The sequence below is a fragment of the Vipera berus genome (genome assembly GCF_964194415.1).
Source record: "Vipera berus genome assembly, chromosome: 12".
NCBI lineage: Eukaryota > Metazoa > Chordata > Lepidosauria > Squamata > Viperidae > Vipera > Vipera berus.
In genome coordinates this window covers 13,183,245-13,254,254 of record NC_138215.1, presented here as the reverse complement: position 1 = coordinate 13,254,254, position 71,010 = coordinate 13,183,245, and the positions used below count along the sequence as shown (strand labels likewise).

Sequence of the window (71,010 nt, the reverse complement as noted above, 5' to 3'; positions counted from 1 at the left end):
TGTACCAGCCAAGAACATTACAATTGGTGTGCTGATTCTTCTAAAGAGCCTGCCAATCAAACTGATTCTGGTCTGAGAGGTTGGAAGCCACAGCTAAAAAAATTAAAGCGCACACCAATGTATTCCTATCTATTCAAAGAGGGGCTGTGGCACCTTAAGGCCAAACCCCAGGAACCAGTTCGGCTCTTGGTGTAATTACCAGCTGTGGCAATAAATTGGCGAGGCCATGAAGGCTTCCCAATCTGCTACAATGTACCAGCCAAAACATTACAATTGGTGTGCTGATTCTTCTAAAGAGCCTGCCAATCAAACTGGTTCTGGTCTGAGAGGTTGGAAGCCACAGCTAAAGAAATTAAAGCGCACACCAATGTATTCCTATCTATTCAAAGAGGGGCTGTGGCACCTTAAGGCCAAGCCCCAGGAACCAGTTCGGCTCTTGGTTGAATTACAAGCTGTGGCAATAAATTGGTGAGGCCATGAAGGCTTCCCAATCTGGTACAATGTACCAGCCAAGAACATTACAATTGGTGTGCTGATTCTTCTAAAGAGCCTGCCAATCAAACTGGTTCTGGTCTGAGAGGTTGGAAGCCACAGCTAAAGAAATTAAAGCGCACACCAATGTATTCCTATCTGTTCAAAGAGGGGCTGTGGCACCTTAAGGCCAGGCCCCAGGAACCAGTTCGGCTCTTGGTGAAATTACCAGCTGTGGCAATAAATTGGCGAGGCCATGAAGGCTTCCCAATCTGGTACAATGTACCGGCCAAGAACATTACAATTGGTGTGCTGATTCTTCTAAAGAGCCTGCCAATCAAACTGGTTCTGAGAGGTTGGAAGCCACAGCTAAAGAAATTAAAGCGCACACCAATGTATTCCTATCTATTCAAAGAGGGGCTGTGGCACCTTAAGGCCAAACCCCAGGAACCAGTTCGGCTCTTGGTGTAATTACCAGCTGTGGCAATAAATTGGCGAGGCCATGAAGGCTTCCCAATCTGGTACAAAGTACCAGCCAAGAACATTACAATTGGTGTGCTGATTCTTCTAAAGAGCCTGCCAATCAAACTGGTTCTGGTCTCAGAGGTTGGAAGCCACAGCTAAAAAAATTAAAGCGCACACCAATGTATTCCTATGTATTCAAAGAGGGGCTGTGGCACCTTAAGGCCAAACCCCAGGAACCAGTTTGGCTCTTGGTGAAATTACCAGCTGTGGCAATAAATTGGCGAGGCCATGAAGGCTTCTGGTACAAAGTACCAGCCAAGAACATTACAATTGGTGTGCTGATTCTTCTAAAGAGCCTGCCAATCAAACTGGTTCTGGTCTGAGATGTTGAAAGCCACAGCTAAAGAAATTAAAACGCACACCAATATATTCGTATCTATTCAAAGAGGGGCTGTGGCACCTTAAGGCCAAGACCCAGGAACCAGTTCGGCTCTTGGTTGAATTACAAGCTGTGGCAATAAATTGGCGAGGCCATGAAGGCTTCTGGTACAAAGTACCAGCCAAGAACATTACAATTGGTGTGCTGATTCTTCTAAAGAGCCTGCCAATCAAACTGGTTCTGGTCTGAGAGGTTGGAAGCCACAGCTAAAGAAATTAAAGCGCACACCAATGTATTCCTATCTATTAAAAGAGGGGCTGTGGCACCTTAAGGCCAAACCCCAGGAACCAGTTCGGCTCTTGGTGTAATTACCAGCTGTGGCAATAAATTGGCGAGGCCATGAAGGCTTCCCAATCTGCTACAATGTACCAGCCAAAACATTACAATTGGTGTGCTGATTCTTCTAAAGAGCCTGCCAATCAAACTGGTTCTGGTCTGAGAGGTTGGAAGCCACAGCTAAAAAAATTAAAGCGCACACCAATGTATTCCTATCTATTCAAAGAGGGGCTGTGGCACCTTAAGGCCAAACCCCAGGAACCAGTTCGGCTCTTGGTGAAATTACCAGCTGTGGCAATAAATTGGCGAGGCCATGAAGGCTTCCCAATCTGGTACAATGTACTAGCCAAGAACATTACAATTGGTGTGCTGATTCTTCTAAAGAGCCTGCCAATCAAACTGGTTCTGGTCTGAGATGTTGAAAGCCACAGCTAAAGAAATTAAAACGCACACCAATATATTCGTATCTATTCAAAGAGGGGCTGTGGCACCTTAAGGCCAAGCCCCAGGAACCAGTTCGACTCTTGGTTGAATGACGAGCTGTGACAATAAATTGGCGAGGCCATGAAGGCTTCTGGTACAAAGTACCAGCCAAGAACATTACAATTGGTGTGCTGATTCTTCTAAAGAGCCTGCCAATCAAACTGGTTCTGGTCTGAGATGTTGAAAGCCACAGCTAAAGAAATTAAAACGCACACCAATATATTCGTATCTATTCAAAGAGGGGCTGTGGCACCTTAAGGCCAAGCCCCAGGAACCAGTTCGGCTCTTGGTTGAATGACGAGCTGTGGCAATAAATTGGCGAGGCCATGAAGGCTTCCCAATCTCGTACAATGTACCAGCCAAAACATTACAATTGGTTTGCTGATTCTTCTAAAGAGCCTGCCAATCAAACTGGTTCTGGTGTGAGAGGTTGGAAGCCACAGCTAAAGAAATTAAAGCGCACACCAATGTATTCCTATCTGTTCAAAGAGGGGCTGTGGCACCTTAAGGCCAGGCCCCAGGAACCAGTTCGGCTCTTGGTGAAATTACCAGCTGTGGCAATAAATTGGCGAGGCCGTGAAGGCTTCCCAATCTGGTACAATGTACCAGCCAAGAACATTACAATTGGTGTGCTGATTCTTCTAAAGAGCCTGCCAATCAAACTGGTTCTGAGAGGTTGGAAGCCACAGCTAAAAAAATTAAAGCGCACACCAATGTATTCCTATCTATTCAAAGAGGGGCTATGGCACCTTAAGGCCAAGCCCCAGGAACCAGTTTGGCTCTTGGTTGAATTACGAGCTGTGGCAATAAATTGGCGAGGCCATGAAGGCTTCTGGTACAAAGTACCAGCCAAGAACATTACAATTGGTGTGCTGATTCTTCTAAAGAGCCTGCCAATCAAACTGGTTCTGGTCTGAGATGTTGAAAGCCACAGCTAAAGAAATTAAAACGCACACCAATATATTCGTATCTATTCAAAGAGGGGCTGTGGCACCTTAAGGCCAAGCCCCAGGAACCAGTTCGGCTCTTGGTTGAATTACAAGCTGTGGCAATAAATTGGTGAGGCCATGAAGGCTTCCCAATCTGGTACAATGTATCAGCCAAGAACATTACAATTGGTGTGCTGATTCTTCTAAAGAGCCTGCCAATCAAACTGGTTCTGGTCTGAGAGGTTGGAAGCCACAGCTAAAGAAATTAAAGCGCACACCAATGTATTCCTATCTATTCAAAGAGGGGCTGTGGCACCTTAAGGCCAGGCCCCAGGAACCAGTTCGGCTCTTGGTGAAATTACCAGCTGTGGCAATAAATTGGCGAGGCCATGAAGGCTTCCCAATCTGGTACAATGTACCAGCCAAAACATTACAATTGGTGTGCTGATTCTTCTAAAGAGCCTGCCAATCAAACTGGTTCTGAGAGGTTGGAAGCCACAGCTAAAGAAATTAAAACGCACACCAATGTATTCCTATCTATTCAAAGAGGGGCTGTGGCACCTTAAGGCCAAGCCCCAGGAACCAGTTCGGCTCTTGGTTGAATTACGAGCTGTGGCAATAAATTGGCGAGGCCATGAAGGCTTCTGGTACAAAGTAAGAGCCAAGAACATTACAATTGGTGTGCTGATTCTTCTAAAGAGCCTGACAATCGAACTGGTTCTGAGAGGTTGGAAGCCACAGCTAAAGAAATTAAAGCGCACACCAATGTATTCCTATCTATTCAAAGAGGGGCTGTGGCACCTTAAGGCCAAACCCCAGGAACCAGTTCGGCTCTTGGTGAAATTACCAGCTGTGGCAATAAATTGGCGAGGCCATGAAGGCTTCCCAATCTGGTACAATGTACCAGCCAAGAACATTACAATTGGTGTGCTGATTCTTCTAAAGAGCCTGCCAATCAAACTGGTTCTGGTCTGAGAGGTTGGAAGCCACAGCTAAAGAAATTAAAGCGCACACCAATGTATTCCTATCTATTCAAAGAGGGGCTGTGGCACCTTAAGGCCAAACCCCAGGAACCAGTTTGGCTCTTGGTTGAATTACGAGCTGTGGCAATAAATTGGCGAGGCCATGAAGGCTTCCCAATCTGGTACAAAGTACTGGCCAAGAACATTACAATTGGTGTGCTGATGCTTCTAAAGAGCCAGGCCAATCAAACTGGTTTTTGCAATAAAAGATTGGAAGCCACAGCTAAACAAATTGATTTCTCAGGGACTGGAAGGTTGAACCACTCAGTCTATGGAATCTGATTTTAAAGCCCTGCTGAACATCCTAACCCAACCAAAAGATCCAGAAGCACCAGAAGGAAAATCATCTACAAAATACTATGTAATGACTGCAACAACTATTATTTAGGACAAACTGGTAGAAGACTGCCAGAATGCATCCATGAATACCAATTAACAATCAGAAGACCCAATGAAAACATTTTAATTTTACAGTTTATGGAGCATTTAAACATAGTTTCAATTGGGAAACCATGACCATCCTAGACCTAGTCAAATCCTAAAACACGAAGTAATTTCTAGAAGCCTGGCACTCTGACAATTTAGCCATCAATAGACGAAACGTCAATAATATTTATAGCAGTGATGGCAAACTTTTTAGACACCAAGTCCCCCCAAAACATCCCCCTGCCCCACCCACCCACAGGGCCCACCTACAGCCTCCACAGCCCGCAGCAGCAGTTCGCCTAGGTGGCCCTGCAGTGCCATGGCAGCCATGCCCTCTGCCTGCGCCCCACAGCATCAACTGCGCGTGACGGGGTGCGAGGGCGGAGTCTTGTCCCTGCTGCCCGGCTGCCATGTCCTTGGCTGTGCTGCTCTGGGCAGGCCGTGCCCGGGGGCAACTTTCCTCTTGGGGGCGCTGGTGAGGAAGGGACTATGGGGGAAGTCAGGGCTGGGGCGATGGCATGCGTGCCCATAGAAGGCTCTGCATGCCACTTCTGGAAAGCATGCCATAGGCTCACCTCCAGTGATCTATAGACTAATCCAAACAATCAACTAGTCCAAAGGGGCACAAAAAGACTTAAACATCTCCCCACCCGCAATCAGCATCCAGATGCCAACAGTAAACAGTCCAACCAAAAAAACCTCTAAAATCACTCCCAACAACACTGACAGGGCAAGAAATTAGAATATAAACTGACAGTAAATCCCACTGCTCACTAGTGTTGATAGTACCTAGTCTGGGTAATGAAAATCTGCACAAAACCCACCAAGCTCAGAGAGTACCAAGGACCTCTAATTTTAACCCTAGTTACAAATATTCTTTATTAACACTAAAAGGGTCAGGAAGGAGAAACACCTCATGTCTCCCAGTATGAGTATCAGTCAGTGATTTCTCAGGGACTGGAAGAGAGAACCAGCTGAGTCATGGAATCTCCTTCCTAGTATGACTCTTACATAAAAAGCTATATATCTTGTATGAACAGGTATTGTACTGAGTGGTCAACCTTTTAGACAAAACAGATAGGCGGCGGCACGGTGGCATCAGCAAGGACGGGTTCGCATGCGCAACCTAGATCTCATGCATGAGAAAATGAAGCTTTACACGCTGAGCCACCGTGGAAACCCTGTTGTATTCAAATACATTTATCTGCATGCAACATAAAACCGAATCATTTTATCAAATAATGAAACATTACATTTGTTTAGTAATAAAACCATCTGACTTACTATGGATGAACTGTTGACTGATGTGGTCATCAGGATCTGTGGCATTTGATTCCTGTGAAATTAAAGGTAAAAACATTAGGAAAAACATTCTGTAGCAATATTACTGTGAACTTTCTACAACTTATTTTAGTTAAAAAAATGTCATTGGGACATTTAAAACATTTTTAAGAAAATGTAATTAACAGACCCTTATCAAAATTTGCCTAGAATTTTTTTTATTCAGACAGACAAGAGCCATATATAACTACACTACATTGCAAAAAATTATTCTCTGGGAATAAATGATCATAACTAACACTACATTGGCAGAAAAGATTACTTTTTTCTTACTACAAATATAGATCAACTCAAACAAAATCTTGACTTATTCTCTGGGTACAAAAAAAGCACCATTCAAATAAAATGACATCCCCCTAGGTGTTCTATTCCTTTTATAAATATGAATAAACATTAATACTTAAAGAAAAATACAGCTATTAAAACAAATTCAGAAAATTAAAATGCACATGGGTTATGTATATCACAAAGCCAAATGCAAACTGATTATCCAAAAGCAAGCTCTAAAACAATATATCAAACCACACATATTTACCATTGGGGGGCATTTTCAAATAAATGAGGCTAAATTGATCTCAGCTCCAAATGCCCAAAAATTTCTATTGCAAGTGGCTTGGTTAACCAAAGACCAAACTACACAAATTTGCCTCCTTTTTCTGCCTTTTCTCATTAATTGCACCTGGGCTAAATTTACCTGAGCTCCAAATGCTCAAAAATCTCTTGCAAGTGGCTTGGTTAACCAAAGACCAAACTACACAAATTTGCCTCCTTTTTGTGCCATTTCTCATTAATTGCACCTGGGCTAAATTTACCTTAGCTCCAAATGCCCAAAAATCTCTATTGCAAGTGGCTTGGTTAACCAAAGACCAAACTACACAAATTTGCCTCCTTTTTGTGCCTTTTCTCATTAATTGCACCTGGGCTAAATTTACCTTAGCTCCAAATGCCCAAAAATCTCTTGCAAGTGGCTTGGTTAACCAAAGACCAAACTACACAAATTTGCCTCCTTTTTGTGCCTTTTCTCATTAATTGCACCTGGGCTAAATTTACCTTAGCTCCAAATGCTCAAAAATCTCTCTTGCAAGTGGCTTGGTTAACCAAAGACCAAACTACACAAATTTGCCTCCTTTTTGTGCCTTTTCTCATTAATTGCACCTGGGCTAAATTTACCTGAGCTCCAAATGCTCAAAAATCTCTTGCAAGTGGCTTGGTTAACCAAAGACCAAACTACACAAATTTGCCTCCTTTTTCTGCCTTTTCTCATTAATTGCACCTGGGCTAAATTTACCTTAGCTCCAAATGCCCAAAAATCTCTTGCAAGTGACTTGGTTAACCAAAGACCAAACTACACAAATTTGCCTCCTTTTTCTGCCTTTTCTCATTAATTGCACCTGGGCTAAATTTACCTTAGCTCCAAATGCCCAAAAATCTCTTGCAAGTGACTTGGTTAACCAAAGACCAAACTACAGAAATTTGCCTCCTTTTTGTGCCTTTTCTCATTAATTGCACCTGGGCTAAATTTACCTTAGCTCCAAATGCCCAAAAATCTCTATTGCAAGTGGCTTGGTTAACCAAAGACCAAACTACACAAATTTGCCTCCTTTTTGTGCCTTTTCTCATTAATTGCACCTGGGCTAAATTTACCTGAGCTCCAAATGCTCAAAAATCTCTTGCAAGTGGCTTGGTTAACCAAAGACCAAACTACACAAATTTGCCTCCTTTTTGTGCCTTTTCTCATTAATTGCACCTGGGCTAAATTTACCTTAGCTCCAAATGCCCAAAAATCTCTTGCAAGTGACTTGGTTAACCAAAGACCAAACTACAGAAATTTGCCTCCTTTTTGTGCCTTTTCTCATTAATTGCACTTGGGCTAAATTTATCTCAGCTCCAAATGCTCAAAAATCTCTATTGCAAGTGGCTTGGCTAACCAAAGACCAAACTACAGAAATTTGCCTCCTTTTTCTGCCTTTTCTCATTAATTGCACCTGGGCTAAATTTATCTCAGCTCCAAATGCTGAAAAATCTCTATTGCAAGTGGCTTGGTTAACCAAAGACCAAACTACACAAATTTGCCTTTTTGTGCCTTTTCTCATTAATTGCACCTGGGCTAAATTTATCTCAGCTCCAAATGCTGAAAAATCTCTATTGCAAGTGGCTTGGTTAACCAAAGACCAAACTACACAAATTTGCCTTTTTCTGCCTTTTCTCATTAATTGCACCTGGGCTAAATTTATCTCAGCTCCAAATGCTCAAAAATCTCTATTGCAAGTGGCTTGGCTAACCAAAGACCAAACTACACATATTTGCCTTTTTCTACCTTCTCATTAATTGCACCTGGGCTAAATTTACCTTAGCTCCAAATGCCCAAAAATCTCTCTCGCAAGTGACTTGGTTAACCAAAGACCAAACTACACAAATTTGCCTCCTTTTTGTGCCTTTTCTCATTAATTGCACCTGGGCTAAATTTATCTCAGCTCCAAATGCCCAAAAATCTCTATTGCAAGTGGCTTGGTTAACCAAAGACCAAACTACACAAATTTGCCTCCTTTTTGTGCCTTTTCTCATTAATTGCACCTGGGCTAAATTTACCTGAGCTCCAGAGACCCAAAAATACCTATTGCAAATGGCTTGGTTAACCAAATGCCAAATACCCACACTCTCTGGGAAATGACTAAACCCTAAACTATTCATTGTATTTATATGCCTCCCTTCTCTCCAAGAGGCAACTCTAGCCAGCATCCAAACAACAGAAAACATTTCAAAGACACAATATTAATAGTGAAATTAACAATATGACCCAGACCCCTCAGCTTTTCTTTTCTTCTATAACTATGAACCATGGCTAATTTTACTTTAACGCAGGGCTCAACTCTCTGGAAACAGGCACTGGCCAGCAGTAAACCAAAGCCCCCACATTTAGCATTAAAAAAACACCTTATGAATGTGAACTACGGCTGAGTTTGGTTCCAAAACAGACGTCAACTTACTCTTTGGAATCAAACGCCCGCAAGTGCTCCTTCGTTGCTGGATTGGGGCCAGGGCTTACGCTCTCTGGCTGCCCAACAGAAGCACGCCTCCTCGGAGAAACCCGAGGAGGCGTGCAAGGCGAGCCGTTCCTGCGGCTCTTTAACCCTCAGCTGTGGAGGAGCTGCTGTTCTTATATTTCGCGCCCGGCAGGCCAACCAATTAGAGACCTCCCTCAGCTTTAGCCGTAGCCAATGAGAGCCCTCTCCACAGTTGCTGCCTTTTTTCCCCCCTCGGCAGCTGAGGTGGAGTGGGCGGAGCTTCGAATGAGCGCGCGCTCCCTCCTCCCCCCTCCCTCCCGCTCCCTGAATGGTTTCGAAGGCTGAGGGAATTATAGTTTTCAGGCCGTTTTGGAAGTATTCGTTTTCGTCTTTTCTTCAACTTCCATCCACTTTTGTTTCTGGATAGCCCCCACCCCTTTCCTCCCCCCCACCCCCCACCCCCCAAAAAAAGAAAAAGAGGAGAGGGCCAATATTTTCCAAAGCACCTAAAGGCAACACAAGGAATAACGGGATAGAAACTGATCCAGGAGAGATTCGACCTAGAAATGAGGAGAAATTTTCTGACAGTGAGGACAATCAACCAGATTGTCTTCAGAACCTGTTGGAGCTTCATTACTGGAAGCTTTCAAACAGAGACTGGACCAGCATCTGTCAGAAATGGTGTAGGGCAGGGGTCTTCAAACTTGGCCCTTTTGTGACTTGTGGACTTCAACTCCCAGAATTCCTCAGCCAGCATGGCTGGCTGAGGAATTCTGGGAGTTGAAGTCCACAAGTTACAAAAGGGCCAAGTTTGAAGACCCCTGGTGTAGGGTCTCCTGCTTGCCGGGGGTTGGACTAGATGACCTAAAAGGTCCCTTCCAACTATGTTATTCTAAATACAAGAGCATAAGATTACAGGCTTGCGCAGGGCTTCAATTCATTTTGTTGAAGGAGAGTCTGCTTTGCTTGTTTATATCTTTAAGGAAAGAGTCACAGATCAGGACCTCTGTGGATTTCAGTCCTGGAGGTTTAAGATATGGCTCTTCTGTGGAAGTCAAATAAATAAATAAATAAATAAACCTTTATTGTCAAAGTACAACATGTGTGCATTGAGATTAGCTGAGCCTCCCCGTGCTCTCTCCCCCCAACACACAGTGACAACAAACCATCCCACCACACTATGTGAACCAACGTCTATCAGAGTTAAAATACTAGCTGTTATTATCTAAATAACAGCTTTACGTTTCAATTTATTATTCAAATGATTTGTACGGCCACTCATCTCAACAAGTCACTGAAGAAGTGCCAGCAACAAACAATAAAGCAAACAAATACTAATAAAGATTATTTTATATATTTATATAAAAATGACAGAAGTTGTCAACTGCCATTTTGGGGGATTTTTCCCCTTCCACCCAAGGCGAGACTTTGAGTGGATTTACCCAACAATCTAAACCATGATATGATTTACATGTTTGTGGTTTAGCATGTTTATAAACTATGCTCTATGAGTCTATGGCTTAGTTTATGTTGTGCAAAGCCAGTCAACTGATTGATTCCTCAAGCTATGGCTCATTACATGTGAACAAACTGTGTAAATTTAAGCACTTTCTAAAAGCATTTGAAGCTACTGTACTTAATCGGTGTTCTCTAAAAGTCTGAATTTGGTTGTAAAAAAGAATAACAGAGCAGGCTGAGGATTATAAAGAAGGTGAGGAAACTAACCTGCTCAAGACTTTGCATTTGAGTTGATTAAATCATATAGAACTAACTGGCTATTGGAAGGGAAAAAATTCTCAGTTCATAATAATATGGTAGATAAGCTGGGAGCGTGAATGGAAACAACCAGCGCTTGGCAGCAAATCTAGTGGCCAGTACTTAATGTTCTGCCTTCCAGAGGACGAAATAAAGCACCAGAAAGGGCATGAACCCTTGATTTATGTGGCTGAAATCTCACAGCCAGTAGTGCATAGAGTAACTGAAATGCTGGCTCAGAGATGTGAAAGACATATGAGATCTTTCTGTTCTTCTGCTCACTTTACAATTCTACACTGTATGCTTTTTTTAAAAAAAAAGGTATCATCTACTACACCTTCCTGAACAGCAAATAAACTCAACATTATAAAAATAAACATCAGGTTGAAGAAGCCAACATTGTGCGTTACTATGTTTTCCAAGACAGTTGAACATCTGCACAGAGCTTGCTTGTAGCTCACCAGCTTTATTGGAGGGTCTTCCATTGTGTGCTTATTTATTATCCCTCCTCTAGATTTTTAACAACTTTCTATGTGCATTGAAGAATCCCTGCAGGTTACAAAGAAATCAAATCCAGTTGGTTACTTTGATCCATTTCCATAATGAGCTGTCCAGTTTACAAAACCCTGATGTAATCCAGTAAAGCTATATTAGTGTAATCTTTCTGTTCTAAAACATTAATCATGATCAGAATTGATTGCTTCATGCACTCGGACTATCTCCATTATTTGATTAGAGTTAAATGCTATCATAAAGTAGGCTATGATCAGCTGATTTCTGCTACAATAATTTAGGATTGCAGCTAACTATACCAAAACCGATTCCACCCCCCCCCCCTTGGATATGTGGGAGAGGCATGCTACAGTGCTACAGCTTTGATGTGCTGTGCCTTTAAGACTATGTACGTATTCTGAGCTTTCTGATATTTCTCAGACCTAGGAGTGTCTGATGCAGACAAGGATAGAAACAGACTCCACTTCAACATCTATCAGTTTATAACTCTCTTTATATCTGGTTTCTAATCATCTTTCCCCAGCTTCCTGCAACTTGGCTACTCTTTAAAAAAAAATCATAAAGTTCTAAGATGTCATTTGGAGGTGGCAGTTCAGCTGCGAAAAATGCAAGAACCTGCAAGAGATTGAAAACTGTGAAGCGACATGCCAGCATCTACACCTATCCGGAACCACCCCACAGGTGAGGAATTGATTTTCTGTTCTATTCAATCAATCAGCTGAAACATGGCACAAGGGAAAGACTTCTTCAGATGCTGTTTTTCTATTGCCTTGGCAAGGCTAATATCACCTGTCAGAATTCCCACTTCAGCACAACTATTGATGGACAGCTCTGGATAGCAAATATCTGATAATGCCGTTCAGGTGGGTAAGAAGAGAAATCTTGTAATTAAACATACAGCAGGTCCGTGCTGATATTGGACTTTAGCCATATGAAATTTCTCAGCTTTGAAATTTGAAGCAGAATTAAACCAAGTATTTGGGTTTGTTTAATGGAGCAATATCACCCACGTTCATGATTTGCTTGGCATAGATTCACACATAGGTAAGAGAAGGATAATCAGACTCTTTTGGCACAAATAATAACTATGTAAGCTTTCCTCCTAAGCCAGTGGCAGTTTGGAGTAAAATACATGGACTGTCTTTGGCACTGAAATTGTAAGCTAGGCAAATAAGCAAATCTGTGTTTTTGTGACTGTTTCTGAGAGAAGTATTGATCGTGGTTTCACTTATGTGTGTTTCTTGTGGGGTCGGGCTATTTTTAGCAACTCAGATGAAGATAATGGGGATGAGAAGGTCGACAGCAATGATCCGGAACAGATCTTCCAGAACATACAATTTCAGAAGGAAATTATGTCCAACATTCGTTGCAGGCCATGGCCCATGAGGCAAAAACTCCGAGCATTGAGGTAACGGGGTGACTTGTGGAGAATGACCAGTGTGAAACAATTGTTTTAAGATTGCAAAGCCAGTGGTCATGTTCAGTGATTGCATCTCCTTGGAGAAAAAGGTATCTGAGCCGCAGGTTATGTATCTGTCAGATTTATAGCCAACCCTTTCTCCAAAAATGAAAGGTAGCCTATATAAGTACTCACTTTTTTGTCTATTCTTTCCTTCACCAACAATTTTTCTCCCTAGTTCTAGATTGGTTCTCTTCTTGATTAGTTTCCATCCATTGCATCTTGCCTTTCCTCTGGTGCTTGGAAAATAGGTTGACCACCCTCTTCTTTGTGGTAGCCCCTTAGATATTGGAGCACTGCTATCAGGTCACCCTTGGTCCTTCTTTTCTTTAGGCATTTCACTTACTGAAAGTCTCTCCTGACTGACAGGGTGAAGTTTGTCTGGTCTTGGTATGAAAGCCTACTTCTTGGTCTTTCCATCCTTCTATGGTCAAGAGAGCAGAACATTCCCAATCAATCAGCTTTGTCACAATTGCAGACCAGGCCAAGTTCCAGTACATGGCTTTGGATAATAATAATAATAATAATAATAATAATAATAATAATAATAATAATAATAATAATAATAATAATAATAATAATAATAAGCAAAAGATACGAGCTACCTAATATTCAGTAAAATAAAGATAAAGTGGTTGGCCTTCAGTCCTCCAGGCAGCTTCTATGGCTGAAGGGGGATTAGAACTTGGGTCTCCCCTCTCCAACAGCTCCACCCCTGTACCACCCTGGCTCTTGGGCTGAGAGGAAAGGTTTGGCCCATAGTCACCAAGGGCTGTTTTTGGGCTGAGTGGGGACTTTTTTTTTAATCCCATTTATATCCCGTCCTTTTCCGAAGACTCAGGGCGGCTTACAATCTAAGCACAAATCAATGTGCTTAGCAATAGCCTTCATTCTATGTATATGCCTGCTTATTAGGGCTTTCGCCCCCACCCCACCCCAAGCGGCATTTTTACAAAGTCAGCTTATTGCCTCCAACAATCTGGGTCCTCATTTTACCTACCTCGGAAGGATGGAAGGCTGAGTCAACCTGGAGCCTGGTGGGACTCGAACCTGCACTAATTGCAGGCAGCTGGTGTTACTGAAGGAGGCATTAGCCCACTGTTCCACCAAGGCTCTTATCTCGAAGCTGGGTCTCTTATGTTCTAGTTCAATACCTGTGCTGTGTGGTGCAGTCTTCTTTTAATTTGCTTTCATGGTCATTGCAAGTTAGCTGCTCTGCATCCATTGTGAACTGGGTGGTCTTATAAAAATATAGATGAAATAAATGATCACCTCACACAGCTCAGCTCTGTCCTTCCTTGTGATTTTCCTGAAAGTCTGGAGACTGAGTGGTGGACTCCTTACGTTTTATCCCCCCCCCCTTGCTCTCTTCTCTGGTCCACAGTTGTAAGGGTTGGTAGTTCCACAACACACAATAAAGCATCTGTAACTGCTGACTGGTAACCTTCCCTTTCCCTGTGATTTTTCTAAAGGAAGGAACATTAAGAGTCTCCCATTTGTTATAAGAATAACAAGGGCAAAGTGCCTTTGGCTGCAGAAAGTCCCACTACTTGATGCCATTTGTTTAATGTTTATGAAAAGGGAATGGCCGGAACCAGACCTATAATGAGATTTGGGTCATCAAAAACCCACCACTTTCTTCCCTTGGCAGACAAGCTAAAGAGATTGTATTGAAGTACGAAGGTCGGCTGACTCGGACAAGAGGCTATCAAGCTGCTGGAGCAGAGGTTGGTCTGGTTTTCATTAAAAGCTCCAGAGCTCACTTTTCATGAAAATGAGCCTAGCATTTCTATTTACAGAGAGACATATTTTCAATGATATCATTGTCATCTCAGTGAAATTGAGAAATACTGTTTACAGATCTCCTTTCCTTTCCTGGCAAGGCTTCCTACCTTTAATGGTTCTATCAGAGAAAGATTCATTGGGGAAAGTTCACCTATTGTGAATATTATACAGTATAGCATTTGAACACCAACTATCTATCATCCAAAGCCTTTGCAAGGCTGAACTGTTTCATTTGGCTTGCTGAAATGGTTGTGTTATTGGTTTTGAGTCAGAAGGCTTTCTGAAGTTTGAGCCTTTGGACCATTCTTTCTTTAATTAAAATACTTCCAACAGCAGCTATTGCAGAATAGATTATTTATGTATTGAGTTGGTTTAGAACACATCCACCAACATTTGAATGCCAAAGCGTTGATATTAATCAATGGAATTTGCAAACTACCTGGAAAAGTTGGAGAAACACACAGTAAAAGGAAAACTGATTTTTCTGCTTGTGTTTTGGTTCAGAAATACAATATTATATAGACTCAATTCAATGGCAAAGTTAATTACTGTAGCTGCTCTATATCTTGTTTTATATTTCAATATTAAAGTTCTGTGAAAATTACAGAATTAAAATATTTATATACAAGATAAAAATATTTCAAGAACATGATTACTAAAGCAAATATATTAAGTAAAATAATAGTGAATTACAGGAAGAAAATAACAGAAAATCAGCAATGCAATGCATTATAGACTGTATGTGTGTTCTAACTGTGTGTGGCTATTTTGCTTTTCTAGCTATGGAGAAAATTTATTAGGCTTGCATATAACTTCATGGTCATCTTTATTCCTTGGGAAATGAGAATCAAGAAAATTGAAAGTAAGTATACGTGTCTTGAAAAATTCAAAACATTGAATTAAAAAGAAAATGCTAGGAACTGGGAGGTTTTTGTTGAGCTAATTCAAATCCAGTTTCCATTACTTTGTCATATGTCAGATTTTAAGACAAATCTATTTCATTTTGGAGCTATGATCCTACGCATGCTTTATCAGAGTAAATTCCATCCAAATCAGTGAGACTTACTTTAAATAAGCATGCAAAGGGCTGAGGTAGAAACCATTTATGATTGTCTATGTAGGATAAGATGAAATACTGATTGTTTACTAGTAAGCATGGTATCAGCGTCATGATTATCCGATATTCTTTGGCTCTGTGTTACTTGCAGGACTGCGTCTCCTTGCTAGAGTTGAAATGACTACATTGATCATGTCAGGAAAAGTAGCTGGGTTCCCCCCATTTCTGGAGATCAGATGGACTGAAGCTCGGAAGGGTTGTTTTTCAGTGTGGGAGCTGAAATGGCCTCTTGTTGAAAATTCCTTTGTCTCCAGCACTGTCTGCCTACTGGCAAAAGCTGAAAACATCTTTCCTTGAAGACTTTGGAGGCCTGATATGATTTGTTTCTTTGTGTTTAGGTCACTTTGGCTCAGGGGTTGCCTCTTACTTTATCTTTTTGCGATGGCTGTTTGGCATCAACATTGTTCTCACTATAATGACAGGAGCCTTTGTGGTTTTGCCAGAAGTAAGTGATGCTTTTAGATTGTTTTAGACCAAGAGCGGACCATTTGACCTTGGCTGAAGACCCTGAAATGTCTCAAAGTATCTTGAAGGGACTTGAGGACATCATACATGGTGTCATATGAGCCGGATACTTGAAATGGTCTGGAGACTAATTCAATAAACTATTTTCTATATGACCTGGGTGGTGTGCAAGTACTGTAAAATCTACCTGTCCATCTACCTACCTAATTTCCAGACTTGGTTTTTCTTACAGATCTTGGCTGGAGATGCTTTTGGAAGTACTCCCAACAAGCGGATCCCCAGTGATCAGTTTCATTCTGCACAGGACCTGGATACCATCTGGTCTTTGGGGGTAAGCAGAAAATCTTCCCTAGTAGACACACACACACACACACACACACACTTCTTAGATAAAAGTGTTATGGATAACTATGTTATTTCTATTTCTGTAGGGTTACCTTCAGTATTCCGTTTTGTTCTATGGATACTATGGGCAGACGAGGAAAATTGGGAGTGCTGGTTACCGACTGCCCCTTGCCTACTTCCTTGTCGGAATGGCGGTGTTTGCCTACAGTTTTATCATTCTGTTGAAAAAGTAAGGTGGCTCTTTTCATGGCAACCACCTATTTTTTAAAAATAAATAAATAAATTATTCGACTTTATCCAGTTTGTTCGTTAGGAACTGGAAGCAAACAAACTGAAAGACAAAGGAGCTTGCCTAAACCAAAATGTAATACCTTCATGAACTCAAAGTCATTAAATGACCTACAGCAATTTAAGTTCTTCAGTTCTCTTAGTTAGGCAAAATAGCAAAAAAACAAAACAAAATCCCAAATAAAAATGGGCTAAAAATAATGGAAGTGTGTACTGACTGCAGTTATGATATTAGCTAGAATTAGGAGTAGGTTGAGATACCTCAGTCAGAGTCCTTCAAGCGAACACAGTGCTAGGCTGCCTTAACAGAGGGATAGAATCAAGGTCCCGTGAAGTGTTAATACTACTTTACAATGCCTTGGTAAGGCCACACTTGGAATACTGCATCCAGCTTTGGTCATCACGATGTAAAAAATGTTGAGACTCTAGAAAGAGTACAGAGAAGAGCAACAAAGATGATCAGGGGACTGGAGGCTAAAACATATAAGGAACGGTTGCTGGGATTGGGTATGTCTAGTTTAATGAAGAGAAGAATGAGGGGGGACATGATAGCAGTGTTCCAGCATCTCAGGGGCTGCCCCAAAGAAGAGGGAGTCATGCTATTCTCCAAAGCACCTGAAAGCAGGACAAGAAGCAACGGATGAAAACTAATCAAGGAGAGAAGCAACCTAGAAGTAAGGAGAAATTTCCTGACAGTGAAGACAATTAGCCAGTGAAACAACCTGGCTCCAGAAGTGGTGAATGCTCCAACACTGGAGGTTTTTAAGAAGAGACTGGACAGCCATTTTGTCTGAAATGGTATAGGGTTTCCTGCCTGAGCAGGGGGTTGGACTAGATGACCTCCAAGGTCCCTTCCAACATTATTGTTGTTGTTGTTGTTGTTGTTATCAGCCTCCTCTCATCCTCCTCCTCCTCATCATCCCTGGTCTGAAGGATAACAATGTATGGGTCATTTGATGGTTATTTTCCAGGATGGCCAAAAATTCCAGAATGAGCCTTGCTAGTGCTTCTGATGAAAACTACACCTTTTGCTGGCGAGTGTTTTGTGCTTGGGACTATTTAATTGGCAACCCTGAAGCTGCAGAGAGCAAGTCCGCTGCCATAGTGAACAGCATCAGGGTAAGCTAATCAACATCCAAGCGGAAGAGAACCGGTGCCTGCAACACAGTAGACAAACAAAAATACCATGACGTTGTATTGTGTAGAGTCATTAGAAGGATATTGACCGTAAGTCACACAAAAGTTTTGTTGGAGTGGACAGCTTCGGGGCCTGTATATTTATATTATAAGTATAATTTATTTATTTATATTATTTATATTTATATTATATTTATTTATAGGCTATTTTGTCTTTGTTTCTTTTAAGGAAGCTATACTGGAAGAGCAGGAAAAGAAAAAGAGCACAAACCTGTACGTATGCATATAATTTTTTCCCTCTAGTGCAGGGGTCGGCAACCTCGGCTCTTTTATGACTCGTGGACTTCAACTCCCAGAATTCCTGAGCCAGCATAGCTGGCTCAGGAATTCTGGGAGTTGAAGTCCACGAGTCATAAAAGAGCCGAGGTTGCCGACCCCTGCTCTAGTGATATACAGTACGACTGATCGGGGAAAGACCAGAAGCCAGATCCGTCTCTTAAACTGTTATAGGTCATAACTGTTGGTTATGACCTACAAAGCCCTACATGGCATGGGTCCGGATTACCTACGGCAGCACCTGCTGCCGGCGTCAACTTCCCTCCGTCCAAGTGCGCTCCCACAGAGAGGGCCTCCTCAGGGTGCCTCCGATCAGAGAATGTCGATTGGTGGCCCCCAGGGGGAGGGCCTTCTCTGTGGGCGCGCCAGACCCGTGGAACCGCCTTCCGGTTGAGCTCCGGATGGCCCCCGACCTGCGCTCCTTCCGGCGTGATTTAAAAACCTATCTATTTGAACAATCTGGCCTGGTCTGATGGGTTTGGGGTTGGATTTAAATAAGTTCTTAACACATTTTTAGTATTGTATTCTTGGGCATAATTATTTAATTTTTTTTAAATCTCTTTTTTAACTTTTGTATTTACACTTTTGATATTTATTGCCCTGTTACACCGCCCTGAGTCCTTCGGGAGAAGGGCGGTATAAAAATTTAATAAATAAAATAAATAATAAATATAAACTCCTGAAATGATCTGAATCTTCTTTTCTGCTTCCTCTCCATATTCAGAGCAGTGACAATAAGCTTAAGAATAATTGCAAACATCTTGGTCCTTCTCTCCCTGGCGGGAAGTATTTACATCATTTATTTTGTCGTGGATCGATCGCAGAAGTTGGAAAGGACGAAGAAAGAGCTGAGCTTGTGGGAAAAGAATGAGGTGAGAGCACGTTTTCTTAGCTTCAGACTCCTTTTCCAATATGAGATATGAGCCAAAGCGATCCTTTTCCTCTTCAACTGAGCTATCTATAATGGCTGTTTATGAGCCATCATAATGACGATAACATACTGGACACACACTCTACGTGCCTGTGTTTTCAGATGCTTGTTCTCCATCCTCCTGAAAGGGCCACGGCAGAAACTTCATTCCATTTCCATTTTGATACCAACTTACTTGGTGTTAGACTTTCAAGCCAATGAATAAACTGAAACCTGACTGTATTTTATTTATTTATTATTTATTAATTTAATTTGTATACCGCCCTCCTCCCGAAGGACTCAGGGCGGTGAACAGGGCAATACATAATAAAAACAAGATACAAAAATTAAAAAAAATATTAAAAAGTAATTAACCAGCAATGCCCGTAATAAATTAATACAGATTAAAAGTTAAGACCAATTTATAAAACCCCAACCCCATCCCATCAGGCCAGGCCAGCTTGTTCAAAGAGGTGGGTTTTAAGATCGCGCCGGAAGGAGCGGAGATCAGGCGCCATCCGGAGCTCGACCGGAAGATGGTTCCATAAATCTGGCGCGCCCACAGAGAACGCCCTCCCCCTGGGGGCCACCAGTCGGCATTCTTTGACCGGTGGCACCCTGAGGAGGCCCATGCAATGCATGGTGCTCAGAATGTTTGCGCTCTGGCTTTTAAGACATCCTATAAGAATACGTTAAGAAAATGCAGGCCCCCCCAGAAGCATAATTGGCTGAAAATATTAACTACGTGCACTCTATCGTGGAAAATCTCTTGATAAAGTGGCTTTCAAGAAAATGGAGATGAGTAGAAATACCCATACAAAAAAACAGATGTTGCTCTTTCAAAATGCTTTGATGGCAAGTGTTTGTGCCTGGGATTGCTCAGTCGCGTGCATTTTCGAGTTGTGTCACATAATCCATCAAGGATGAAGTTCCAGTAAAGAGCTGTATTCTGATATGCGTGATGGTTTAATAATTGCATAAAAATCAAGCGCTTTCCCGCCCCCCATCCTGAAAATAAGACATTCTTCTCTTGTTTCCAGGTTAGCGTGGTTGTCTCCCTGATTACCATGCTTGCACCATCTGCCTTTGAACTGATAGCCGCTTTGGAGATGTATCACCCCAGAACTACACTCCGCTTCCAGCTCGCCAGGTGTGAGACATCATCTGCATCACATCCACTTAGCACAGGGGTCTTCAAACCTGGCCCTTTTATGACTTGTGGGCTTCAACTCCCAGAATTCCTCAGCCAGGCTGGCTGAGGAATTCTGGGAGTTGAAGCCCACAAGTCATAAAAGGGCTAAGTTTGAAGACCCCTGACTTAGCAGAATAAAAATGGCCTTAATCATTTCCACCTGAAGGGACAGATGGAATGGGGTGGACTTCCAGTGAAAAAAAACATTTCCCAATTTTTGTTTCTTGGTTGTTGTGGTTGTTTTCCAGAGTGTTGGTCTTATATTTGGGAAATCTCTACAGCTTGATCATTGCACTTCTGGATAAAGTGGACAGCATGAGCTTTGCTGTAAGTTGCAAATCTTTATCATTTTGGGTAGCAAGATGATCTCAGTGCTTTGCAATAATCCCCATGAGACAAGTAGGGATTTTGGTGAACTGAAACGCTTCAGCACACAGTTGAGGCAGAATTACACATCTGTAACTCTTCAGTATTTCATTGTAAAAATGATAAAGTGTTAATGCTCTCATTTTTTTTGCCTTCCCCTTTTATTTGTATTAGTGATAAAACTGTTATCTCAGAATGTTATCTCATGTGGGTTGGAATATAAGAATGGCTTTATAACAGAAATTCAATCCACACTATTAACAAACTTGACATACAAGCATAAGCTGCATTACTGTAGGGAAAAAAGAAGTAATAGATAAGAATAATACAATATTCAATTAATTGTCTCCATCCCCTAAATAGGGATGTTTTGGCTGTTGTGATTACATTTCAAAAAGTGATATTGGAAAGACAAAGTTAAGTACACTCATAATAAGAACTAAACTTCTTTTGATTTAATTTAAATGTTTTAAATATTTTTTTTCTCTTGACACACTGGCAATTATAATTAAGCAGCAATTGTTGAGCAGGAGAGAGACTCCAGGCTCTATTACAGGGGTGTCAAACTTCCAGCCCACAGGCCGGATGCGTCATGCCGAAACCACACCCATTCCATTGCTGGCAATGGAAAAAAAGTTGTGAAACGTCACATGACATTGTGAGTTTGACACCCCTGGTCTATTACCTACTTTTTGGCAAAGTCCAAGTATTCTTGAGGCTGCAAACTGTGACTTAAAAGCTTTAAACAGGACCGGGAAAGTGGAAAGACCCACTTTCTGAGTTTTCATTTCAATATATGATTTCAGAAGATGGAGGTTCATAAAAATGGAAGCAACAACATGGGTACCACCACCTTCTTAGCAGCAAAAACCATCCTGGAGCACAACTTTTCAACCCCAATTCCAAATATGCGCATGATTAAGAATGGCACTTTCCTTCTATATGAGAATCACACCCATAGCTACGCTCGCCGGGTTGAATTCAACAATACAGCACCTTACGACGCCAACGTCGAAAGTCACCAAAGTCAATGCTGGGAGACCTATGTTGGTCAAGTAGGTCTCATCCTTATCCGAGCTGTTTTCTTTTTCCGTCGATGGCACCAGAACTGAAGAAATGTTTGGCAGGAGGATCAATGGAGACCTGCCTTCCCATCCTTAATATTATTGCTTCTGCTGTTTCTAAAGTAGCAAGGATGCTGCTTATTTTTTTTTATGAATACTCCACTTACAAATATGTTACACATTTCAGTGTTAAATGCCTAGGTAGTAATGCACGTTTTGATGTGTGTGTGTGTGTGTGTGTGTGTGTGTGTGTGTGTGTGTGTGTGTGTTTTAAGTGTTACTGTTGGTCATTGCATTGTGTTTTGTTTCAGGAGATGTTGAAATTGTCAATTATCGATATGCTGTTCACTGTAGCTAGCATCCTCCTGATTGATTTTTTCCGTGGTCTTTTTGTCCGGTACTTAAGTGACTGCTGGTGCTGGGATCTGGAAAACAAGTTTGTGAGTATAGGTTCAAACAAATAAATAAAAAAGTATAAATTGGAGCATATTCCATGGAGGTAGGAGCCTTTTTGAAATCTTCCTTCTCCATTGCTTTCAGTGAGTGGTGCAAGGATCGATCCATAATACTTTCAACCAATAGAGGGCAGTGTTCCATCTAAATTTGATCTGAACCAGTAACTGGAGAGCAGATCTTTAATGCTTTAAATCAGTATTTCTTAAAGTCTGGACAGAGGACCTCTGAAATCCCCCTGAGACCCTCTCAGGGGGACCTGCAAAACTAAAATTATTTGCCAGCCTATGTTGAAAAATAATAAAACATTTAAATCCCTTCAAGTATTTAATTAAATTATATTAAATTAATTTTAAAATTTTAATTTTATTGTTATTAGGAATTGTGGGCTTGTACTAATTTAATTCTATTTTATTCTTTTTTGTACTGTTTTAATTGCCCTGTGAACCGCCCTGAGTCCTTCGGGAATAGGGCAGTATATAAATTCAACTAATAAATAAATAAATAAACAATCATGAGAAGTGATAGTAGCAGCAAAGACATCAGAATTTGTAATACAGTAAATATTGATAAATATAACCCATGCACACAGAAGCTCTTTCGTCCTGCACAATTTTTAAGAGTGGCAAAGGGAGCAGAGAGGGGGAAAAAATGTAAGAAACACTGCCCCACATGTATCTCTTTAAAAAGAATTTGCTACTAAATCTTTTTCATTGTTGTTGTTCGTTACTTTGCAGCCGGAATATGGGGAATTTAAAATAGCAGAGAATGTCCTGCATTTGGTCTACAATCAAGGGATGATCTGGTAACAAATTAACTTCATTCTGTTTATCTTATTGATAGTTCATTTTTGAGGAACTTACAGCCATATTGCCTTTGAACCGCAGACCAGTAACTGCATTCCCAAAAGGGAAATTGTTTACTAAGAGTTGTATACTGTTAGTTTGTCTGCATTAGTAGTTCCTTCACCGGGGCACTGCTTATTTGATGGTTGGTCTAGCATAGCTGGCTCAGGAATTCTGGGAGTTGAAATCCACGAGTCATAAAAGAGCCAAGGTTGCCTACCCCTTGTCTAGTGTTAATCATGCTGTTAATCTCTACTCATAAGGGTGATGGCCAAATTAATTTCTTCCTGTTGGCCAAACTCATAAATAACCAAACCCATTCCGACTGAAGCAAGAAGAAGCTTGTTCATTAATAGTCTACTTCCCAAATTAAGAACATTGATGAGTGGGCTCTGGTTGTTCCCATTCCTAGGATGGGAGCCTTCTTTTCTCCTTGCCTCCCTGCATTCAACGTCCTGAAGCTGATTGGGCTGATGTACCTAAGAAGCTGGGCAGTGTTGACCTGCAATGTCCCTCATCAGCAAGTCTTCCGAGCTTCAAGGTTGGTTACTTCACATGTATCGCCACAGAAACAGCAAAACACAAGCTCTGGCAGTTGTCTTCACAATTGTCTGTGAACATAAAAACAAAACAAACACCTAAGGATCAAAAAATCGAATAGATTAGATATATGAGTTTGGTTTAATTTGACTTGGCTTTTTAAACCTAATAGTTAAAACTTACTGAGTGTACTGATAGAACATAGAATCATAAGGCTGGAAGGAATCTCAGAGGTCTTCTAGTCCAACCCCCTGCTTGAGGAAGGAGACCTTATATCATCCTGATCAAATAGTTGTCCGTTCTATTTTTCAAAACCTCCAGTGATAAGAGCACCCACAACTCTGGGAGGCAAGCTGTCCCGATTAATTGTTCTCAGTGTCAGAAAATTTCTCCTTATTTCTAAGTTGGATCTCTCTTATATAAGCTTCCACCCATGACTTCTTGTCCTGCCCTCTGGTGCTTTGGAGAATAAGTCAATCCCCTCTTCTTTGTGACAGCCTCTGAACTCTTGGAAGACAGTTATCCCCCAGCCCTTCCCTTTGATAGCCTAAATATACCTAGCTCCCCTTGTGAGTTTCTCTCCTCCAAATTACTGCGTGGGGCTACAGAAAGCTTTGCCAGCATCTTAAAACAGTGACTGGAAGATAAAATATGGAACTTCGCCACGTTGCAGTGTTGAAGTTATTTCTCCACCTTTTTTTGTTGTGGTTCAAGCAAATGAATGTTTGTGTGATGCTTTTAGAAAGCCAGGGCTAAAATTTGAACCCTTGCATTCTTTTAGAGAAGGAAGATCAAATAGGGTTAAGTAAATGGAAAATATATCTATATTTTATCTGTAATAACATATCCTTGTATCTATAAGCCTACTAAGGTATTGCACACTATAAAAATGTTTATTACTGATAATAATATTAATAATATTACCAACAAATGTTGGCACTTGGCCTTGTAGTTGGGATTTTAAAGGCCTTGGATTACTAGAGAAGCAAGGATATGTAATGCTTTATGTAACAATGAGAGCTTTCTTTTCAGATCTAACAACTTCTACTTAGCTATGCTGTTGTTTATGCTCTTTCTGTGTATGCTCCCAACCATCTTTGCAATTGCTCGCTACAAGCCATCTCTAAACTGTGGCCCATTTAGGTAAGTGGATACTGGCTTTGCTTCACTTAATATGCTAAGTAATATTCTACTAACAGACCTACTTTGTGTTAATTTAAAAAAAAAACCCAACAAAAAAACATCTACAAAATCAGAGCTCATTCCACAAAATAATGCTATTGGAAGATAGATACTGCGGTTGTGGTGTCCTGATTTTTCATAATTAGATAGCTCCACGTGTGTCTTTTATGCATCATTGTCATAAAATGAGGAACACATGCCATAAAAATAAACAATATTGGAAAGTAAAGAACTGGGTTGAACTGCGATAGGCTGCTGATCAGGCTGCTGATCTACGCCACTCCACTGACTTTTTCGCGGTCTTCTGAGAATTTTTTTTTTTTTTTTTAATTCCATTTGTATCCCGCCCTTCTCCGAAGACTCAGGGCGGCTTACAAGCTTAGCAGTAGCCTTCATTCTATGTATATGCCTGCTTATTAGGGCTTTCACACACACCCCAAGCAGGCATTATTACAAAGTCAGCTTAATTGCCCCCAACAATCTGGGTCCTCATTTTACCTACCTCGGAAGGATGGAAGGCTGAGTCAACCTTGAGCCTGGTGGGACTCGAACCTGCACTAATTGCAGGCAGCTGGTGTTACTTAAGGAGGCATTAGCCCACTGCTCCACCAAGGCTCAAGAATTGAGGTTCAGCAACAGGTGGAAGGTCACAGGTCACCTTTCCTCAAAGTGGAGGTAGATAAGAAGCCTTGAGTTCAGCTTGAAAAGATTTTAATCCCAAGTTGTTAGGACTTTATCCTTCCAGCTTGCTCAACTGGTGGTCATTTCCCCCCATTCTTCCTAACATATCTAGCTCAGAGCTTGGCTGTGAACAGAAAATTATTCTGAAATGTTTTAAATGCTGCCGATTTTCTGAGACAACAACTGAATGTTTTCCATCTAGTGGGCAAGAAAAAATCTATGACATTGTGTCTGAAACTATTCGAAACGACTTCCCTCCTTGGTTTAACTCTGTGATGGCTTATATCAGTAGTCCTGTGGTGGTCCTTCCAGCTTTATTATTACTCTTGTAAGTCTAAACACTTTTATTTGATTTGATGGTCAGTATTTCAAGTGGACTCCAAGCTCTGTGTCCAGGAGAATCTGGCCATGTCATTATCCTGGGAGAACTTCCATTTTAGCCAGCAAATGGAAGAGGCTAAGAGATAATAATATTGAAAAAGACCTCTGCATTTAGATAGCTAATATGTTGGGTTTAAGGGACGCAGTGGCTCAGTGGGTTAGGACGCTGAGCTTGTTGATCAGAAGGCTGGCAGTTTGGCGGGTTGAATCCCGAGTGCTGCGTAACAGAGTGAGCACCTGTTACTCGTCCCAGCTTCTGCCAATGTAGCAGTTCAAAAGCACGTAAAAATGCAAGTAGAAAAATAGGGACCACTACGGTGGGAAGGTAACAGCGTTCCGTGCACCTTTGGCATCTAGTCATGCCGGCCACATGACCACGGAGACGTCCTCGGACAAGCGCTGGCTCTTCGACTTTGAAACGGAGATGAGCACTAGCCCCTAGAGTTGGAAATGACTAGCATGCATGTGCGGGGGAACCTTTACCTTTACTTATGTTGGGTTTATGACTAGTGCCTTCTAAGTATTCATCAGGTCTGCCCTGGCTTAGCTTCTAAATCCAAACAAGGTGGCCAGTTGCAGGGAAGAAATCTCCTTATTATGGAAACAAATTATTGAAGTTATGTTTATTCAGTTCTTTTAATTTAATGTGATGTAAATCAAAGACATCTCTACTGATATTTTTTCCTCCTGATATTCCGCCCCCCAGCATGCTAATATATTACCTGCAGAGTATTGCGAGGTCATTAAAATTCACCAACAGCCAACTAAGGATGCAGATCCAAACAGTAAGTGCTGACTAAAATGCTCATACCACGTTTTTGGTATTTTTAAAAAAATAAAATTAATTCTTACCAGAGAGAAAAAAATGAATCAACGGGTGGGTAGCAGGTACAGATAGCTTTTATACCCACAAACTTTATTTGACGTCTGAGCGCAATGTTTTGTTTTTCAACAGAAGTATTAGATAAGGCTGAACTTTTAACCAGTTAATTTGGTATCTGTTGTAGGAAAGAACTGAAGACAAGAAAAAAGTGGTCAAAATGGCAGCAGGTGAGGAAATACTTCCTTAAGGTGCTCGGCCTCATTGGACTGTTATGTTCGGTCCTCTTTTTCGCGAAATGCAATAATAATTGAAAGCAAAAGCTGTCAAATGAAACATATGGAGACTAGTCTAGCCGTGTTTACCTGCTGCAGAAAGAACCAGAAGAAGATTGTGACAAATTTCAGACCAATGCATTAATTAGAGAATCAGCTTTTGAAACTCCAGGACGGAGCTACAACCAGAATTCAAGAACTTTGGGCAACTCACTGAGTTTTGAATTTAACCGTGCCTTAAAACCATACTTCGTTTTACTTCGGTTATAGCTTGTAATGTTGGGATGTCATGATTTATGGTTTAGGATGATGTGTGAATCCAGCTTCTGATTCTTGTTTAACAAGCCAGGATTAAAGCACGTCACATTTTAACATGATGGGCAAATTCAGCTGGAGGATGCTGGTTGACTTACTAAGGTTATGCTTTCGATAAAATACGTGCTACGCCATTGATCAGTTCCAGCTGATGACGGGAAGCAATGACTGATTTCCCCCCCCCCCTAAATTTTATTTTTTAGCTAGAATCCAAAACGTAGAAGGAAATGGCAAGAGGCCCGAACAGGAGACTGACGTCATCAGTCAGGAGTCTTCAGCTCGCTCCTCAACCCCTAGGAAAAATGGCAGTGTAGTGAACTTTGAGTCTCCCAAACCCAGCCAAATACAGACAATATCTCAATCGGTACCACCCCCTGAAATACTGAAAGCAGTGGGCCCGTCCCCAGCAAAAGATAATCCAGGTGTTCCAACACCTGTAGCACCAATACCTGTCACTCCAACACCTCCTATTCCTGAGATGGCGAAGCCTAGAACAGAACCTTCCATCAACAGGTAAGACCCTTCCCAGAAACTAAAGAAACCAGAGAGAGTGACTGGCCAAAGTTACCCAGCTGGCTTTCATGTGGGTCTAGAACTCACCATCTCCTAGTGATTGGCCCATAGCCATCCAGCCGGCTTTCATGCCTAAGGTGGGACTAGAACTCACTGTCTCCTAGTGATTGGCCCATAGTCACCCACCAGCTTTCATGACTGAGGTGGGACTAGAACTCACCATCTCCTAATGATTGGCCCATAGTCACCCAGCTGGCTTTCATGACTAAAGTGAGACTAGAACTCACCGTCTCCTAGTGATTGGCCCATAGCCATCCAGCCAGCTTTCATGCCTAAGGTGGGACTAGAACTCACTGTCTCCTAGTGATTGGCCCATAGTCACCCAGCTGGCTTTCATGACTAAGGTGGAACTAGAACCTGTGGCCTGATGTCTTAACCACTAGACCAAACCACTTAGCCATCCTGACCCTCTCTTTCTTTCTCAGATACCCGAACACCATGCATGGGAGTGCTAGTGAACTCTGCAAAGCCAAAGTCTATACTCCTGTAAGGATGAAGAAACGCATGGAAGATGCTCATTCCGAACCCTTGTTCAGGAAAATGAAGCCGGAATCTCATGGGGCCCCCGGGGGTCCCCCTTTTGTGGGCCACAGAGCTCACACAGCCAAGTACTACATTGTCAACGAGCATCAGCCCCGCAAAAAAATCCTCCGTGCCACAACCCGGCCACCAAGGAACATCCGGATGGATGAGACAGGGGACTTTGTGGAGTTATATCCACGTCACATCCGAAGATATGTGGTTCGAACACCCCGCAGGGCCTACTCACCTCATTACACTGAGGAGGAGGAGGAAGAAGAAGGGTACAGAAGAGGCGTCACTAAGCAGACTCATCACCGCCCGCGGTCCCTGTCAGACCTCCGAGCCCTCCCTCGCTTCTACATTGGGGAGTGGACCGACAACCAGGCTCTGCCAAGCAGGTCCCTAGCGAAAATGCGCTACAAGTCTTGGGAAGATGGTTTCGGTTTGACTTACGGCAGAGGCCCCCACCCCCACCGAAAGATACACCTGAAGAATATTGAATTTGACCAGCATTATCCAGAACACCCTGGCAAAGCCACGTCCAAGCCGTCTCCGTCTCCCACAGAGTCTGATTCCATCTCTCCTGAATCGAGCAGTGATCAGCCCACCAGTGGCAACGATCAGTACATCCAAGTCCTCCCCAGCAAAGAGAAATATCTGAAATCGGGAACGAAAGGAACTCCTCAAAAGACAAACTCTGGTGTGGAGTTGAACCTGGCTGAAATGAATGACCTGATATGTTCCAATGTCTAAAGGAAAAGTCTTCATCAGGGTTCAGTCCAAACTGGGAATAAACAACATGGCGACTGCTTTAGAAAGAAGGTTGCAGTTTATTCAAGAGGAGAGCCAGACAGAAAGATGACACTGGAAGAGAAGAGAGAGAGAGAGTGCGCATGTAGGGAGTGGGTTTTTATACCCTCTTGGGCTTTTCTTTGGAGTTGTTTCCTGTTCCTGTTTGAGGCTTTGTATTCCCTGTGTCGTCTACTTTGACCTGAGTCTGAGTCTGCCCCTTTGGCATCTGGGGGTTAATCCTATTATGTCCTGTCCTAGAGTTTGTGTGGGGTATGTAGATTTTAGGTGTCTTTGTCTTCCTAAGCTTCTAGCTGGAGGACTGCAACCTTCCTGAATGGATTATTACATCTGCATTTCTACAGAGCTGGTTTCTGCTTGCGGGAGGGAGACGTGGGGCTATTAAGAAAAACTGGGTATGCTTTTCTGCTTCTTTAAGATCCTTTGAGGAAATATAATATTCTGCCCTTTTAATATTTCCTTCTTGGGTGGGGTGGGGGGCTGACTTCCCACAATAGGAAGAAAAAAATTGCAACATTTGGGAACTGTGAACTGAGGTACACTCAGAGCTCTGCCAGGTACCCCACAATCCTAAATGTTTGGGCTTTGCTTAAGCGTTGTTACATTCCACTTGAGGACGAATGTTGAGTAGTTCCATTCCTGTAACATTCTCTCTACTTGCTTATTCTTGGCTAAAGTATCTTTGCTGTAGTAAAATTGGACTGTAGTAACGACCGTTCAAAATCATCTTTAACAAGCATAGAGAAGAAACTGATCCCACCCATTGCATTTAAGTCAGTGGTCTTCAAACTGGACCCTTTTATGACTTGTGGACTTCGACTCCCAGAATTCCTCAGCCAGCACGCTGGCTGAGGAATTCTGGGAGTCGAAGTCCACAAGTCATAAAAGGGCCCAGTTTGAAGACCCCTGAGTTAAGTAATGGATTCTGGAATCAGCAGGCCAGCTTGCCAGAACCAGGGGCTGCTTTCTCTGTTGTTCAGTTACATTACTCTGCTCACTCCAGACATTAAATAAAATATTAACTAGCAACAGTTTGCATACGGTTAAATAATCAACTTCAATTGATTGATCGATTAGATTTTTATCTCGCCTTTATTATTTTACAAGTAACTCAAGGCCGTGAACCTACCCATTACTCTTTCCTCCTCCTATTTTCTCCACAACGACCCTGTGAGGTGGGTTGGGCTGAAAGAAAAAGACTGGCCTAAAGTCACCCAACCAGCTTTCATGCCTGTCAGAACTAGCATTCACTGTCTCCTGGTTTCTAGCACCTTAACCATTAAGCAATTAATTTAACAATTTTATTAACAAAAAAAAAATGCTGGGTTTCTCCCAAATCTAATTGTCTTGAGGGTTTTTAACCTTCTGTCCTATTCTCACGAGAGAGAAAAGCAAACCCGCTGTAAAAAGACAAAAAGATGGTTAAAGCTGCTTTTTGTCCTGGCACGCCTGTTTGCTTTGAAGGCATCTGCAGACAAAACCTGAGGAAAAGACGCGGGTTTCCTCCTCCTCCTCCTCCTCCTCCATCCATCCATCCATCCATCCATCCATGGCTTTTTTTTTCTCATAGAACGCTCAGAATGGAGTTCTGGCACCTTTTTTGGATGGAACCTTGTAGGGTAGGCAAGGCGGGTTGTATGACATGTGTGAGTTCCGGCACCTTTTTCTTTTACAAAAAAAGCACTGCATCCATCCATCCATCCATCCATCCATCCATCCATCCATCCATCCATCCATCCATCCATCGCCCCTACCGTCCACGGCACCAAGCTGACAGCGGGTGTAAAACTGCCTCTGCTTCCCCATTAGCGCGATTAACAGGCAGTCGTTCTCGCCTTCGCCTTTCCCAACCCGAATCCTCCATTCTCACGATCCTTCGCGTGCGCGCCTGTTGGGAGAAGCGAGAGGAGGAGGAGGCGCGGCGGTGATTCCTCCGAGCAAGGACGGCGGGGCTGCCAAAGGGAGGCTGGCACTTTTTCTGGGCTGGTCTTAGCAAGTTCCGTCTCTTTCCACCTCCTCCGCCTCCTCCTCCTCCTCCACCGCCGTGCCAGCCATTCCCACTCCAGCCGGGAGCGCGTCACCGTCTCTCGCCATGGAGTACGAGCAGGCTGCTCAATGGGCAGCGCAGCACTTGGAGAGCTACCGGAAGGATCCCAGCGGCTGGAGCGGCTTCAAGCGAGCGGTAAGCTGGGGGGGGGAGACCCCCCTCGATCACCGATTTTCCCCTTGAGGGGGCTGAGGCAACGCGCCCCTTTCCCCTTAAGACAGGGGTCTTCAAACTTGGCCCTTTTATGACTTGTGGACTTCAACTTCCAGAATTCCTCAGCCAGCCCTGGCTGGCTGAGGAATTCTGGAAGTTGAAGTCCACAAGTCATAAAAGGGCCAAGTTTGAAGACCCCTGCCTTAAGAGGAAGGGGGACACCCGGAGCTGGCCGCCTCGCTCTGGACCGCCTGGCAGGACATAACCGTGGTGGAGGGCGCTCCAACCTCCGAAGATCATAACTTATTAATAGATTATTCAATATTATTGCTTTGATACGCCGCTTATTTCGCTTGTCAAAGCAGTTGCCACCTGCAATGGAAGCTGGGAAACTACCTCCCTCTCTTCCCCTGCTGGTTTTGCTAGATTTTTATTTTATTTTATTTTATTTTTTAAAATCGGCAGGGGAGAACCTGTTTTCACTCAGGGGAGAAGTGTTGTTGTTGTTGTTGTTGTTGTTTTTAAACAACAATAGCAACAAACTTCCGCTTGCCTCCCTTGCGATCTAAAGTGATCCAGCCATTCCCCACTTGCTTCCACCGGCATTCCTTTCCCGCTGGGAATATTTCCCACTGTCAGATTTGAAAAGGTGAAGTCTGGCCTGCTGGAGTTTCATTCGCTTTAGAGAGTCTAGATTGTCTTTTAACAGCTCTCCCGTTTTGGGAGTTTGCGAGAGGGTTTGCCAGACAGAAAAGAAAAACGCCAGGATCTTATTACTGCCAAGGATTCCCGTGATGCTCCTGGAGGGGGTGGGGTGGGCAGACATGCAGGTATTTGATAAAAAGATTTGTTTATCAATCATCTCGCAATACTGCAACTGTTAGTATGCTAAACTTGATGAACCAACAGCCTGAATTTGATCAGCCTTTGCTAGATTCCGGAACTGAATCTCTAGGCCAGGGGTCCCCAATCCTCCCAACACCCCTTCCCCCCCCCCCCGTTCCTTGGACTAGTATCAGATGGCGGCATGCCAGCAACCGGTCCACACAAACAAGCAAAGCCCCATCCACAGGACACAGCACACAAAACCAATCACTTCTCTCCATGGAACGGGTCCCTGGTGCCCGAAAGGTCGGGGACCTCTGCTCTAGGCAGAAGATAGATGAATACTTTATTTTACACAATGCTTCTTTCTTTTTCGTGCTAACACTTTGTGCAAAAATTAAAAGCTGGGCATTTTTTATTTTTATTTTTTGCCCTGGAAGCCAAGTCTCAAAACAACAACAACAACAACAACAACTTGTATATATGCAATTGGATATTTCGTAAAAACAAAGGGAAGATTGAGGGGTTATGTTAGAAAAAACCCAGACTATTTCCAAAAAGAGACTGCCATAGAATTGCTCCATCCAATATGTGACATCTAGAGAAGAACTTTTAAGCAGAATTTGGGACATAGGAATGGTGAGGAGGAAACCTCCTCAAGAGAGAGAGAGAGAGAGAGAGAGAGAGAGAGAGAGAGAGAGAGAGAGAGAGAGAGAGAGAGAGAGAGAGAGAGAGAGAGAGATGTGGAGCTGCATACCCCTCCCACTTTCTTGCTCTTGAGTTATTGTTTTTTAAAAATTTCCATTGTGCCTGAGTGCCCAGGTCAGTTTCTGACTCCTGGACTAGGCCTTGCGTTTTTTTTTGGCAAGGAGGTAGCTTGCCGTTACTTTCTTTCTAGGGCTGATAGAGAGGAACTGGCCCAAAGTCACCCAGCTGGTTTTGTGCCTAAGGCAGAACTAGAACTTGAGGTCTCCTAGTTATTATTAGATTTTTATCCCATCTTTGTTAAGTAATTGAATGTGGCAAACACACATAAAATGCCTTCCACCTCTTATTTTCCACACGACAATAACCCTCTGAGTTGTCTTGGGCTGAGAGCGCACACCTGGCTCACACTGTGTCATTATTTGGGATTCACGTCCACAAATATTGCAAAAGGATACAAGTAGTCCAAGACTTAACACACCTTCGGTGACCGCTTGAAGTTTACCACGGCGCTGAAAAAAGTGACTTCTGACCGTTTTTCACACTTATGACTATCACAGCATCCCCACAGTTCACACGATCAAAATTTGGATGCTTGGCAACCCGCATGTATTTTTGACAGTCGCAGTGACCCGTGATCATGTGATCAGTTTTGGCCACCTTCTGACCAGGTCAATGGGAAGCTGGATTCACTTCAGAACTGGGTTACTAACTTAATAACTTTCAGTTTCAACAGAAAGACTTGAACTAACTCCAGAATTACTCATGTTTAAAGAACGCTTGTTGAAAGTTGTGGCTAATGAAAAATCTAGTTGCTTTAAGCAAATTTATTTATTTGTTTGTTTGTTGACAGGAGACAACCTTGTATCTGTTTTTTTAGTCTCTTACTTCCCTAAAATTTATTCTTAACGTATTAAAAAAAACAACCCAAACATTAAGGTTGAATAAAACCTCATTCAGTTTCAGTGTGTAGCAATAATGCAGCTGATTGTACCTGATTTCTTTTTTAAATGTCTTTCTAGAATAATGTTACAATATCTTGGAGACCTTCAACTGTATTTTGTGGAAAACTGTAAGTAAAATTGCAGAAACAAAACAACATTTAGGTCACGTTCTGGGGGGGATAAATTGATATCTGAGATGTCACTTCTGTCTTATTTATTGCTAATTTTAGTTCTATGCTTTTAAAATGTGAATAACATAGTCAACAGCTGGTAGATGAAGCACAAAAAGGTGAAGGTTCCAGTAATGGAAGAGAAGAGACTTCTAACCAAGTAGATGTCCAACATACCGATCATAGGCTTTGTTATTTATTTATTTTCTTTGGAAAAGAAAATTCCAAAGTTCATGAAAAAAAAAGAATATTATGTAATGTAAGGTGTGATGCAAACTGCATTGCTGCGTCATACAGTTATAAATAGCTGATCTTATAAAACATGACTTGTCCCAAAGAGATAGAAATGCACCAAGAAAGCTTAAATATGATGAAATACAGAACTACAGCGTGTATTTATTTAAGTACCTGAGCATTTGCTTCGGTGAGGTGCTACTTTCTTTGGTGTTCTGTATAAAACAAACACACTTTCTTGCAATTTAAAAAGCAGGCAAATTGTTGGTATGCCCGTGCATTACATGCAGAGGTACATTCACTCATTTTTGTTTGATTTTTATCTCACCTTTATTACTTTGTGTGTAATTCTAGGCCAGTGATGGCGAACCTTTTAGAGACTGACTCCCCCCCAAGCCGCCCCACCCCACCCACCTGCAGGGCCACCCACCACCTCCACGGTCCACCGCAGCAGCACCATGGCAGCCATGCCCTCTGCTCGCATCCCTGCATGTGATGGGGCACGAGGGCGGAGTCTTGTCCCCACTGCCTGGCTGTCATGTCCTTGGCTGCACTGCTCCGCACGGGCTGCGCCTGGGGGTGACTCTCTTCGGGGGGGGGCTCCTGGTGAGGAGGGGGCCACGGGGTGAGGTGGGGCTGGGGCAATGGCACACGTGCCCACAGAGAGGGCTCAGAATGCTCCGTCTGGCACACTTGCCATAGGTTCACCACCACTGTTGTAGGCAGTGAACATAGCTGCTATTTCTTCCTCGTCCTATTTTCCACACAATAACCACTCAGTGAAGTGAGTTGGGCTGAGAGCAAGTGCGTGGCCCAAGTCAGCCAGTGGCTTTCTTGCACAAGGTGGCACTAGAACTCACAGTCTCCTGGTTTCTAAGCCAACAACTTAACTGGCTCCATTTATTAAGGACACTCAAAATGTAGTTTGATTGGAATAGCACCCTTCTACTTCATTCACTAGGGACGCAGTGGCTCAGTGGGTTAGGACGCTGAGCTTGTCGATCAGAAGATTGGCAGTTTGGCGGGTTGAATCCCGAGTGCCGCGTAACAGAGTGAGCGCCTGTTACTCATCCCAGCTTCTGCCAACCTAGCAGTTCGAAAGCACGTAAAAATGCAAGTAGAAAAATAGGGACCACTATGGTGGGAAGGTAACAGCGTTCCATGCGCCTTTGACGTCTAGTCATGCCAGCCACATGACCATGGAGACGTCCTCAGACAAGCGCTGGCTCTTCGGCTTTGAAACGGAGATGAGCACCGGCCCCTAGAGTCGGAAACGACTAGCATGCATGTGCGGGGGAACCTTTACCTTTACCTTACTTCATTCACTAAGATTTTCTCCCATTCTTTCTCCCTCTCTCAAAAGATACAGAGCGGAAGGAATTTTAGCGGCAAAACCAGAGAACGTGTTTAAATGTATAATGCCAGAGACTGGTGGACTTAGAGAAAAATGGGATGACAACGTGAACAAAACACTAGTTGTTGAATCCATAAACGATGTAAGTATAACACGTCTTTACTTATAGCCAGAGACAGCTAGGAAAGTAAGGTGCTATTGGGAGCCAACCCTGGCTATTGTAGGGTAACTGGAAAGAGAAGGAATTCCCATTATGTTTTGGGATGTAGGGAATGGTGGAAGCACTGATGTCTCTTTGTGCTGTGCTAAAACTGTGGTGGCTGACTGCCTATCTACTGACATTGAGACTGCAAACACACTGGTTGGGGATGAGAAAGGAAAGAAAGAAAGAAAGAAAGAAAGAAAGAAAGAAAGAAAGAAAGAAAGAAAGAAAGAAAGAAAGAAAGAAAGAAAGAAAGAAGGAAGGAAGGAAGGAAGGAAGGAAGGAAGGAAGGAAGGAAGGAAGGAAGGAAGAAGAAAGAAAGAAAGAAAGAAAGAAAGAAAGAAAGAAAGAAAGAAAGAAAGAAAGAGAAGAAGGAAGGAAGGAAGGAAGGAAGGAAGGAAGGAAGGAAGGAAGGAAGGAAGGAAGGAAGGAGGGAGGGAGGGAGGGGAGGAAAGGGGAAAAAGGAGAAGGAAAAGAAGAACCTTTGGTTTCTGACTCAGCCCTTTTTATACAGTTGCTATTTTGTGATATTTATGATCCTCCAGTGCCCCTTAAAATCCAGCCTGTGTGTTTATATTTACCACGATGTATGATGGGTTGGATATCATTATATCTGGGTAACATTCTTGGTTAAATTTAGTTAAGCTTCTATTGTGCAGAAGTACACTGTTAGCTTTGCCATTGGATTGAGGAGAGTCTTAAACATCCTTGCCACCGCTGTGTGCAATTTCAGAACGTTTGTGTCCTGAGAACTACCACCCCTTCAGCTTTTATGAATTTGATCTCCCCAAGAGAGTTCTTAGATGTGGTCCAGATCCAACACAACGAGGACGGCTCAAAAATGACGGCTGGTAAGCTGGTTCAAACATTTGGGGCAGTGGTTTTCTTAGGCCTGACTTACAGCCAATGTGACCATTCAGCTGTGGCCACTGTATGTGGCGATCAGTGACCCAAGACCATCGGAGCATTCTCTTTCTGAGAATTGGGACCCCCATGGCTAGTTTTGCTTTATTAGAAACATTTCTTTTAATCAGAAACATCAGACATTCAACCCAGTCCTAGAAGACACTCTGATTGGTGTAAAATAGTTGCTGTAATGTTCTGAGTGCCTAATACATATAAATGCCTCCCCTGTCACTAGGGGAATCCCAGTTGATAAGAATCTCAATTTTTATTTTTAATGTTCCTCCCTCATAGCAACCAATGTGGAGCATCGCCTTAGTCCTCCTCAGCCCAATTACATCAGAGGCCTGAATTTTCCCTGCGGCTGTTTTGTCATTCCTGTTCCAGGGTAAGATGTGTGGAAGTATTTGATGACACAACCCTGTTAGGCCAAGAATGCTTGAGGGTTTTACACGCCTTTCGCTGTTGCCAAATTAGAGTTTAAGCAACACCCTACAGTTTGAGGGAGGTGGTTTTTCTATAGGAAGTGGCCAGCTTGATGTAAATTTAATAGTTATTTAAGATGGATGTTGTTTGTTTTGTCGTATGTCATCAAGAGTCACAATCTGAGATGAGCAGCTAGATAAATTTGGCAAATAAATAAGAAAGGAATGTGTAGGCTTTATACTTTGCATTAAAAGCCAATTGGACAACTGTTTCATACATGAGTTAATTAGAAACTCACGTTGCTGAGATTGATATAGTTTGGAAATGAATTATGGATGCCGCCTCCTCAAAAATACAGCTTCTGTTTCCTTCTAATAGTGCAGGAGCATGCCAACTAATAGATGAAAAGGGGAAAAAAATATTGTGGAGGAAGAGGAACAGTGCCCAACATTTCTTGATGATGCCTCCCATCTGGAGATGGGATAATGCTGTCGTGCATGCAATCCCACAATTACAATTACAAAATAGGAAACACATTTGATGCACTATCTCAACTCATGCCATTGGTGTGAGGACAGCATCAGGAATATCTATCTCATTATCATGTCAATGATGGAAGAAAATAACTTAGGCTAATAGGCGTGGTCCTTGGCCCGTGGAAGTTGTAGGAATATGTAAATATGAAAAAGGAGGCCTTGGGGGGAAAAATATGGCCTGCTTAAGCTTTTAACTGTTTCATTAAGGTCAGGAGAGGAGGACATTTTCAGAATTTTGGGAGTGCACTGGGATGCTGTCATGATGAGGAAGGCTGTTCATTCATAAAACAGCTGCCATGGTGATGATTGCCCATTTGTAATAGGGCAGCAATGGAGAAACCTGTCTATCCGCAAAATAATGGAAATGATGGGAGCCATCGGTTGTGAAATTTTATCCCTAACAAACCAATATTTAATAGTAAGCCTAGAGGCTTCCCCATAGTATCATCTCTAAGCCTCCAATGCTTGCTACCACATTTCCAAGCAAAATCCTGGTTCCACCTGTCTTTTATGTCCCTTAAGAAGGCACAGTAGATCTAATAAGCGTCTCTTTGTCAATAAAGGTGCAACTTTTATCTTACCGTTTCCTTTCAAAGTAAACTAAAATCAGTGTTGAAAAGGGCAAAGAATCAGACGAAAGATAAAAGAAAGAGAAACAGTGGAGGAGGCAGGCTGCCACAATTTGTGGAAGGATCCACTGCTGGCTGTTTTTCATCTAAAGTTACAAAACCTGCAAATGTGTGAAAACAGCCAAGTGCCCTTTATTTAGAAAAGCTGAGTTCATCTCCTTCTTTCCAGTAGAAGCTTTTTAAAAGCATCCAGTTTGGGCCATAAAGATTTGCAAGATGGTTCCATTACGGTAAGATTTTGGTTTTCGCTGCCTGTTGGCTGAGATACACTGCTGTTACGGTCTTCCCAGTCACCCTTGATTCCTGGAGACTACTTGGCCAGTTGAGGCTGGTTTTCTAGGCAACATTTTTGGAAGTGGTTTCACAAGGCCTTCTTCCTGGGATTGAATCACACAGCTGGCTTCGTGCCTAAAGGAGGATTAACAGTTAGGCTTTCCCCACCCTTTCTTCTGCACCTGTATCAAACTGGTTCTCATTGGAGATATTTTTACCCAATTGCTTTCTGATCTTTTTGTTGTTGTTGTTCTTGTTTTCTCTGCAGGGATCCAAATAAGACCCGCGTCCTCAGTTTCTTTCAGACTGATCTGAGTGGGAACCTCCCACAGAAAATCGTTGAAACTTTCTTTCCAAGGAGCATAACAGGGTTTTACGGGAATTTGGCTAATGCGGCTGTCACATTAGTGGCTTAAGTTTGTTCCTTGTTCCCCCCCCCCCCGACCTACCCACCTCTAGTCACAAATGGAAAACGTAGCTGGGCTGTATATTAATAATACTGAGGCTGCACTTTGCAAAGGAACTGCAATCAGTTCGAAAGGATGCACATGAATTTCTCCTTAATTTAGATGGAGAGCTTGTGAGCCCAGCGGTAGAACTAAATAGCATTTTATTCACACCACTGTGGTCTGACCTCGCTAAGGACTCTGAAAAGAAATGAATCTCTGCAGGTTTGGGTTTGCAAGAAAGGCGTTCAAAGATAGTGACACCTCAACAGGAAAGAGTTGGACAGCAATTCACTGTAAATCGGAAAAGCAAGCAAGAAGATCTGATGCTGTGTATTTGCCAAATTCCATCCCTTGCTTTATCTCTCACACAGAACTCCTGAGTTTAGATCTCCACCCAGGTGCCTATCAAGAGTTCCTTTTCATGTGGTCTAGCTGCTTTGAGCCAATGAGGCATTTCCTGCTGAAGTGAAAAAAAGACTGAAAAAACCACATTTGTTTTTCATATGTTCTCCTCCCATACCATAGCAATAACAAATATCTGCCTGCATTTTAGCCTGCATAGCAGGGGAAAAAAGATCCTGACTTACAAGCCTTCTGTAGGAAGAGAGATGTTTATGCCCAGAAACATTCAAGCGTATGAAACTCTTAAGCATGAGGAAGAATGTGGTTATGGTAAATTTTGGTTGATTACAGAACAGCAGGTTGTCAGAGACGATGATGTAACAAGAAACTAAGATAAACATCAGCCAGTTTTGCGCTGTAGAGAGAAATGACCTCTGGAAGTGCATCTGTCCCGTGTTTCTGCCTTCACAAACTCTTCCTGCCTGATCCAGATGACCACTGATCTTGGGCAGTAATATTTTCTAAACCATAATAGGTTGTTCTGATGTGCTTTTATACACCAGAAATAAAACAGGGTGCTTTAATGTCACTGTTGTCCTTGTCTCTGCTTGGACTGAAGCTTGCAGCAGCTGTTTCCGAACAGAGTTCTTAGCTGGGGGAGAGAGATAATTGTAAGTAAATGTAACATGATTAAAAGAACAATACTTTATTGGAGGAACAGGTAAAAATGTAGATAAATCAGGCTTTCCTGATCCACCAATGGACAATCTACAGCCAGTCCAAAGTGAGAGAGGTGTGCTTTCCCAGTGATGGAAATGTACACACAAACACACGTTTATACACTGTAATCCCAGGAATGGTGAAGATACTCCCTCCACCTTACATCAAAGGAAGCCGCAGGTCCTGCAATGGATCTCCACGGGCTGAGCTCCTGCATCTGCTTTAATGCTTGTTAGGCAAGTCAAGGCCCAGTTAATTAATCCCGCTATCTCCTTTGCCATCAAATCTTCTTTCAGGGTTCAGCCCTTTTGCCTTGGGCAAAATCCCTGATTAATTCGGGCACAGCTCATCACAGGAACTTTTAATAACACTGCAAACGCAAACAAGCAAGCTGTTTACGTTGGCCTCCTTGTCTCTGCCTTTCCTGACATTCCCTTGGCAAGCAAAGAAGATGGGCAGTTCAATCAGCTGCAGAGTAGGTTATACAGGCAAGGCATGGGTCTCTAGTTTGGGTCATAGCAGTTCCAGATCTCTTTGAGCATTGTGACCCTCATGGTCACTATTCCTCTCCATGGAGAGAGGAAGCTGTTCCAGCCACTGGGTTTTTCCTCCGGATGGTGGCAGTAATAAACCCATCTGGCAAGGTCCGGATGATGTTCCAAGCTTCAAAGCGAGTGAGTCCTTGCATCAGATGGGTGTGAACTTGCAGCAGCTCATCTCCAGGCTGAATAGGGGGGTTGTGTTGGGGTGTCACGCCTGGAAGATGCAAAGTGTGGTGTTAGTGAGGTATGGGAGGGTAGGGGCGTGAGAGAGATCAAAATACACATTTGTCATTCGTGGATATCCAGAGAAGGAAAGCAGTACAGCACCAGTTGGACTGGAGCAACACAAAAATCATCGGCCACGCTGCCCCCCACCACGCTCGCAGGCTGATCAAAGCCTGGCACTCCACAAGCAATTCCACTGACAGACCTACAACCAGCCTATGAACCCCTCAGAATTCAAATTTACCACACAGCCAACCGGCAACAGCACTGACTCTCAACCCACGCAACCCCAACTAACACTTTACCTCCCAGTGATCCTCACCTGACGTGACCTCCCCATCACAAGACCCTCACTGGACATACCCACTCCTGACCCTCACCTGATGTGACCTCCCCATCACAAGACCCATCACAAGATCCTCACTGGGCACACCCACTCCTGACCCTCACCTGATGTGACCTCCCCATCACAAGACCCTCACTGGACACACCCACACCTGACCCTCACCTGACCTGACCCTCACCTGATGTGACCTCCTCATCAGAAGACCTGACCACACGTAGCCTTTGGAAGCAGAAGAACACCATCTCCTAAACTCCGCTGAAGATGTTACCTAGCCTGGTAACAAAACATTTGGAAACCAACCCACAAACTTGGAGAATGATCCTTCACAACAAGCATTTTGACCCTGAAAGGTGTCTCCAACCTACCAACATGTTAAGGACATTAGAGAAGCCCTGAGGCTGGACCAGGCTTTGGACTCATCTAGACCAGTCTTCCGTTCCCATAAAGAGGCTCCTAGAAGTAACTTGAGCAAGCCATGATAAGTAATAGCATCCTCTCACGTGTTTTTTTAACAACTGGTTCAGAGACAAACTCCACAGAGTCACTTTTGAGCTGGGTGGAGTCTAAACCTAATGAACCAATTAACAAATTAAATGTACCATTTCCATGTTCTAAAAAAAACAACACCATCCAACACTACGCTGTGCAATAACAGCAAACTTATTCTCCAGTTGTGTGACTTTACTGTGTATTATTACAAGAAGAGGTTGGCACAGTTGCTTAGAGGGAGGGCAAAGAAAAGAAAGGATACATTAAAAGGGGGGGGCAAGATTTAATCTGGGATTTGATTCCACAGCCTGAATGTTTCTTCTCGATTCCAGTGTGCACAAAGTATATCTTTTCCTCAAAATGACCATCCGATTGTTCTAATCTAGTCCATTCACATGTTTCCAGTTTAACATTTCTAGAAAGGTTTAAATGTATCCTCTAGTTTGCAGTGACATATTTCATCTTTGGACATGACAGCAGTTTGCGAAAGCTTCACAGCCACCAATCCACCATACCTTTGAAAAGCCGACTGATGGTGATTGGTTTATCTCCATGAATGGAGCCTTTTCCTCCTTCCAGACTGAAACCTAAACCTGCGGATGTCTTCTCCAGGGTAACCATGAAGATCAGATCTTCTGGTGCTGGGTCAAAGCAGAACATTATCAGAGGGGGATGTGTTTTGTTAGTAAAAAAGCTATAACATGGCATGGTGCTATGGAAAACCATCGGTTTAGTACAGCTAGATTTGTTCTAGGCTGGGCCACTCATAGGATCTCAGAAAGTTAGTTTAGGGCAGGGGTCTTCAAACCTGGCCCTTTTATGACTTGTGGACTTCAACTCCCAAAATTCCTCAGCCAGGGTCGGAACTATGACACATAGATTTCATCATGAACGCCCTTCTACACCCCCAACACTTAATGCTTCCCCACCGTCCATACTGGGACTTACTGGAATCCACGGAAGTTTCACTTCCTGTTGATGCTGAGGACCGAAGGGGCCCACTGGTGCTCCGTTGTCCCTCTTTGGGTTTTCGTGTGACAATCACGGCCAGCCCGAGGTGCCGCGCTTTTCGCAAGATCTCCAGTGCTTCGGTGTGAGTGGCACCCTTCAGAGATTTCCCATTGATCGATAAGACTTCATCCCCTTTTTGGATAGTTCCTTCCTGAGTTGCTAGACCATTGGGGAAGACTTTGTGAACCTGTTACGAATTTCCGAAAGATGGAAAGACACACCGTGAGGAAGTTTCCATACCAGTCTTTCGTTTGCATCTTGAGAAGTAAAGTGGGTGAGTGTTTTTTTAAAAAAATTGCACTACAGAGTTTGAGAAGTGGAGAGTGTCAGCAAATTAGCCTTAGTTCCATTTAAAAACAGGATTAATTTAGAATGTTCTTGTCATCGCTAATAAAATAATATCACGGGGATTTCTTTCCTTAAAAGACAGACAAGCAATAGCAGGATGCTAGAAATAGGTAAGTTTTTGAATTTGCCTCTGTGGTGGCTAAGCTTGTAAGCCGCCCTGAGTCTTCGGAGAAGGGCGGGATATAAATGGAATTAAAAAAAATTGTTCTACTGTCAAGGAGAATGTAAAAAAAGGAAGAAAGGGGAAAAAAGGAAGGGAGGCAGACTAATATGATAATACAGAATATGATTTTACTTCATCTGGTTTAAATTTCATTATGTGCAACAAGATGAAGAGCTGGTATGGTATAGGAATGGGAATACTGAACTAGGAATGGAGAGGCTGGGTTTCCAGCCTTCTTTTGATTATGAAAGAATCCATATAAGACGGGAACTGAAGCTATTCTCACAAAGGGTTTTTGATCTATCAAGAAGCACCTCCATAAAACAGTCCACCTAGCAGGTTACTTACGACAACAGTCTTGTTTTCAAGGTCTATTCCACCAGCCAAGCTAAACCCAAGGCCAGTCCCTTCTTCTTTATGCAGAATCGTCACATGAATGTCACTGAGTTGCTGTGCAAATAATAATAACAATAACAATAATATCATCTTGTGGGACTTCCGAATACAGACAGATCGACATTTGGAACACAACACGCCAGATACCGCAGTCATAGAGAACTGAAGCATACAGTTGATTGATATCGCTGTACCAGGAGATGCCAGAGTCGAAGAAAAAGAACTGGAAAAAATTACGAAATACCGTGACCTGGCCGTCGAAACTGCGCGATTATGGATGAAACGCGTAACAGTGATACCCACTGTCATCGGGGCACTGGGAACTATGTCCAAAAACTTGGCAAAATACATCAAGAAATTGCAGCTTCCTGCAATAATTCCAGCAAAGCTACAAAAAACCTGCGCTACTCGGAACATCTTACATTTTAAGGAGATACCTGGTTGATACCTAGGATGCCGGCAGCAACCCATGTCAACCATTAGTGCCAGTCAATTTGAGTGTTCAGTTGACTGAGTTTCATGTTTTATGAATAATAATAATAATAATAATAATAATAATAATAATAATAATAATAATAATAATAATAATAATAATAATAATAGTGCAGAGTGAGAAAAAGAAGATTCTGAATACTGCAAGTATTAAAGCAGACATGTCAAACACAAGGCCCAGGGGCCGGATCCGGCCCGCGAAGTGGTTTCATGCGGCCCGCGAAGCCATCCTGGAAACAGTGAGGGAACGGCCCCCACTGCCTTGGCCCTGGCCCAGAGACCCTCCTCCTGCCAGAGACCTTCAGATCTGTCCCACTCCTGCCCAGGCCCCCATAGGCACCCTGGATGCAAACGATGTAGAGCTGGCCATGCCCACCCAGTAGGCCATACGCACTCTAGCCACGCCCACCCAGTAGGCCACGCCCACCCTGGCCACACCCACCTGGCCCCCTGAGGGCAACCACCATGCTGATGCGGCCCTCAGTGAAATTGAGTTTGACACCCCTGTATTAAAGCATTCCTGAAATATTCATTCTCAGCTTCTGATTGAAAAGTGAAAATGGAGCCCCTCCCTGGATGAATGAGTCAGTGCTAGGGAATGGATGGACGGATGGACAGAGTATTCCATCATGCTAATACTATTGGCTCAGCCAGTTGAGAGTGATAAGGATTGTTGTATGAAACAGTCACAGATTCCTGGTTAGGAGAAGCTATTGGAAAAGTTGAGGATGTCAGACTTGCCTTTAGTGTTGCTTCATCCAAAGCTTTCACCTCGTCCAGAAGCTTCTCCAGTTCTTCAGGAGTGAGGAGAGAGATGACAGCTTGCCCGGAGGTGCCCAGGGTTGGAGACGGACAGGATTTCTTCTTGTCTTGCCTCTTCTCTTTGTCCTGCTGACTTGCTCTATAGTCTCTCAACTCAGAAAGGCTAGACAGTTTGGGAAGAGGAAATGAGAAATGCTGAATAAGAAGCAGTTGGATTCAATTTTGAAACTTCTTCTTTTAATTTTTTCTATTACTTCTCCTTGTTAGGCTTCAAGCCACTTTCTAGACTCCTGTTACTGCCACCAATTCACCCGTGTTTTTCAGAGATTCTCTCTTTTTTTGGTGTCTAATTCACTTTTTTTTAGTGCAAATGGAAATGTCAGAAAATCTGATAGGAATACAGAATGGATCTTCACAATCAAAATCTGTATTCTATAGCTTCTTCTTACGGTGTTACCGTCTTCTTACCTGCCCTAGCAAAGTATTTGAATTCAGAAATTGGGACCTATTCAGCAAGCCAGCAGTGGCTTAACAGGGTACACCAGCACCACTTTCAATTCCTCCAAAGAGTTTCAAAATGATTTATGATTGTCTTCCAATATGCCAATGTCAGAATGTTTGGAGGGCCAAAATTATATTCCTTCTTCTTGCTGCTGCCCCTTATTTTCACTCTCTTTCAAAAGGGAACAAATGCAGAAATGTTGCAGTTTTGCAGAAATATAATCATCCTTCCATATCCTTACTCCATATCATGTGCATTTCTCCCTCTCCCCTCCTTCATATCTATCTATCTATCTATCTGTCTGTCTGTCTGTCTGTCTGTCTATCTTTCTGTCTGTCTATCTTTCTGTCTGTCTATCTATCTATCTATCTATCTATCTATCTATCTATCTATCTATCTATCTATCATCTATCTATCTATCTATCTATTAATCTATCTATCTATCTATCTATCTATCTATCTATCTATCTATCTATCTATCTATCTATCTATCTATCTATCTATCTATCAATGCTTGCTATGAGGAACAGCAGAAAAGCTGCAAACACATTCCCTTTCAAAGGCTTAAAGCCAGAACATAAAGCTCTTGCAAATTGGAAAACAGACTACCTACAAATGTCACAAAGCTGCTGCAGTTTAAAGAATTGTTCATTGTGGTTTCAAATATCCCACAATTGAGTCATATATAAATCATCTCAGGACTCAAATACAGCCAACCTGGTGGTATTCCACAGTTGTTTTCAGGGGGAGTCAGAATTTTCGAAGTAGAAGGAGCTCATAAAGACTGAAGCCAGCCATTCTATATTTCAGGAAATACTGAATACAAAGTGTTTGTTTCCTCTGAAACTCAGCCTCTTACATCCACTGTGGGGTGTCTATTCTTCATCACACTTAAATTCCTGAAAAGCACACGTTCTCCCATTTGCGGGAATGCTTTCTCAGAACCTGCTTCAGAAATAAAGGGAGACTCAGCATGCTGAGATTTAAAAACCAGAAGAAATGAAAGTATAGGCCTGGGGGTCAAAGGAAGAAGAATATGCTGTAATTTCCTCAAATAAGCATGTGTGATGGAAGAACAGAGGGCCTGAATTGCAACACAGAAGCTGGTGTCAAAAGAAAAGGTTTTCCAAGCAGTTACATTCAAACCCAGGTTAGGAAAATCCCTATTTCAAGTTGGGGTTATGACCACATTTTTTCCTACAGAAACCTAATTTGAGAAAACTTGGAAGTTTCACATGTCTTTTTCATTAGATTGCCGTTGAATAATTCATTCAGAGCAAAGGCAGGGCTGAAACCGAGAAGCAACGTCCTAAATAATAATAGCTAAACTGTTCTTTGAGACCTCAGGTCAACAAAACATCGCCAGAGCAAATGCGACTTTAAGAAATGACCGCAAGATCAGCCTAAAGAGATGCGAACAACTTCTAAAATCATCTAGAACGCTGGATGCTGCAGAAGTGGAAGGCAAAAGCTGGGTCTCTTAAAAAGCTTAAAATCATGGCAAATGGAGCGAAGTTTGTTAATATGAGATGTTTTGTTTACTCATTCAAGCAATTTCATCAGTCAAAATAAAATAAAAAAATTAGTTAGGTTGAGAATGACCTGACTCTTGCCCTATCAACTGCAGGGGTTTCTCCCCCAAAATGTATTGAAATATATCAATGAAAAACAACAACACTGGATTATCTTTCAAACTGCCACCATTCCCGAGCAGAAACTGTCTTTCTTCAGAATTCCCATGGGCAACCCACAGCTAATCTTCTAGGGACAAGGCTCATTGCAACTGATGGAGAGCCTGCTTCATAAATTTATTTTACAAACCAAGAGAATTCCGGAGGAATTCTAAAGGAGGGGAGCTGGTATTTCTACACTTTGTCAGGGATCAGAAAGAACCCTGAGAAGGTGCATAAAAATGCAGTCGCTCCTTTTTTTTTTTAACCACTTCTCCAATCTACTTGGCTTTCTTGAACACAACACCTGCCACTTCCAACAGTAAATAAATAAATAAATAAATAAATAAATAAATAAATAAATAAAGAAAGAAAGAAAGAAAGAAAGAAAGAAAGAAAGAAAGAAAGAAAGAAAGAAAGAAAGAAAGAAAGCACAACGGATTTTAATACTGCATTCATTATTACAAGAATGGGGATCTGAAGATAAAAGAAGCAGCCTTATCTAAAATTGCTCTGGGGATTACACTAGTAGAGTTGAATGAAGAGAAGAAGAAGGATAATCTTCAATTTCAGAGAAGATCAGAAGAATATGCAAGATCCATGGCCTTTCTTTATTCCTGAGATGTTCAGAAAATGCTCCCTTTGTATCTCTATCAACACTGGAGACATCAGTCAGGCAAACGCCATTGGTGGAGAGCATTTAAAAGCCTTCTTCCAGTGTTAACATCTGTCCAATTATTCTTTCTTTTCAGAGAAGATCTAAAATATCCCATCGCCTGTTAGGATGCTTGGCCTAAACAAGACTTTTGTCCTTCCTTTCTGAAGGAAACTGTGGATAAAAATTCGAAAGGTGCAGCATGCTAAGCCAGAGTTTTTAAAACCATGATTTGTTGATCATAGCTACTGAGTCCCCCAAAGGTGCTTTTTCAAGAGGCAACTGGACTTTCTTACAGTTAACTAGTGGAACAGCCTGCCTTCAGAAATCGTGGGTGCTCCATCACTGGAGATTTTTAAGAAAAGACTAGACAGTCACTTGTTTCAGACGGTATAGGTTCTCCTGCTTGAGCAGGGGGCTAGACTAGAAGACCTCCAAGTTACCTTCCAGCTCTATTCTATCCTTATCCTTTGTTTTACCTTGAAGACATTTTGCTTCTCATCCAAGAAGCTTCTTCGGTTCTGAACGTCAGAACCGAAGAAGCTTCTTGGATGAGAAGTGAAACGTCTTCCAAGAAAAACAAAGAAAGTCCAGTTGCCTCTTGAAAAAGATACCTTTGGGACAACCATGACCTGGATGACTCTCCACAGACACATAGCGACAGGGTCTAGTTTATCAATAACACTAAGTGGGAGCATAATTCTAAGCTAAAGCCAAAACCACGTGATAGCTTAGTATTTATACGTGCATTTGTATAAAAGCTGACTTAAACTGCCAAGCAAATACTAAATCCAAGGGATTTTTGTTTGTTTGTTTAAGCAGAAAGAAACACACCTTTAAAGTTACAAACAGAAAGACCTTACTTAAGAGAATAGCCAGCGTCCAGAGATTGAACTTCTCTTCCTTGAGGGGGACCAATCTTCTCTTCTTCTGCGCAAGGGTCAGAAAGCCCTCCGTTGGCGGTTCCAGGGCTCTTCCTACTACAGCGAGGAGACTGAGAAGGAAAGCCATCCAACGATTTCATCAAAGCTGACGAGAAGTAGTTGCTAATGGAATAGATTTGGCTGCATTTTTCCCCCTCCGCGCTGGCTTTCAACATCTCATAGGCCTGGCCTGAAGTGAGCGGAAAGCTGCGTGCTCGTTGGCTGGGTGCTTTCGTGACTGGTGGGTCGGGTTCCGTATTTGGTGAGGCTGGAAGAGACAAAGACGAGTCAAGAGGGGTGCTGTTGTTCGTCTTTGAAAGTGAAGTCCCGTGATCCACAGAGGAAGACGACGAGTTGGTCTGACTTTTTTCTAGAGAGGAGGGCGAGGAGGGACTGCTCTCAGAGCCTCGGTGGTCCACGTTACTGGCGGACACATGCTGAGGATCAAATGTAGCAGATTTGGAAGCCTGCCTACTCAAAGCTTGCTCTTTTCCAGTGTACAGCTTTGGACTCAACTTCCGAGTTCCCTTCTCAGGAGACTGAGGAGTGCCCAGATTTTCAAAAGAGCTTATTCTCTGCTTTATTGAGGATCCTCTAGCGGATGTCCGGATGATCTTGGTAACGGAGCCCAGCTCGTTGTCAGATAGGCTCTGATGCTCGGTGCTGCTGCTTTGGTGGGTTTTGGCATCTGAGCTTCCTTGCTTTAGTCCCTTGAGGCTCTGGCGGAACCAAGCTGGTTTGGGCGCTACAGGTGGACCTTTCTTCACAAAGTCACCTTCCTCTGACATAGAAGAGGCTTTGGGATCACTCTCCTCGGGGTCTGATGGCTTTGGGGCTTCTCCTGAGCGATGCAAGGTTGACTCACCCTCTTTGCTTTCGAGGCCATGAGGCATGTTCAAGCTGCACCTTTCTTCAGCCATGCTGGGGTTAAACAAGCTTTTGATGCAGTCGGAAATTCTCACCCAAGGGTCCTCGGTTGTCGTCTCAAGGCTATAATCCACCCTCGCTTGTCTTCTGAGGGCAGGCCTTGTAGACGAGTCTGTCTTCCCTGAGTGGCAGAAAACACTAAGAGGCATCATATGATTAAAAAAAAGAAGAAAAAAAGTCAGCTCTCACCAAGGGGACCATTCTCAATTCAAAGTTGCCCTGTAGGATTACAGCTCCTGCACGCTTGTCAGCAAGGTCCACCGGACTCAATTTTGCCTAAGGAACTCTACAAAAATTGGTTTGCATGTGTGCCACTAACAACCCTGGAATTGCTGCCTTGCAGCCCTATCCCTATGAGTGAAATTTATTTCTAAGTAAGCAAAAACTGAGAAATTCTGAGTTTTTAGGGTAGCAACATAGGAGCAAGGTCATTATCTTCTTCTAATTTTTTTTTAAAAAAATGCAAATGTAATCATGGAAATTCCTGGTGGTCTCCAGTACAAGGGCTAAAAAAATCCCAAACCTCCTTAGCTTCTGAGCCTAGACAAAGTTCAGGTGTGCCACCAGCTGAGAAACTTCCAAGTAGACACAGTTACTAACCTACATAGTTGTGCAGTTAGGTAACCCCATTTCACTATATTAATTTTGAGTGCAATCCCAGACATATTTATTCAGATGTTTGCAGAAAACCCCATGCCTATCTGCAGTCTTGGTCATAATAACCATCACTTGCCCAGGATCACAAAGCTGGAATTCGCAAAATAATTCCTATTTCCCATTTCAAAGGAGACTCCTCGATTAACGCTGACTTTCCATTGCAGAGAACCGAATCTTACCTTTGTTGTTTTTCTTTTCCTGATCTGCAGCCCCCGAGGACACCTTCAGCTGATCTGCAGCTCGTGGAGCTAAAGAACTTGCAAATGCGCCGTGTGTTACAACCGTCTTGTTTCTCAGCCACAGCAGGTCCCCAACTTCCTGTCGACAAAACAGGAAGCACAAGGCTGACAACACTTAGTTGCATCAAACTGCATTCTCCGGTACCTTTACAGCTGTTCCATCTAGATCAGGGGTCCTCAAACATGGCCACTTTAAGACTTGTGGACTTCAACTCCCAACATGGCTGGCTGGGAAATTCTGGGAGTTGAAGTCCACAAGTCTTAAAAGTGGCCATGTTTGAGGACCCCTGATCTAGAGAAACATAAAAAATTTCATCTAGAACCACCTTGGGGCTTTCAAGTCTTGACAAATGCTGTTGTTAGTTCAGCTTTATGCCATTAGATTCTGTAGTCAATAACACTCAGTTAGGATTTGGTTTAACGCTGATTTATCTAAACACTGGGCTAAAATACAGGATTTCTTCTCTCTTTTTTTTAACCATCATATTTTTTTTGCCATTTTTAAAAAATTCTTTGCAGTCAATTCCTAAACTTTTTTTTTTAAATCAAAATAGGGGCTTGATTTAGACATGCATTTCTGTTTCTGTAAAAATAAAAAAAACGATGTTTCAGAGGCTTAAATTATGCTGAAATATTCTTCCCCCAAGTTCCCATTTGATTTGATTTGCATTTGCATTTGAAAGAGGAAGTGAATGTTGGTGAAACGTTCTTGGGTAAAGTGTGGTTTTCTTTTTCTTTTTTTAAAAAAATATGTTCTATTGGTTTTTAACATACACCTTAATATTTGGTAAACATCGTGTTGTCTGGGTTAACATTTGAAAAACAATAACAATTAATTTCTATGATTCTATAGTCCATATGATAGCTTTACATGAAAGTGTGGTTTTCTTGCCCTTCTTCAATTTTCAGGAGGCCGTGTCTGAATGCCGTGTCTTTTCTTAGAGAAATTAACTAAGGAGAAACTTCCTGACCATGAGAACAATGAACCAGTGGAATGGCTTGCCTCCAGAAGTTGTGGGTGCTCCATCACTGGAGGTTTTCAAGAAGAGATTGGACAGCCATTCATCCAGAATGGTATAGGGTGGGGTCTCCAACCTTGACAAGTTTAACACTTGTGGACTTCAACTCCCAGAATTCCCAGCCAGCAATGATAATGAGAACAATTAACCGGTGGAATGGCTTGCTTCCAGACGTTGTGGGCGCTCCAACACTGGAGGTGTCATGTTTCCAACTGACCAACCCAACCAACTAAAGATCTTCGAGACATTCCGATCTCTTAACGTAAAACTTTATTGAGTACATCAATCCAGCACAAGGAAAGCAAAACCAGCTCTGGGCAAAACCCCACCCAATCCCCTATAGTAAAAGCATGAACTTTTCTCTCCTCCCTCAGGTTACGGTGGCCAATGAAGTAGAGAAATATTGTTGTGGAAAACTGTCTCTGATCTGCCCAAACACCTAGTGCTCTGTCCTTGGGTCTCACGGTCTATCTTCTTAACTTTTGAAGTCTGCGTTCCAATGCCCTCTCCTCATTGGGATTCAAATAGGTGGACAACCGGTTCTCTGCGTGGATGCCGCTTCCGGAAGTCCATTCTGGGCCTGGGCAACAAAAAAATTAGCTACCAGTTCTGCCGAAGTGGTGCGAACTGGCTGAATCCCACCACTGCGTCCCTTCCCCCCCACATTCGTTGGCAAGCTGAGAGGCAATAATTGTCACACCAGCAAAACCGGGCTTCAAAATTTGACAGGAGGTTTTTTAAGAAGAGCTGGACAACCATTTGTCTGAAATGATCCTAGGCTCTTCTGCTTGTGCAGGGGGTTGGACTAGAAGACCTCCAAGGTCCCTTCCAACTCTGTTATTCTTGTACAAACTTTCATGGTTTACTCTCCGGCTTCCCGTGCTTCCATTCAACCCCAAAGGAAGACATTAACAGGAAACTCCTCTAATGGGTTTTTTTTCCCTTCAGATGGGGAAACTTGAAATATTCCAGTGTGATAGAAAAGACGTGAAAGAGAAAACACGTATTCTTCGCTCCAGTAAGAAAGTCATCTCAAAAAACACCAAGGGAAATTTGACAGAAGTTCTCAATCAAGCTGAGAATAAGGTCAGAAAACAGGCGAGCTTCAAAAAAAAAAGACTCTTCAGCATTAAACATTAGCATACATTAACTTAGAAAAGTAATAGGCCAAAGCTATTCAAATATCTATATGTGAATAACACCACGTATATCTAATTCAGAGTTCAGTTTTTATCTGGTATCTTAAGTGCTCGTATTTTTATCTTGGTAGATTCTGGAAGGAGATTCTAACTGAAGTTTCAACAGGATGTTCGTGATAGATCAAAGAAGAATTGGGGAATGAGTGTCATAAATTTCTAAACCTTCTAAAGGCTTTTTTTAAAGAGCAGAGTTGTAGACTTTAGAGCAGACATATAAATATTTAAGGGACATATAAATATTTAAGGGACGTGGTGGCTCAGTGGGTTAGGACACTGAGCTTGTCGATCAGAAGGTCGGCAGTTTGGCGGGTCGAATCCCGAGTGCCGCATAGCAGAGTGAGTGCCTGTTACTTGTCCCAGCTTCTGCCAACCTAGCAGTTCGAAAGCACATAAAAATGCAAGTAGAAAAATAGGGACCACTACGGTGGGAAGGTAACAGCGTTCTGTGCGCCTTTGGCGTCTAGTCATGCCGGCCACATGACCACGGAGACGTCCTTGGACAAGCGCTGGCTCTTCGGCTTTGAAACCCCTAGAGTCGGAAACGACTAGCACGCATGTGCGGGGGAACCTTTACCTTTATAAATGTTTTGCCTCTGAATAACTAATCACTGCAGGAACCATAAGGGCTACCCTTTGTATCCTACATATTTAATTATCTCATTTCTGGTCCTCTGCACCTGAGATGGAACTTCACAAATTAATGATATTCTTGCTTATTGCTATTTCTTTCCAAAGAGATCAATGTTCTACAGTGGCCTAATATAATCGTTTTTATCTTAAACTAAACTGTAAGGTAGGCACTCATGTGTTCTGTGAATCCAAACAGGAAACAGACCGTCTGTCTCTAAATGATCTGCAGTACTTTTTTTTATGAATATCTGCAAAGCCATTGTTTAAAATGAAGCAGCAGAAGGAAAAACCAAAATCTTTTATACCGGTATTTGACTCTGAAACTCTCGAGTTTCTGTAAATTTGGGTGCTTTCCAGTGGTGGGATTCAGCCGGTTCGCATCACTTCGGCAGAACCGGTAGCTAATTTTTTGTTGCCCAGGCCCAGAATGGACTTCCGGAAGTGGCATCCACGCAGAGAACCGGTTGTTCACATATTTGCATCCCACCACTGGTGCTTTCCTGCCTTCCTACAGTTGCTGGTTTTATCTCTTTGACTTGCTTTGCATATATCACTTGGCGCTTTCCTTTTTTTTTGCACTGGGGCTTCACGGGCATAAAGTCTACTTTCTTTTCCCCACTATGTCTTTTCAAACTTTTTTTTTTCTTTTTTGGAGGGCGGGGGGGGGGGAGGGAGACACAAAGGCCCGCAGTAGGTGTTGCCACACAGGGAAAGGATTTTGGCTTGATTCTCAGAGATGGTGGCTGTTTCCAGAGGAACTGTTTCAGAGAGCTTTCTTTCCTTGTTTTAAAAAAATGCGTTTTAATTTGTTGGTCTGGTTTTGCAATGAAGAGAACCCATGTTGAGTTTCACACTCATAATGCTTTTGCCATTTCAAAAAAAGGTAAACGTATCTCATTGATACCCTTATGCAGCAGGTCAGATAAGAAGAAAATAATTCTTACTATTCCATCCAAAACTACTGAAATTTTGTCTCCTTGTGGTGTTGCCCATGTCTAGCAGGGAACTCTTTCCAAAGACGCCACTTTCCTCATTAAGATTGATGTGCTTATGTTTTGCAAATGGCACATGACACCAGTGAGATTAGCAAAAATGTTTAAAAATACTTCAAACAAATGTTGGAAATGCAAAGACCAGGTACTTATTACCATATCTGGTGGACATACCCTAAAGGAAAAAAGATTTTGGCTCAAAATACATTTATGGTTGGAGAAAATGACTAAAAAACAAATAGACTTTAAGCCAGAATTATTCTTGTTAGGAATAATAGGAGCAAATTATGAGAAAGACTGTATCTATTTAATTCTACATGTACTAACTGCGGCAAGAATTGTATTTGCCCAATATTGGAAAAATGAAAATTTATCAACTGAAGAAAAAATAATTAAGAAAATTTTAGAGTGTGCCGAAATGGATAGATTGACTTTAAAGATAAAAGAGAAAGAAGATTCAGTCCATTTTAGAACATGGGATAATTTTTATCCATGGCTAGAAAAACGAGTTAGAAAGAAAGGAATGTGATATGTAACTTTGAACATATGTTAGTAAGACCATCAAGTGATTAATTAATATATTATGATAATTAACTATTATTCATTGTTTTTTCTATCTGTGTATGTATGTGTGTGTATGTGTGTATGTGTGTGTGTGTGTGTGTGTATCCCTAATAACTTTTAAAATGTGAATCCCAGGCATATTTGTATAATGGTATAAAATCCTCAAACTCTGGGATAATTGTAAAACAGCTGTTTATTGTTTAAAAACAGTAAAAGCAATAAAAGCAACCATTTACAAAACCTAAAGATCGACTGTCTTAGCTTTCGCTGGTCCACTGCCAGCGTCATCAGAGTAAGCATCAGGGGGTGGGGAGTTTGCTTATAAATCTAATTGACTCTGTGTTCTACCCATTGATTTTGTGATGGGCCCGCCTGTTCTAATTAACTGTAGTTGCCCTAGTTGCCATGCTGCTCAACCATATTCGGTGTTGGTATGTTTAGCCCCTTCTGTACAACACAAGCTTGTCTTACCTGAGTGTTTGAAGATGGTGGGACTTCACTCTCTGGCACATTGGGTCTCTCTTTCATCTCTCTGATCGTTTGCTCGTTATCAGGGCAATCCTGTTTGAAATACTTCCTCGGTGGAGGTTTGGGTTTGAAGGACCGGGGTTTTCTAACCAGGATCTCTGTGCATTTTTTAGCAGCATGGGGGGAAAGGGGATTGGCATCCTGAGATACTGACGACGGGGGAGACTCATTTCGTAAGCTCATTTCAGAAAACGAATGTCGGGAGCCTGGTGGCTGTGTAATTGCTACCTCCAGATGATGGTCTTTTCCTTGGCTGTTGGTCAACTGATAAAGCAGGCCATTTCCGCAAGAGGACCTGGGGTTGTAACTGCTATCACTGCTGGAACGGATCATTGGCTTTTGAGAAGGATGGCTGAGCTGAGCCTCGTTCTTCTCCAAGTATTTTTCACAGGGAGCTTTCTTCAGCCAACTGCCCCCTACATTAAAAGTAGAACACGGACACAGTCAAACACTGCAGGGAAGAGATACGAGGTAATGGCTAGAATCCAAAGTCCTTCACAAATAATTCTGTGCATCCCAAAGTGCCTGGGATTTTGTTTGAGGATTTCACTAGCCCTTTCTAACACAGCTTACTTGCGTGGCAAAACAAGAAGGTTGCAAAAGGTCTATGTCATCACCTGGGAAGCTGCAGTTCAGAGTTTAAAAATCTCCACTGGATCACTGTGGGCCAAGGAACTAATCTAAATTCCTCCTCGTTATTGATAACTGTCCAATATGGAATTGATTTTACCTTAATAGTCCATAAACTTAATGTCTGCTTTACTAATACAAAAATAACAGCCACATTATTTTTTTTTATTTCTGTTACAATTGCTCAAAGAACAGTTAAGGTTTTCTTGGTGAAGGTGAAGCTGATGGTTCCTACTAGGAGAGGAGTTATTTCTTATTTTATGGGTCTGAAAGTCTCGGAGTTATGATACTATCAAAGAACCTGCATTTCAACCCATTTTTTCTGGCTTTGAATGAACCGTATATTCATCTGGGTTGTATGTTACAATAGGGACGTTATATCCAGAAAGTTCTAACCCTCTTTTACATCTTATGAAAACAAAGAAAAAAACTACATTAAATCAGTTTAAGTTCAGATCGAGGGAACTGCTGGATTGTATTTTTAAAACTGTAGCTCAGTATTCTTTGCTATTTTGTCCTAGATCATCTGGTTTTCTCTCTATGATATCTGGGTACCAACTGTGCTAACAGGTTGATGGACCACAAAAGTCTCTAAGCTGTTCTGGCCTGGTTGGATACTTAAACAACATGGCAAATTATTTGTATCTAAATTAAGGGGAAGTCCTTACCTTCTGCATTCCAGTGGAATCTGTCTCTTTCAAACTTGTTGCTTTCCATGGCATTGGAAACAGCATCCTTTAGCTGCTGTTCAGAAATCTGCAAGAGGCCACAGGCCATCAAACCATGCTGAAATTTTTGAAGCCTGGCAAGGGTCTGCTTCAATTTCCATTTCCACAATACTTTGTAATCACCTACCCACCACTTTTAAGTCTCCCCTAGAAGTATTAAATTCTGAAGTTCCCCTAGAACTATTAAATTCTGAAGTTCAGCCCTTTGCCCAAGGTTTCAGTAAAGATATCTAAAGGGGGTTACTCAGTGCAGAACGATACTTCGTGCCAAGACTTGTTAACAACTCAACTTTGGGGTCTCAATTGATCTAATGAAAATGAACCATCTCCGATTTTATGTATAGTCTTGCAGCACTTTGGATCCAAAAACAGCAACATACTTTAGACCAAGGGTCTTCAAACTTGGCAACTTTAAGACTTGCGGACTTCAACTCCCAGAATTCCTCAGACAGCCCTGGCTGGCTGAGGAATTCTGGGAGTTGAAGTCCGCAAGTCTTAAAATTGCCAAGTTTGAAGAGCTCTGCTTTAGAGAGAACACAATATTAGGACTGTCTGCAGCTTCTTAAAATTACTGCATCTTCCCCCCCAAAAAAAAGAGATGCAGCTGCTTTAAAGAGTTTCACAGAGTTGCTATAGGCATGTCTTATGCATTCTGAAGCATCTTTCCCCCTTCAGCTTGGAAGTGCTACACAACATTAATTTTAAGCAATAAGAATTAAAATACATGGTTGCTGTTAAGGGACAACAAAAATGAAAGAAAGAGAATGGCCAACAGATTCCAAAGAAGAATGGCCAACACCTTTGCAAGGCTGGAGACCTCAGCAGGTACCTGATGAAACTCAGACTGGATTTAGGTTCTCCGCAATAGAAAGGCTTTGCCAACAAGTGTTGTGTGTGTGTGGGTGCCTACTTTGACAGTTGTCCCAATGCTTGGAGATCATTAAAATATATACATTTCTTTCATTTTCCACCTTACCTGTGGTTCAGGATGCCTGCTAATGATAATTTGCACAATGCCAGGATTGCAGTGGCTTAGGACAGCGTGAACTTCGCTAAGGGTCATTGTTTGAACTGACGCCTCGTTGATTTCTACTATTTCATCTCCACCTCTTCGAGAAGATGGACGTTTAAAAAACAAAACAAAACACCAAATGTTAACCCTAGCATTGTCAACGTTGTGTATTTTTTGCAGACCTGAAACATTACCAATGTGTTTTCTATTTGCTCCTTTAGGATTCCAGACAGGGAGCCTGAAGCCCAAAGAATTACTCAAATGAGTAGATTAGATTAGATTAGATTTATTGAATTTATATGCCGCCCTTCTCCCTAAGGACTCAGGGTGGCACACAACCCAAAATTTAAGAAACATGGAATACAAAATTTAAAAAAGAATTAAACAATAAATGTAATAGATACATGACAATTTAACTCAATAAAAGCCAAATTTAAAGAACATAGTCAGTCCAGACCCGCTTGTTGGAATAACCAAGTCTTCAGTAATCCATATATAGGCAAATTAAGGCAACAGGTTTCATGTTCTTCCTCTCACACTCTTTTTGATATAAAGGGGACTTGTCTCTTTTGTGAAGGTGGGGTCCAACTTTGTTGATTACCTTGCTTGTTGATTACCTACCTTGATTTGGAAACAGCTGTTAGATACCTTATTTATTGGAGAATCCCCCCTCATGATAATTTACTCCTTTTTAAAATATCTTTTACTATTATTTTTTTTAACATAATCACCGTTAATATATGGTAAACAGCGTGTTGTCCAGGTTTATATTTATGAACAATCAATAACAATTAGTTTCTATAATTCCATACTCCACATAGTAAAGGTAAAGGTTCCCCTGCACATGCATGCTAGTCGTTTCCAACTCTAGGGGCCGTTTCAAAGCCGAAGAGCCAGCGCTTGTCTGAGGACGTCTCCGTGGTCATGTGGCCGGCATGACTAGATGCCAAAGGCGCACGGAATGCTGTTACCTTCCCACCGTAGTGGTCGCTATTTTTCTACTTGCATTTTTACATGCTTTCGAACTGCTAGGTTGGCAGAATCTGGGACGAGTAACAGGCACTCACTCTGCTATGCGGCACTCAGGATTCGACCTGCCAAACTGCCAACCTTCTGATCAACAAGCTCAGCGTCCTAACCCACTGAGCCACCGCGTCCCTTGTATACTCCACATACTCCCTGCTTTTCAGGCGAAAAATTAGATTGGCTTTGGAATAGAAAAACAAAAGTTGGCCCTGTAATCTCTCACCTTTTGAAAAAGTGGGAAGGGACTGTCAGAAAGCTTTGGAACTTATTCAGTCTTGACATACCTGAGCCTCCCATCCATGTGAGCCACAGAGCCAGGCGAGAGAGTGTGGATGAATATCCCTGAAATGTACCGGGAGTAAGGGATGCTGCACAAGCCAATGCCGAGGCCCACCCCAGCCTCTGTGGAAAATAGATTAAAAAGAGAAGGAGAGGCAAAGAGGAAGTGAACTATCCAAATGATTATGGAATTGCGTCATTTCCATCTACAGTCACTCTATGTCAGGGGTAGGCAACCTGGGCTCAAGCTGGCTCAGGAATTCTGGGAGTTGAAGTCCACGAGTCATAAAAGAGCCCAGGTTGCCTATGTCAATATCAAGTATTAGGCTTGCCTCTATCCTCAACCATTCGGGATTTCTGCATGCGTACCTGGTAGCTCGGTCCACATATGGTGCAAAGCTGTGCTCTGTTTTATCACGATGTCACATGCCAGACTAGCACACACATATTAAGACATTAAAACTGCTCTGCCAGCCACCATAGCCGAGTAGATGTGCTATGCTAGCCAAACAAGTTATTATTATTTTTTTATGAATCCAGTCATTATATTAGAATGATTGGTCTCTCATCTCCTGCCAAATTAGGAGGTATTTTTGGCACAGCATCACCAAAAAATAAGGAGAAAAAAAAAAGCTCAGAGGGACAGTATATCTGAGCCAAGTCTATTCTGGAAACACTTGGTGGTTTTTTGTTTTTTGAGGGGGGGGGGCTTGCTATATTTACTGCTCACCTTTATTTAAGGAAATTTCCATCATGATCCTGTCATTGGGGTTCATGGTACTGAGAGGAAACGCTGGGCTTTCTGGCCCAAAGGAGCTGTTCTCCTTGGTGATGCACATGTTGGTACTTAGAGAACGACAAAGGTGAGACGATAAATAGCTGGTGGCCGAAGATGGAGTGCTGAAGCTTGTTCGAACGGTGAGTGTGAGGAGACCCTTCTTGGCCTGCTAGAAATAAGGAAGCATTGTGAGAAGGACGACGAGAAGAACATGAAAGAGGAGGAGGAGGATTGTGGGGTCCTTGGTGCTCTCTGAGCTTGGCTGTTTCCTTGCAAACATTTCATGACACAACTAGCTAACACCGTCAGTGCTAGAAGGGAGGAGGAGGAATACATGAAAGAGAAGGGGAAGGAGAAGCAGGGGAAGGAGAAGGGGAAGAGTAGGGGGGGGAGGAAGAAAAGGAAGAGGAGAATTCACGTAGGAGGAAAAAACATTGCATAGGGCCATCACCTTAAATTTCTGCAAAGCTTCATGGTGTGTGAGTCCATGCATTGATTCTCCATTCAGTTCCAGGATTTCATCTCCTGTTGCATCAAAAGAAACAATCTTATTAGCTAGTTTTTGGCAACCTGCATTTCATCAACTTCTCACCAACTAAGGTTCACTAACCATCACAAACACAGAGAGAGAGAGAGAGAGAGAGAAATTTTCCCCACTGGATAGCTGTACATAAGATCAAACCCTCTAAACCCACTCATTATTTTTTTTCAAGATAGACCTTCAGATGTTTACAGAACCCCTCTGTAAACCAAACGGTCTAGTTCCAATTCATTCAAACGCAGGCACAATGTTATCCTACCTTCCTGCAACCGTCCATCTGCAGCAGCTGCTCCCCCAGGAAAGATTGTCTTCACATAGATGCCAATGGGACCATAAATACTGTCTTGGCCACCCACAATGCTGAAACCCAATCCCTAATGGGGGGGGGGGAAGAGAAGGGGCATTTTACTTGATTAATCACCTGCTCCTTTTACTAACTGCTTAAACAAGCAATGAAAACACTTTTGTTTATGAAAAGTTCCTGGAGGAAAAAATGTTTTTATTGGCCCTCAACTCTGAGCAGTAAAGTTGTGATACAGATATACAGGGGGGTAGGGGTGGGGGTGGGGGAAACCCAAATGTAATAGGAGGGAAAGTTTTTTTTCCTTTCCTCCCCTAATTGTAAAACTAGAACCTATCCTATCCTCAACTCCAAAAGGCGCTGGGAATTTATTCTTAAATAGCTATGGATGAATCAATGCTCCTGTTGGTTCATGATGGTTTTCCTTGCATGCATTTATAGATCTGTACCATTCAAATTCCGCACATTTCAACAATATTTAAAATCTAGGGGGAGGGGAAACAATCATTTCTTGCTTCCTGCTTAGAAATGACTTTTATTTTGGGATGAAGGAGTGGTTTAATTCATCAAAGAATCAGTAGCCAATTGCAGAAGCGTGCACAGAGCAGGTCATTTTTGGACAGGTTTTTTTTCATGCCTTTTCAAGAACAATAAGGATAACAGTATGTTATTGTAACCGAGCCCCTGATTTGTTCGGATGAAAGAGCAATCTTGAAATTTTAAACAGAAACGAAATCTGCCAGTACATGATGCAATTCTCCAGACCAGTGTTTCTCAGCCTTGATAACTTGAAGACGTGTGGACTTTGACTCCCAGAATTCCTCACTTACATGGCTGGGAAATTCTGGGAGTTAAAGTCTACAGGTCTTCAAGTAGACAAAGTTGAGAAACATTGCTGTGTAGACCAATCTCTCCCTAAAGGGAAGATTGGAGTTTTTTTTTTTTAAATGGACTCCAGAAAACCACTTTTGTCCCAGTGTTCCTATATATTATCCAAGACAGACATATAACAAAGCAGAGATCTCACCTTCCCTTGACCTTTCATTAAAACGATGTTGGAAATCATAGAGGCCTGTAAACCTGAAGATGTGGACATGAGGTGAGCAGTACTTAGTGAGCGAGATGATCTGGAGAGAGGCTACGGTTGAAAGAAACAGCAAGGAAAGGTTAGTATAATACTGGAGGATTTTTTAAAAAAAATTATATTTTTTATTTAAAGTATCACAATTTTTGCCTACAATGGAGTTGTGAATTAGATGCTGGTAACGTATCTTTCATCCTTCTTCATAATGGGTGATGGTTGTAGTCGTAACCTACAGTCAGGCTCCAAATGGCTATATTGCATCAACATCTCCTCAAGGTTTCTCTCGGTGCCACGCAGAGACTTGAATCCTGCCTCTTTTTCCTATCTTTCTCATTCAACGGATGAAAAGAAAATTCGATTTCGGAAATCTTTTCAGAGAAGGAGAATTTCCTTTGAGTCAAACTCTCTCCTAGCTGGAGGGTTCTGTTCTTGCATTTATTTAATTAGGAAGTCGCCAGGGATGTGCATGAATGGCCACTTCCTAATTATATAAGTGCCAAAACACCACACATAACAAATTATCTTTAATTGAACAATCCTTGCTCTCTATCAGTCTCCTAGGCAGACAGAGGCGTAGCTTTCCCCTTGAAAAACTGTTGGAGACTCTCTCCTTTCCGTGGATAAATTCAGGAAAAAGTACCCTCCCGATTTCTGAGGTGGAGAATTCCTGAGGACCAGCCCTGGTTCAGAACCTTATTTCAATTCTAACTTGCTCATCCAGCAACTAAACAATTCTAACCGATTCTGCAAACAGAGTGGGCAACATGCATGTCACTGATGATTTACAGTCCTCCAGGAGGCACTGAAGGTAAAGAGGGGTGACATGATAGCAGGGTTCCAGTATCTCAGGGGCTGCCCCAAAGAAGAGGGAGTCAAGCTATTCTCCAAAGCACCTGAAGGCAGGAGAAGAAGCAACGGATGGAAACTAGTCAAGAAGAGAAGCAACGTAGAACTAAGGAGAAACTTCTTGACAGTTAGAACAATTAACCAGTGGAGCAACCTGCCTCCAGAAGTGGTGAATGCTCCGACACTGGAAGTTTTTAAGAAGAGACTGGACAGCCGTTTGCCTGAAATGGTATAGGGTTTCCTGCCTGAGCAGGGGGTTGGACTAGATGACCTCCAAGATCCCTTCCAACATCATCATCTATTATTATTATTATTATTATTATTATTATTATTATTATTATTATTATTATTATTATTATTATTATTATTATTATTATTATTATTATTATTATTATGAAAGGTGGAACAAACACCATTCGGGGATGTAGGCGATGTTCTCCTTGGTCCATGGGAGTGACCTCGTTCTCCTGAGGTCAAGGACTCCTGGAAAACAGGCTGCTTTGTTGTAGGGCAGTCTAATGAGGAAGGAAATGTTTGGCCCGAAAGCTGCATTTCCATCTGCATTGTCGTTTCTTGACCGTTCCACAGATGGAGCACTGAAGTCTGGTGCGCTTCCTTTTCCTCTTACCTTGACAGCTGCTTTTCCTGCTGCATTCTCCAGCTGTTGAGAGAACGACTTTCTGTTGCTATAAAGGGACTGTCGGTAGCGAGAGGCTGATTTCTTGACCACAGAACAATCAACGTCTCCTATCCAGTATGGACTAGCACCTTAAGAGGAGGGAAAAAGTAGACTGAACTGAATACTTTATTTGCCCGAGTGATGTTAGACACGCAAGTTGTGTGTGTCTCACAAATCATCACCATCGTCATCACCACCATCGTAAGGGGAAGTAGTAAAGAAGATAATGGGAAGGATAAATAATAATGCTGCAGCCATGCTACGTGGGTAAATATATACAGACACTGGACAACATTGTGGGAATTAGGTGTTCAGCGGAGTGATGGCAGGGAACAAAAAACTATCCCTGTGTCTAGTTGTTTTGGCCAGCAATGCCCTCTAGCACCATCTTGAGGAGAAGAGCTGAAACAGTTTATGTCCAGGATGTGAGGAGTCTGCAGGTATTTTCTCAGCCCTGTTTCTAACCCATGCAGGAGGTCTTCCACGGAAGGCAGGGTGATTGCAATTGTCCTTTCTGCAGTCCTAGCTATCCATTGGAATCTGTAACTGTCCTGTTTGGTTGCTGTACCAGACCACATAGATAATAATAATAATAATAATAATAATAATAATAATAATAATAATAATAATAATAATAATAATAATAATAATAATAATAATAATAATAATAAGAAGAAGAAGAAGAAGAAGAAGAAGAAGAAGAAGAAGAAGAAGAAGAAGAAGAAGAAGAAGAAGAAGAAGAAGAAGAAGAAGAAGTAGTAGTAGTAGTAGTTGGAAGGGACCTTGGAGGTCATCTAGTCCAACCCCCTGCTCAGGCAGGAAACCCTAAACCATTTACCTATACCCTATACCATTAGTTATAGACGCACAGCAGTGTACCTGACTCCCACAAAGAAGAGGGAGCCAAGCTATTCTCCAAAGCACCCGAAGGCAGGACAAGAAGCAAAGGATGGAAACTAGTCAAGGAGAGAAGCAACCTAGAACTAAGGAGGAATTTCCTGATGCTGAGAGCAATGAATCAGTGGAACAACCTGCCTCCAGAAGTGGTGAATGCTCCAACACTGGAGGCTTGAAGAAGAGGTTGGACAACCATTGTCTGAAATGGTATAGGGTTTCTTGCCTGAGCAGGGGGTTGGACTAGATGACCTCCAAGGTACCTTCCAACATTATTATTATTATTATTATTATTATTATTATTATTATTATTATTATTATTATTATTATTATTATTATTATTATTATTGTTGTTGTTGTTGTTGTTGTTGTTGTTGTTGTTCTTGTTCTTGTTCTTGTTGTTCTTGTTTTTATTATTATTACAAATGATAGACTCAATAATTCTTCTGTCAAACTGTATCAGCAGCTCCTGGGATAGTTTGAACTTCCTGAGTGGATGGAGGAAGACATTCTTTCTTGGGTCTTTTAAATGATGGTTTTAATGTTAGGTGTCCATCTCAGGTCCTGGGAGATTATGGAACCCCAAAATGTGAAAGATTCCAATGCTGATACTGTGCTTTCAATCATAGGAAGAGGTGGTGGGCTGGAAGGCTCCTCCTAAAATCCACTCTCATCTCTACAGTTTTGAAGCATGGTAGAGATAAACAACTTGGCTGCATTTCTTTCCAGAACATTCCTACTTCGCCATTTTTTTTAAATAGGCATCTGCAAGTATCTCCTTCCCTTTCTTATCGTCATCTCCAAAACGGGGATCACTAGATCGCTACACCTTGTGCAGATTTTGGTGCAGTAAGGCCGAATCAATGTCCAGTGTGCATTATACACATCTGGGTGCATCTGTACGTAGCCTGAACTGCAGAAACTTACTGGCTGAATTGCTGCGCGTCCGCTGGCATTTGGCTTTCGTCTGCAGAATGGATCCATTTGGCAGATCATGCTTAGTCGGCTGCTCCTTATGAGGGCCACTGGATGATTCCTGGGAGAATTGGGGGGGGAGGGGGGAATGCACAACATCTTAAGCATCTGCAATGATTTAAAAGTAGGCTGTGTGTCAGTGTCAACATTCACCCCTAGGTAAGGAACGAGAGCCCACTAGCCTAAAACGTGAACAATCCCTTTTAAACTAAATCAAGTTGGTTTTTTTCTTCCAAACTTGGCAACTTGAAGCTGTGTGGACTTCAACTCCCAGAATTCTCCAGCCAGCACTGGGGGAAAATCACTAACCTAATTGGTAGCGGGAGAAAAGATGGGACCCCCCCTCCCCACTTCTCAGTCATTAATCCAGGCAAGGAGTCCTTAATCCTTTGGGCAGACTCTAATACTGAGCCTCTGGTTCGGGGCCCACTGCAGACACAAACTGTGTGGGTTTCTGCATCAGATGCACCTTGCATAAATGGAAGTTTCACAAAAGGTCACTTGACAAATTGGAAGGCTGTGAACAAGATGGTGCGGACACATTACAAAACTCTAGGCCTGTCACTGCCACGTGCATGCCCTGTGAGAAATTGCAGATTTAAAATCAGTAACAGGCAACGCTGATAAGGAAGAGGCCCAGTTAGTTAAATACACTGAACACCAATATACCTGCTGCTTTCTGAGGTTGCTTGTTTTCTTGCAGACATTTCATGACCCAAACTAGGTAGCATCATCAGGGATAATCTGTGCTAGTTAAATACTCTATAGCCAAAAATGGGAATAGGCACAATTGTATGTGCTTTAAGCTGTGGCAGTTGCTTTGCGCGTGCAACCTTGGCAGGGATGAGTAAATGAATGGATGTCAATAGGAGTGAGAAGGAGCAGAGGTTGCTGCAGTCCAGTCTTTCCCAATCATTTGTAGGACTATCAGAGAGGAGAACAAATGTTACTCATGACCGTGAAGGGCACTTAGGGTTAGTTCAATAGAATAGAATAGAATAGAATAGAATAGAATAGAATAGAATAGAATAGAATAGAATAGAATAGAATAGAATAGAATAGAATAGAATAGAATAGAATAGAATAGAATAGAATAGAATAGAATAGAATCATAGGGCTAGAAGGGACCTCAGAGGTCTTCTAGCCCAACCCCCTGCCCAAGGCAGGAGACAATAGTATAGTATAGTATAGTATAGTATAGTATAGTATAGTATAGTATAGTATAGTATAGTATAGTATAGTATAGTATAGTATAGTATAGTATAGAATAGAATAGAATAGAATAGAATAGAATAGAATAGAATAGAATAGAATAGAATAGAATAGAATAGAATTAGAAAGGGACCTTGGAGGTCTTCTAGTCCAGCCTCCTACTCAAGCAGGAGAACCTATACCATCACAGACAAGTAACTGTCTAGCCTCTTCTTGAAAATCTCCAGGAATGGAGATTTTAAATTATAAATTAATAAATTAGAGATTATAAATTAATAAAAACTGTAACATCAGGGGAAAACACCCCCACACACACAAAGGCTGGACCTGCTTTCTTGACACAGAGCGTTCTTCTTAAAGGCTGAGTTCCCTTCTCCTGCAGCAGATGGCGTCTCGGTTAAGTCAGCTGAACCTTGCCGTTAATCTTTCACAATGACTGAATTAATACTTTTACTGTTCTTCTGGTGGTGCTCCTCTGCTGCAGGGCAGGTAGAATTTAAACTGGAGAAGCCGCCCCCCGTTCCCCCCCCATAGGTTGGTGTAGCTGGGAGGAATGTTATGCCTTTCGCAATCCTATTAGTTGTTCGTCAGCTAAAAGCATAGGTGTGTGCTAGCCGAGGGAGGGGAAAATGGAAAAGCTTTGGATTTTTCGACCTGGATATAGGTACAATCCTTACAGCTTTGCGTTCTGTAAGAATCAGCGCTCTTGACACCTGCCAAAGAGTTTAGGGGTGCTCCTAAATATCTTAAGAGGGTTAGGGGTGTTCCTAAATATCAGAACTCTTTGGTCTTGCTATTCTTGGACCTGTTTTCTTTTTTTCTTTTTTTTTCTAGAGAGAAGAAAGAACCCCTTGACCTATCCTGCCCTTTTGGGTAGCAGAAACAATGGGCAAATGGGCAAAGTGAAAAGAGATCTTAATCTGGAAAGCTACAGCCAGCTCTTAGTGGGACAGAGAAGTAGCGATAGCACTGGTGAGGTTACCTAGTTTGGGTAATGAAATGCCTGCAAGAAAACAAGCAAGCTCAAAGTTCATCAAGGACCCCACAGCTCTCCTCCTCCTCCTCCTCCTCCTCCTCTTCTACCTTCTAGCACTGATGATGTTACCTATTTGGGTAATGAAACACCTGCAAGAAGACAATCAAACTCAGAGAGCACCAAGGACCCCACAGCTCTCCTCCTCCTCCTCCTCCTCCTCCTCCTCCTCCTCCTCCTCCTCCTCCTCCTCTACCTTCTAGCACTGATGACATTACTACGAGTTTGGGTAATGAAACGCCTGCAAGAAAACAACCAAGCTCAGAGAGCACCAAAGACCCCTCATTTCAACCCTGAGCTACCAATATTCTCCTTCGTTGCAACAGAGAGGCCTCAGCTATTCCACTTACCTTATTAGCAATCACTAAATTAACCAAACCTCTGGCAGACTGGATGAGCGATTCAGCCTCTTTGCTGCAAAGATCTTTAAGAGGTTGCCCATTGACTGTTAAGAGCTCATCACCAGGGCTCAAACGACCATCCCTGGAAAAGAAAAGAAAAGACAGCAATAGGATTGTGAACAAGTGTCATCAGATCTCTGCAACCGCTTCAAAGGGAATCCCTGCCTTTTTGAGCTGCTGGCGCACTTCTGTTCGGGTCATGTTTACATTTGCAAATCACAAGACTCTCAGATCACAACCAAGGGATGTTTGGGGGGGGGGCAATAAACCAGGATCACAAATAGAAAGAATAAAAACTAATACCAAGTACAGAAGGAAGGGAGGGAGGGAGGGAGGGAGGGAGGGAGGGAAGGAAGGAAGGAAGGAAGGAAGGAAGGAAGGAAGGAAGGAAGGAAGGAAGGAAGGAAGGAAGGAATTCCCCCTTCATCCCAGCAAATAAAAACAATTTTATAGCATTTCTCTCTTTACCCCATAACTTATCTGTTAACTAAAAATCCAAAAGTCTCAGCATTTGTTCTTTATCATCAAAAATACAATAAGGGAAACCAGATATAACTAATTTTTATTGTAACCCTGGACAAATAAGCCAACCTTGCATTCCTTCCCTGAACTTTTATCAGTCTTACTTTTTGACCCCTCTAAATATAGTCCTGGAGCTTTTTTCATGTTAATCTTGTTCTTTACCCCCCAATTTTTTCAAACTTTAACAGGCCTCTTGATATATCCAGAATTTTTGTTTTTTTTTAAAGTCACTTCTCATAAAATGCTTCAAGACTTTAACATACCTCTTATATAGATCCAATTAAAAAAATCACTAATGATTTTGATGATTATTTTTATTTAATCAGCCTGAAGTCGTAAGAAGGAACATGGGATGGTGAAGCACTGCACATATTTATTTATTCTTTGCTATATATATGCCCTTGGCTTAAGTTGCTGAGATGTCATATAATGTTTACCAATATTCTGATTTCTCTGTTGGCGTAGTAGAGCTCCATGGTGAAAGCAAATTGCAATACCAATTTCCTTTCTTGGCTGACAGCTTGAATGGGGGAGGAAGATTACCTATGATAGGGACCTCCTCAATCTGTTCATGGAGATGAGAAATATACAAGCTTGCAAAGTTAACTGCAGAATGGGAGAAATGCAACCTATTTATATAATTACACTAAATATCTCTGCTGAACAATGTGCATAAGGAAATGCTACTCTTCTCATATCCTGCTTATAGAGTTCCCGTCACTGTCTGGTTTGCTGCACAATTTCTACAGAAAGTGGCTATCCTGTATAGTCTACCTTCCTACTCAGCGCAGGATCTATAGGATTAGGTGTAAACTGCAGCCTCCTGGACAGGTAACATCTTTTCAACCTCTTTTCAAATACCTCCAGCAAAGAGGAGACCACGGGGTTATTTCTTGAGAAGTTTCTCCTGACGTCTTCCCTGCAACGCTTTCTACGCAGCATTCAGAGAACAGCAGAATAACAGAGTTGGAAGGGACCTTGGAGGTCTTCTAGTCTGCTCAAGAAGGACATCCTATGCCTTTTCAGACAAATTGCTGCCCAATCTCTTCTTAAAAATCTCCAGTTTTGGAGCACCCACAACTTCTGGAGGCAAGTCTTTCCATCGATTAATTGTTCTAACTGTCCGAAAATTTCTCCTTAGTTCTAGGATGGTTCTCTCCTTGATTAGTTTTCATCCATCCTGCTCCCAGGGGTCAAAACAGCACCGTTTTCTTTATCATCCAGGAAAAAAGTTCTTCCAAAACCTGAAGTCTGCTATTATCTCCCTCCTGAATTAAGTCGTTTTCAGTGCTTAGGCAAGTAGGAAGATAGGGTAGAGGGTCTTTCAATATCATTATCGTTACCACTACCACCATCACCACCTAAGTTAAATATGCATGGTTGTGTGGCTTCCTAATGGGGCTTTGTAACATACCTCTGAGCAGCTCCCCCGTCAATCACGTGGCTGACCGTGAACTCTTTACCAAAGGCAGAGCCACTGGAAGTCCTGCAGACTTGAATTCCCAGCCCCTCGTTCCCAGTGGCAATGCAAAGCTTCCAGATGCAGCTGTCCTGGTTGGGAAGACATGAAGAAACTTGAAAGCCTGTCAGTCCAGCTTCCATTACCTTGTTACCTCCTAGAGAGGTTGGGGCTACAGCTCCCAACATCCTCAGCTCTGATGGCCCATTAGTGCTGTGGACAATGCCATTTGCAACAGAGCTGTAGACGGAGAAGCTCTTTGCACAGAAACCCCCCCCCCCCAACTACTTCTTGTTTGTGTGCGTGCTATTGCAACAGCTTTTCATCACAGCCACTATCCTTTCCTTTCCAAGATAAAAGAGCCAGGAACCCGATAGGGATGCGACATCCTGGGGCAGTGGTGGGATTCAAATCTGTGAACAACCGGTTCTCTGCATGGATACCACTTGTGGAAGTCCACTCTGGACCTGGCCAACAAAAAATTAGCTACCGGTTCTGCCAAACTGGTGCGAACCGGCTGAGTGCCACCACTGTCCTGGGTGTATAAACTGTGCTGTGCTGGTTTAGATGGAATCCCCACCCCCAGATTCCCTAGGGCAGGGGTAGGCAACTTTGGCTCTTTTATGACTTGTGGACTTCAACTCCCAGAATTCCTGAGTCAGCATGGCTGGTTCAGGAATTCTGGGTATTGAAGTTCACAAGTCATAAAAGAGCCAAGGTTGCTTACCCCTGCCCTAGGCGATGTTTGGAAGGCAGTTCACATGTGATAGAAGTGGGGGGGGGAGGGAAGAGAACCTCCTTATCCAAGCATTGCAAATGCCAGGCAAACAGAGGCACAGGCCTTCTTCCTACCTTGATAAAGAACTTCCTCTTCATGTTCTTACAGCTATCGCCGACATTGGTCCTCAGCTGCACCATGCTGGCAATCCTAAGAGGATCGGATGTGGCATCCTGGCTAGGCGAGGGGCATGCCAGCTGAAGTTGAGGGCATGGCTCTTTGTGACTCCAGCTGGCTTGGCTCTCAAAGGGGTTGGCGTATTTGTCATCTGGGCTTGAGCCATCATCGCTGGTCTTGCCATTGCAGAGGATGAGCGACCGGGAAATGGAGCGCAGAGTTTTGGATTTCCGCCCTTTGGTGCTATTGTGCCGTTCCATCGCTGGAGACCCAGGAATCGGTGGTCAATTGGTCATGCCGGTTAATTTCACTTCCTCTGGTGTCTGCAACTGAAGATCCAGATGGAAGAGAAATGCAGGGGAAGGAGAGGGGGGGCGGAATGAGAAAAAGAAACTCATCAGCAAAATGTTTCATCTTTCTAAACCACCCACCTCTAGATTTCATTAAAGACAAGAGGCTCTTAGTTCCAAAAGAGCAAGTCATGAGGCATCACATTGATAGTAGCTCTGTGTATTCTTAAAAAAAAAGTGAGACATAT

The 71,010-nt window shown here is 42.4% G+C and overlaps 3 protein-coding genes across 3 annotated transcripts; 2 read left to right on the top strand and 1 right to left on the bottom strand.

Moving 5' to 3' along the window:
* Positions 1–11,696: 11,696 nt before the first annotated feature.
* TMC3 (transmembrane channel like 3) lies at positions 11,697–28,929 on the top strand (the record flags this gene model as incomplete). The annotated part of the gene is made up of 22 exons (XM_081337021.1): positions 11,697–11,806; positions 12,390–12,533; positions 14,236–14,311; positions 15,150–15,231; positions 15,825–15,931; positions 16,184–16,282; positions 16,383–16,525; positions 17,556–17,703; positions 17,951–17,994; positions 18,782–18,929; positions 20,008–20,117; positions 20,408–20,486; positions 21,332–21,580; positions 21,901–22,029; positions 22,780–22,847; positions 23,300–23,428; positions 24,460–24,570; positions 25,493–25,618; positions 26,378–26,456; positions 26,679–26,721; positions 27,285–27,594; positions 28,080–28,929. The coding sequence occupies 22 exons, from the start codon at positions 11,697–11,699 to the stop codon at positions 28,927–28,929; spliced, it is 3,384 nt and encodes a 1,127-aa protein (XP_081193147.1).
* Positions 28,930–31,022: 2,093 nt separating this feature from the next.
* Positions 31,023–39,766, top strand: STARD5 (StAR related lipid transfer domain containing 5). The gene is made up of 6 exons (XM_081337220.1): positions 31,023–31,168; positions 33,739–33,788; positions 35,428–35,560; positions 36,354–36,471; positions 36,818–36,911; positions 38,656–39,766. The coding sequence occupies exons 1-6, from the start codon at positions 31,079–31,081 to the stop codon at positions 38,801–38,803; spliced, it is 633 nt and encodes a 210-aa protein (XP_081193346.1). The 5' UTR covers positions 31,023–31,078; the 3' UTR covers positions 38,804–39,766.
* A 102-nt stretch (positions 39,767–39,868) lies between these two features.
* Positions 39,869–70,747, bottom strand: IL16 (interleukin 16). The gene is made up of 20 exons (XM_081337223.1): positions 70,430–70,747; positions 69,533–69,669; positions 67,546–67,678; positions 64,903–65,011; positions 63,031–63,170; positions 61,500–61,610; positions 60,431–60,545; positions 60,082–60,155; positions 59,583–59,796; positions 58,858–58,975; positions 57,512–57,644; positions 56,476–56,563; positions 55,121–55,593; positions 50,186–50,324; positions 48,363–49,470; positions 44,652–44,835; positions 43,371–43,472; positions 42,449–42,698; positions 42,016–42,141; positions 39,869–40,654 (listed from the first exon to the last, which is right to left on the bottom strand). The coding sequence occupies exons 1-20, from the start codon at positions 70,730–70,732 to the stop codon at positions 40,458–40,460; spliced, it is 4,254 nt and encodes a 1,417-aa protein (XP_081193349.1). The 5' UTR covers positions 70,733–70,747; the 3' UTR covers positions 39,869–40,457.
* Positions 70,748–71,010: the final 263 nt, after the last annotated feature.

Bases quoted from the DNA above. Each gene is read 5' to 3' on its own strand.
- IL16 (XM_081337223.1), bottom strand. From the start codon at position 70,732: ATGGAACGGCACAATAGCACCAAAGGGCGGAAATCCAAAACTCTGCGC. The intron at 58,976-59,582 runs GTGAGCAGTAAA...TATTTTCCACAG, and splicing joins GGAAATTTCCTTAAATAAAG to AGGCTGGGGTGGGCCTCGGC. The intron at 49,471-50,185 runs GTAAGATTCGGT...TCTGCCACTCAG, and splicing joins GGAAAAGAAAAACAACAAAG to GGAAGACAGACTCGTCTACA.
- STARD5 (XM_081337220.1), top strand. From the start codon at position 31,079: ATGGAGTACGAGCAGGCTGCTCAATGGGCAGCGCAGCACTTGGAGAGC. The intron at 36,472-36,817 runs GTAAGCTGGTTC...CCTCCCTCATAG, and splicing joins CGGCTCAAAAATGACGGCTG to CAACCAATGTGGAGCATCGC. The intron at 36,912-38,655 runs GTAAGATGTGTG...TTTTCTCTGCAG, and splicing joins TTTGTCATTCCTGTTCCAGG to GGATCCAAATAAGACCCGCG.